At 45.5% G+C, this 71,387-nt stretch overlaps 1 protein-coding gene across 1 annotated transcript; it reads left to right on the forward strand.

The window, feature by feature from the left end:
- Positions 1–34,905: 34,905 nt before the first annotated feature.
- On the forward strand, positions 34,906–59,506 carry PXDC1 (PX domain containing 1). Its single transcript, XM_054164340.1, has 5 exons — positions 34,906–35,472; positions 48,644–48,735; positions 49,020–49,137; positions 54,361–54,472; positions 57,855–59,506. Exons 1-5 carry the CDS (start codon positions 35,217–35,219, stop codon positions 57,970–57,972), a joined length of 696 nt encoding a protein of 231 aa, XP_054020315.1. The 5' UTR covers positions 34,906–35,216; the 3' UTR covers positions 57,973–59,506.
- The last annotated feature ends 11,881 nt before the right edge of the window (positions 59,507–71,387 follow it).

Here is a 71,387-nt window from a genome sequence, read left to right on the forward strand (position 1 = left end):
CTTTAGTTGCTGCTTCCTGAATAGGAATTCAAGTTCCTTTACATGTAGACTGGGAACTCCTGGAGAGGATCCAGCAGAGGCTACAAAAATTCTAGGGGATCTGGAGCATGTCTCTGAGGAGGAAACGCTGAGAGGCCTGGGGCTGTTTAGCCTGGAAAGAGCAGACTGAGAAGGGATAACTGCTTAACAGATATTGCTCCACAGTATCTAAAGGATGGGGGTCAAAAGGGTGGGGCCAGACTCTTTTCAGTGATGCCCAGTGACAAGACAAGGGACAATAGACACAAACTGCAACACAGGAAGTTTCACCTAAAGAAAGAAAAAACTTTACCCATTGAGGGTGCCAGAGCCCTGGACTAGGCTGCCCAGAGGTATTGTGGAGTCCAAAACTGCGTGGACATTGTGATCTTGGGCAACCCATTCTGGGCTACGCTACTTTAGCAGGGGGGTTGGACTAGATGATCTTCAGATGTCCTTTCCAACCACTGTCCTTCTGTGAACTTGTGATTCTATACAATTTATTTTCACTGAAATCATCCACTCTCAAAATCCCAGGAGCAACTGTCCCGGATGAATTTCATGTCAAACTGCCTTGTTCTTACACAGGCTGAAGGTCCAACCTATATTTAAGAGTGTGGGTTGGGATATGGATATTTTCAGTGGTATTCTGTGTTACAGCTTGGGGGTTTGTCTAACAGCACTTTGAAGGGAGAGGCACAACTATGAGGGAGGAAAAGGAGCAAAGTTATTTTAGTCTGAAGCACGTCCTCCAAAAGGAGCTGGATTTTGCCTTAAATATGTACATTATTGGAGAATATCTCCAAGTTAAAGGAATAAAATGTCTTATGAAAACTGAATCATATGTATGTCCCTTGTATACTACAGTGCAAAAGAGGAGGATGAATGTTGAATAGTTCCTGTGTTTTCAGCCAAGACCCTGACAACCCAGAAAATAAATGACTGATTTAGTGAAGCTGAAGTTGGTTGCAGTGGGAGAATAACTGTAATTGCCAGCGGAATACAGAGCTTCCACACAAGGCCAGTTACAGATTTCCTATTACACTCAGACTATTTTTAATTAGCCATGTTTGTGGGAGAGGAAAAAATCTTCTATTTAGGTGTGTTGTCTGGCAACAGAAATGAAAGAAGCATTAGCTATGTGGCCTTTCAGCCAGACAAGTGAGGTTTGCCCCTCTCTCTCGGGTAGTTGGTGGCAGAGATGTATTTTTTCTGGTCTGGGGTGTTGGGTTTTTTAAAATGCATTATTGATTTGTTGTTGTTGTTGGTTTGGTTTGGTTTTGTTGTTTCTTAGGTAGTTATTGGTATCTTCAATTTCATTCCAACAGCTCTGTATTCCTAGAAAGTCAATTTTTGCTTTCTATGGATCATGTGTAGTTGAATCTGAAGGTGGGTAACCTTACCCCTAAGATTCTTCCATGTAATGAAAATGCCCACATGAAAACCAAGGGAAATCTGTGGGCAATCACTCAGGTGGCTTTTTCTTTGTTTCATTGGTTCAGGCTGCTACCACAATCAGTTCCCAGAAACATTCAGGGGACAATTTTACTGTTGTGTGTACCCATGTTCTAAAACTGTCAGCTGGGATAAAAACAATAGAGCATTATGGATGCCTCAAGATTTTTGCTGGAAATGGTGGTCATTTAATAGTTTAGATGAGGATTTTCCTATAACTGTTTGGCTTTCTACAACTGCCTACAACTACTTGAATGGAGGTTGTAGTGAGGTGGAGGTCCATCTCTTCCCCCAAGTAAGAAGCCATAGGACAAGAGGAAACATCTTCAGGTTTGTGCTGGGTTGAGGCAGCCCCCTCTCCCCACCACGGGCAGGAATAAAACACTCAGACAAACAGATTGCAAAAGTGATGAAAGTTTAAATAGAAAGCAGTGAATGTTACAGAGAACCCAAAGCGCAGTGACAAAGAAAGATCCCAAAGCAAACCCAGAGGCATCCCATTCCCACCTGAGGGTACACCCAAGACCCTCAGGGCTCCTTCTTCCCCCTCCCTCTGCTGGGCTAGTCTCAGCTGGCCAGGTCTGAGACTGCCCATCCCCCCGTGGCCTTGGGCCTAGCCAGGCCCAAAGCCAGGAGACATCTCCCCCAGTTACCGGCTGGCGGAGGAGGAAGAAAAGAGACAGTGCTAGACTCTGCACTGGATCTTATAGTGGTGCAAAGAATCATGGCAGGAAATACACACAATTTCCTGTGTCCATCCCTCTGGGCTGGACTTCTGGACACAGGAAGTGAACACACCAGGGGGGCACCCAGCTCAAACTGCAACAAGGTTGCACCAGTGGAGGTTTAAATTGGATAGTTGGGAAAATGTCTTCCCCAATGGGTTGTCAAGCCCTGGGAACAGGCTTCCCAGGAAAGTGGTGGAGTCACCATCCCTGGAAGTGTTCAAAAAACATGGAGGTATGGCACTGAGAGACATGGATGAGCGGTGACTTGGCAGTGGTGGGTTAATGTTTGGACTCAATGATCTTGAGGTATGTTTCCAATCTCAATGATTTCATGATTCTTGACCAGCATGGATTTATATAAGCTTTCATTCTGAACAGCAATGTGAATGAAAAACAATTGTGAAGACTGTCTGAGGTCTTGGTATGGGACAGTGATTCCCTGGAAGTGAGAAGATGAATGCAATAAAAATAATACTCTGACTGTTCTACTTTCAGAGTTTATCACAAACATTAGCTTCTTCTCAAAGCACATGATGAGTTAGAGAAACTTCATCCACAGCTGCCAAAAGAATGACCTGAGAGGCAATGAGCTGGAAATTTTAATGAAGCTCCTGACTCCCACATACTTTCTTTGGCTCAGAATAGCCTGCTTTCTCTCCAGGAAATTAAACATTTGGTGCTTCCTATAAAAACTAGACTGAGCCTATAAATCCAGCGTCCCCAGTGTAGCCTGGACTATTACTAACCTTTTATCAAGTGCTTAGCAGCTGCTTAAGTTAAGCAATTTTGCTTCACAAGATGGTGATGACAGACTGGTGCTCTCTGAAAGGAAGAATCTGACATCTTTATGATTCTGAAGTTTGCCTCAGTACCTTTTTGCCAGCTGCAGAATTAACCTCCACATGGGTAGAGGCGTCCTAGGTCAGCTCCATCCCATCTTGCCCAGCAGTGGGTTGCTCACTACAATTCTCATGGTGAATCTGATGTTCCCTTGCATGCACTGGTCCATAGAGTCACCGATATCCTCCAGCCTTTAGCCAGAAGTCTATTGTTAAAAGACAATGCATTTGATTCAAATTACTGATATGTTTGGAGTTGGATCTAGGTTGTGAGTCTATCTTACATGACCGCTAGAAGTGCTTGGAGTCTGCGAATGAACTCAGCTACCAGTGGAGGGGCTGTCATTTATGGAAAAGTCCATCCCCAGGTTACCTTTGCTGGGATCTGTTAAGGACCAGAGCAGTTATGTGTCTGATTATTTTGTTCTGGCTCATGTGGGCAATAGCTGCATGCAGCTTGGAAAAGACATGGAACCTTCTCAGCATTGAGGAAAATCTCCTTTCCCAGGGAAACAAATTGTGTTCTGGTGGTTTCCATTTCTTATGAACATTGTTTGGCTTTTGCTGTCTTATTTCCTGATAGAATGACTCCTTTCCAAGACATATGGTACTTTTTCCTCCTGTCACTTCCATTACCAGGATCTGCACCATGTTCTGGCTTGGTTTTCTGTTGAATAATCATCTTGCCTGAGTGACTGTCTTATTTCTCATGCATCTCTTCTTTCCCTTTAATCTAGACACATAAAGGAATGCTCTCCAAGGGGTCTTTGGAGACAACAAGGATATTTAAAGATACCTACAGGATATATAAAGATAAATCACATTTCCTTTCCAAGTAGTTTTAGCTCCAAAGTAAATACTTTGTATTATTACTAGTTGGCTCACTGTTTCAAGAGACAACTATGCTCTATGTTTTGAAACAAATTGTATCTGGATTCTTAGTAAAAGGGTATCTAAAGGACTACCTGCACCCTCAATCAGGTTTATCACTTCATCAGTAGTTTGCTCCCTGTGGAAGAGTGAAGGGGTGAATCCCTTAGAAAATAAACACCATGGAGGTTGCTGAATTTAGTGGTGCTGGCAATGAATGGGGGCCCAGGCTCAGATTTCACAGGCTACTGGCTGTCTTTCCACTTTTGTCTGGCTTGTATGTTGTGGATGGCTGAAGTTCACTTCAGGCTGTGACTCATTTGAAATCACCATCATTGAGACTAGGTTTCACAGGCCAAGTTACCCTTTAAAAGTACATTGAGGCCTCTTAGTACCATAGAAATATCACCTAATTGCCTTTAAAAATTGAAGCTCTGGTGCTGCCCTCCCTCCTCTAATCAGATCCACTAAAAGTTCATTAAGTTCTCAGTGTAAATGATGATGGTACCTCAAAGTTTGTATTAGGGTCAGTAAATGCTACCTACTCCTGTTGCTGTTTGTGAGGATTTAAAAACACTGATGACTCCTCACAAATAGCAGCAGGAATAGGTAACCCTTTCTGATGACTACCCCTCTCTGTCAGAGGGGAAGATGTGTTTGCCATAGGCTGGGAAGGCAGCTGAATCCCTCAAGGGGGAATATTCCTCAGCACTTCTCACCAAAGTTGGCTCTCCCACCTCTCCTGAGCCATTCCTGTGGTTACCTACACAGGCTTCCTCACCATGTGCTTGCTTTGATGCTCAGAGACTGTGATAATTGCAGCATTGTGAAATACTGGGAAGATTGGCTTGGCTGAAGGACATAACGCTGGGAGGATGAATAATTTCACAGACCAAAGGTTTCCCATGTTGATGTGATAGCAAATAGAACTTCTTAACTGGGAGCACTGCAATCTCCAGTGAAAGGAAACCCTGGCAGTCTTTAATGAGTGATGCATTCTGACCTCGTGGTTTTCCCTTTGCTTTGTAGTCTGTGTGGAGGGTGGAGACTGGCACTAACCCTGTTTCACATGAGTCAAAACAAGAGGTTGCGTGGCAGCTAAACCAGTGAGATCATGGAAGGGTGCAGGAGCAGCTCTGGGTTATTATTCCATTGAGCTGGCAGATGCCAAGACAATCACACAACGCAATTATCTCAGCCTCCAGGTAAGAAGCAGACACTTTGACTCTCCAGAACAAATGCTCACTGGAGATGTTGGGGGTTTTTCTGATTTTTCTTTTTTTCATTTAAAGTAAGAATTATGGTGTAAGTGCTGCATCCTGATGAACCTTCTAGGCTAATAACTTGACACCGAGTTACTGATGTCAGCTGAAAACAGTAGGGAGAGAAAAATACTGAAGAACAGAAGATTTTGTCATCTGTTTCCCAAAGAAGAGCATCAGGGTCGTGATGGTTTCTGTTCACCTGCAAGCCTCCAGTGAGGTTTGGGATTCTTTGGAACTTACCCAAACTCCAGATAAGAAGCATAGCAAGCACCAAAAAAATCAGTGAACAGGTTTAAATAAAATGGGCAGTTCATCCTGTGAGTTTTTCAGCAGCTGTTAGCAGCAATTTAGTTGATTTCTAGGCAATGTGTAGCGAAACTAAAAGCAAGTGTGTCTTAGACAGCCAACAGCATCCTGGCCTGTATCAGCAATAGTGTGACCAGAAGGATCAGAGAAGTGATTGTCCCCCTGTACTCAGCACTATTAAGGCCATACCTTGAGTACTGAGTTCAGTTTTGGGGCCTTCACTACAAGAAGGACATCGAGGTGCTGGAGTGAGTCCAGAGAAAGACAACGAAGCTGGTGAAGGGTCTGGGAACAGGTCTGGTGAGGAGTGGCTGAGGGAACTGGGGTTCTTTAGTCTGGAGGAAGTTGAGATGAGTTGGATTTAGCCCTGTGAGGAGAGGCTGAGGGAGCAGCCCTGTGAGGAGAGGCTGGGAGGCTAAGGGAGCTGGGGTTGCTTAGCCTGGAGAAGAGGAGGCTCAGGGGAGACCTTCTTGCTCTCTACAACTCCCTGAAGGGAGGTTGGAGCCAGGTGGGGGTTGGGCTCTTCTCCCAGGCACCCAGCAGCAGAACAAGAGGACACAGTCTCAAGCTGTGCCAGGGGAGGTTTAGGCTGGAGGTGAGGAGAAAGTTCTTCCCAGAGAGAGTTGTTAGCCATTGGGATGTGCTGCCCAGGGAGGTGGTGGAGTCCCCATCCCTGGAGGGGTTCAAGAGGGGATTGGATGTGGCACTTGGTGCCATGGTCTAGTCATGAGGTCTATCAAGACAGGTTGGACTCGATGATCCTTGGGGTCTCTTCCAACCTTAGTTATGCTGTGAGACTATGCTGTGAGACTTATTGCTTTCTGCAACTACCTGAAAGGAAGTTGGAGTGAAGTGGGAATTGGTCTCTTCTCCCTAGTAACAAGCAATAGGATGAGAGGAAATGGCCTCAGGTTGCATCAGGGTGGGTTTAGGTTGGATGTTAAAGAAACTTTTTCACTAAAGAGATTCTCAAACACTGGAGCAGGCTGCCCAGGCAGGTGGCTGGCTCACCACCCTTGGAAGCGTCTGAAAGATGCAGAGATGTGATGCTGATGGACATGGATTAGCACTGCACTTGCTAGAGTTAATTGTTGGACTTGATGATCTCCAAGTCTTTTCTGACCAAAATGATCCTATGATTCTACAGGATTCTTTCCGAGGCCCTTAAAGCTGGAGAAAAATCAGCCTAGCTAATCCAGGGCTCTGTGCTGCCAGTTTTTATGATTGTTGTCCCTTGTGACTTTTTCAATTATAGGATTGCTGCTGCTACTCTAGCATTATATTTACCAGCACTGTAAGATGCTCTGTAAGCACTGCACTAAATGACATAGTGGTAGCCAGCAAAGTCCTTTCCTCACAGGTTAGTGAAAAACCAAACAAATTAACCAGAAAAGTAAATAAGTCAGCACATTTGAAGAGTTAACCAAGGCAAGACATGTTTTCCTGATGGGAGTTTATTGAAGAATTTATGTTGCCTGTTGTGGGCTGAAAGGCTGTTTTAGATCACAAGGGATCAAAGTGGAATTGTGGACTTTGCAGGTGATCTCGAGAGGCAACCCTTTGGAGTTGGAGATATGAAGAGAGAAAACAGTGGTTGGCTTTCTCAAAAGAGAATAAGCATGCAACTCAGAAGATAAATGGGCTAGATGATGTGACACAGCAGAAAAGAGGGTTTCAGAAGGGCAGTGGGACTAAACCTGTGGATGCTGCTTCCTCTGCTCCAAGATGGACATGGCTTAGTGGCCATGGTGGTCTTAGGTTGAAGGTTGGACTCGACGACCTTAAAGGTCTCTTCCAACCAAAACAATTCTATGATTCTATGATTTTTCTTTAGTCTGCAGCCACAGAAATAGAGCTGCATGTTTTAGTTGAGACTTGATATGAGCACAATTATTTTTGTAGCACCTATTTGGGGCCTGTTTTGAAGGTTTCCACCTCATGGAAGTGTACATTTGGGGTGGGTTTAGGAGAGCAGCCATCTTAGATATTAGTCTCTGTTCCATCTTCTGTAGCATTTAGATGTTCTAATGGAATGTGCTGCCTTCATCTTTTGTCTCAGGCTGTGGTGCAACATAATGAGTTTAGTGTAAAAGATGTTTGGAAATCAGTCTTTAACAGAGACTTGAGACTTTCACATAATACATTGCAGCAGAGACATGCTCTGAGAGACTGCCAGTATAAGCAAGACACTGAGGTTACCAAGGCTGTGCTTTACCCTGACATATGCAAAGTCCTCATTGTGCCTTGTTCAGTAAATTTGAAAATGTCTCAAGGGAGAGAAAGAGAGGAAATCCTATTTTCCTTTGCAGCTCAAGGAAATTGCTGTAGCCTGCCCCCAAGAAACCTGTGGCAAAGGTTTGGCTGCACTGAATGCAGTGGTAAAACTCACAGTTTCCTGAGCTGGTGCTTTACATCTGGTAGTTTTCTTCCTGGCAATTAACCTCTCTGATTTTTTCTATCATGCCTTGAATCTTGCTCATGGCTGTGCATCTGTCACCTCCAAACTGAAAAGTGCTGTTCATGGGCTGATACAATGATTGCAACCACCTCCTCCCTGTTTTGTAAGGAACATCTTATTTTTCTTGCCTCTTGCTAGTTTCTTTTCCCTTGTAGGGAAATGCAGGTTCAGCATTGGCCTTCTCCCCAGTTGGATATATGAATGCATCTTCCAGATGTCAATCCCCAAGTGCTGGTGGTGGCTCTGATAGGATCGGAAACTAAGAAGATGGTCCTTTGAGCTGGGAGGATCCTTGACACAGCCATGAAAGTGTTTGCACAGTGGCTGTTGCCACCTCAAAAGAGCTTTTTGGGAGTTTTTTGTTCATTTTGATCTAGAAGCATATTAAGATTTAATCCTTAGTTTACAGCTCTGTGGCCTTTGTGAGATTAGATGGACTGCACTGGCAAACTCTAGAAGCCTTTCTCTGAAACAAATGCATCACTCCAAAGAGACTTGTCATTTTAGATCCAGTCATTGGCACTGGTTCTTCCTGTGCACCCAACTGTCTCATCTTGTTATGCATGCCTACATACATCTAAGAGGTCACCTACTAAGAACTGCCATAACTTGGTTTTGCATTTGAACTACAAAGTTACAGGCTTAGTTGCTCCTACAGGCTGTATTAAGTGGCACTTGGGAGGATTTTTGCATCTCAGTACTTCCTGTGACTACAAACTCGCTGTGTGCCTTACCACTTTCCTTTTCAGTATGTGTGTCCTGCAGCTGCCCATCAAGGGCTAAGCTCCTTCCCTCCCTTTCCTTCTCCATCAAGCTGGGGGTTTCTGAGGTGCCCCAGCCTGCCCAGTTCTTGTCTATGCCATTGGGTCTTTCAGGGTGACACCTGTTGAAGCATGCCAGGACACAGGCAGAGATATGTTAAGGGTGGGGAGCAGAGGCAGACTGGAGTATTAATGCCTAATGTTATGAGATCTGCGCAACTGCAGAGGTGTCCTAGGCTTCCCAGAAGGTACTGGCCATTACTTATCTCACCATCTCATTGGGAGAGGACCTTAAATCCATTCCAAAAGGTTTCTGCACATAGATGTCTCCAGGTTTCATTACAGTATTTAGACTGATTCAACAGTGATGGAAGCTACACAGTCCCCAAGAATATCAGCTTGAACATTGCAGAGAAGATTGCTTTTGTGGGCCATTCTGCATCAGTAGCTCTTGGTTTGTCTCCATTGTTTAAGGTATCCAAGGCCTTCATGGAGTCCTTTTGATTTTAAAGCCACCATAAGCACTTACTGCATATCGCAGAATCACAGAAACATTTAGGTTGGAAAAGACTCTTAGGATCACCAAGTCCAACCAATAGCCCTGCTCTACAAGGTTCACCCCTAAACCATGTTCCCAAGCACACATCCAAACCACCTTTAAACACATCCAGGGTTGGTGACTCCACCACCTCCCTGGGCAGCACATTCCGATCCCTGACCACTCTTGCTGGGAAATTTTTTTCCTAATGTCCAGTCTAAGCTTACCCAGTTGTAGCTGTAGGCCATTCCCTCTTGTTCTGTCACTAATTACCTGTGAGAAGAGACCAGCACCAGCCTCTCTAGAATGTCCTTTCAGGTACCTATAGACAGCAACAAGGTCTCCCCTCGGCCTCCTTTTTTCCAAACTAAACAGCCCCAGCTCCTTCAGTTGCTCTTCATAAGATTTATGGATGATAGGCCTCAAAATGATGTGTTGGGTGTGTTAAGGTAAATGCTTTGCTGTTAGTAAAGTTTTCAGAGAAGACATTTCTAAGGGATTCCTTTTGTACCCTACAACTAGACTGTCCCATTTATGTTTGCATCAAAAGTTCAGGTGAATGTTCAGGTACCAAAAATGCCTTTCTTTCTGGCTTGCATTAAAACGTCCACATCTTGTGTCCTGGGAATCTCTCTTTCCTGGGTTGTGAGCTCTCGTGCTCCTGGCATTACTGAGTTCACCCAGGCCAAGTTTGCAGTTAATGGGGTTTGCAGTTCTGCTGCTTGCAGAACTCCCCAGAAGCAGTTGGCCAATATCCAACAGTACCTCTTATCTCTTATTTCTTAGACTGTTCAGTATCACAGAATCACAGAATCACCAAGGTTGGAAGGGACCTCAAAGAGCATCAAGTCCAACCTGTCACCACAGACCCCATGACTAGACCATGGCACCAAGTGCCACGGCCAATCCCCTCTTGAACACCTCCAGGGATGATGACTCCACCACCTCCCTGGGCAGCCCATTCCAATGGGGAACAACTTTCTCAGTGAAGAACTTTCTCCTCACCTTGAGCCTGAACTTCCCCTGGCGCAGCTTGAGACTGTGTCCTCTTGTGCTGGTGCTGGTTGCTTGAGAGACGAGACCAACTCCCTCCTGGCTACAACCACCCTTCAGGTAGTTGTAGACAGCAATAAGGTCTCCCCTGAGCCTGCTCCTCTCTAGGCTAAACAATCCCAGCTCCCTCAGTCTCTCCTCATAGGGCTTGTGCTCAAGGACTCTCACCAGCCTCGTTGCCCTTCCCTGGACATGTTCAAGTGTCTCTATGTCCTTCTTAAACTGAGGGGCCCAGAACAGTATTTCCTGTTCAAATGTAACTTAAGCTTATAACAGCAAATGGTCTTTACATGATGGGATATTAGTGGTGTCCTCTACCACTGGACTTAGACTTTCAGAAGAATTGACCTGAAAACAAGCTCTTTTTGGCTCAAATGTCCGTTCTTCTGAGCCCCAGAGCACCAGCCGTCTATGGTGGCATCGAGTTCAAGCTCTAATTGTAAAAGGTTGTTCTTAAAACTTCCAAACATTCCACATTATTTTCTTTTTATGCTGTTTTACATTGTATGGTATGTGATGGCTGGCTAGGAGTTATGTGAGCTGTGAGTATGAGTTTGTCAAAAAACATCACTTCATCTTTTGCTAGACAAAAAGGAAGTGACATAGCAGATAGCAAAAAAACCCAACAGCTCCCAATCCTGCCCTTGCAAGGAGTCCTTAAAAGAACCTTTACAAATTATGAAAGCCTGGTTGTGTATGTGTGAAGAACTTTCTTCTCTCCTCTTCAGAGCGTTACTCCTTATGTTTCAGTGTACCCAGTTTGTTTCTGTGCTGCACTCCTGGTGTACACAAATACCCTCTTGTTCCCAGTAACCAAGATTTGGCTTGAGAGAAAGTTTATTGATGTACATGGACAAAATCCCATTATCCAACTTGAGATGGTAATGCAGTTCCAGGGATGCATGCTATTCCTCTGGATTTGCATCCATGAAGTAAAGGCTGAGCCTGACTTTGAAGGTGTTCCAGGCTCCTTTCTGACATCGGCAGCTAGCACACTAAGCAAGGGTGGAGTTACCTCCTTGCTACTGAAGAAAGAAGTCATGCACAAGTTTTGGCCAAACACATACCAACCCTTTTAGTTTCAACCCTCAATTAATTTTACAGAAGACAGAAGTAATGGGCAAAGATCAATCTCTCTTTCTTCATGGAGATGGTTAAACCATCACACTGCTGAAAGAGCTGAGTTGTGCCGTGCCTGGGAATGCCTCGTCCAACTCCTATCAACAGGAGCAGCTTCTGATGGGTTGTTCTGCCCAATGAGCTTTTCAAATGCTTCTGCTCTTATAGAGTGCCAACTGAAAATAGACTACATTTCCTGCAAACATGAATAAAGTCATGAAGGGAAATTAATAGGGTGGTAAAATGCTCTTATATGTCCTAGATTTCTCATGTGGAAGGTAAAAGAGTCAGTGTGTAGAGAGACTGTAATCATCATAGAATGGTTTGAGTTGGAAAGGACCTTAAAGATCACCTAGTACCAACCCATCTGCCATGGGCAGGGACACTTCCCACTAGCCCAGGTTGCTCCAAATCTCATCCAGTCTGGTCTTAACCACTTCCAGGCATGAGGTGGCTGCAACTCCTCTGGGCAATCTGTTCCTGTGTCTCACCACCCTCATAGTAAAGAACTTCTTCCTAATGTCTAATCTAAATCTAACCTAGTTTAAAACTGTTGCCCCTTCTCCTATCACCACATACCCTTATAAAAAGTCCCTCTCCAGGTTTCCTACAGGCCCTTTTCAGGTACAGAAAGGCCACTATGAGGTCTCTCTAGAGCCTTCTCTTTCTCCAGGCTGAACAGAACCAACTCCCTCAGCCTGTCTGCATAGGAGAGGTGCTCCAGCTCTCTGCTCATCTCTGTGGCCCTCCTTGGGACCCTCTCCAACAGAGCCATGTCCTTCTTATGTTGGGGGCTCCAGAGCTGGATGCAGTACTACGGCATGGGTGTGTGTGTGTGTCTTACAAGAGCAGAATAGAGTGGCAGAATCACCTCCCTTGACCTGCTGGCCGTGCATCTTTTGGTGCAGCCCAGGATATAGTTGGCTTTTTGGGCTGCCAGTGCACATTGCCAGCTCCTGTCAAGTGCCTCATCGACCAGCACCCCCAAGTCCTTCTGTGTAGGGCTGCTCTCAATCCTCTCATCATCCAGCCTCCTCTCTTTTTTAAATTCATGCTTTTGTACTGCTGGTGTAGAGAAGAGAAGCTGGTATTGCTTTGTATTACTCTTTATGTTTGGTTTGGTTTTGTGGGGGGGTATTGAATAGGAATTTTTATGGTTTTGGTTTGTTTGGTTTGTTTTTCCTGGGAAGCATTTTAGATCTGAAATTTAGGAGAAGAAACTTTTGATGGATTTCCAACCAGCCAAACACAGAAACTTGTTTTTCTGCTCCTTTTTGTGATACATCTCAAAATGAAAACATAGGCAAACAAGAGTTGGCAAGTGAGCCTTATTTTAAAACATTATTCTCTGTGCCTTCAAAGGGAGTAGAGGGCTACTTCTGTGTGATGAAAATGCTGCTTTTATCCTTCTTGCAGCTTTTGAAGGGGAAGGTCTTTGTAGCATTTACCGCACAGGAGGGAGTTACTGCTCAGAGATGAGCACAACTGAGAAAATAATTTTGACCTGATATATAGAAGTCATGTCTAGACAGAGAGCATTTGAAGGGCTTAAGGGGAAACCAGTTATGACAAATGGAGCTTTTGAAGTGACAAATAGAAGCAAACATGTTTAAACTGGAGATCTGATAAAATTAAGTGTGAGATTTCCTGCTGGCTGAAACAAAACTAGAACACAGGACCAGCTAAATTAGTGTGTGGGTCATTTCTACTGCCTTCCTCTTCTGAACAGGAGCCAGAATGATTGCTTTTGGGGGCCATACTCTGCAGACTCAAGGCTGAAATGGTCATTTTACCCTTTAAAAACCCAAGGTTTCCTTCTTTTACTTGGTCCAATCTACCAGTTTGCATTGGTCTCACAAGCATTTTCATCAGGATCACTTAGATGTTAATGAACTTCTGTGTGTAAGCAGGAAAGAACCATAATGTACCAAACTGGGCTCTACCCTGCAGGCAGCTGAAGGCAGCTGTATTTGTGGGATCCTGAGTATGTCATTTTCTGGGACATTTTGCCTTAGCCAAGCTAAATGCATACTTCATGGTGTGGGCTGTAAAAACACCAAGATACAAGTTCCTTGCACCTGTAGGAATGGAACTGCATAGTGACTTCTGACTATCTGTGCTTCTGAAGTGTTAGAAGTGGAAATTTGTTAATAGCATGAGAATTTTGATTACAGAGGGAAATTATCAAAGGCCTACAGACAAAGTGGCCAGTTGCACCTCCACAAAACCTTCTTGAAGGTTAAAAGATCATATTGATCTAAATCAAAGCATTCAGGCTTGGTCTTTGCTAACCAGGCCAAGACTCTATGGCACTGACACAAACTAAGGGAAGTTGCTGAAATATTGGAGCTTCTTAGGCATCAGGAATTTATCTTCCTCACACTCCAGGAATTTCCTAGACTTTTCCCACTCTTCTGTTTTGTATTTCCAGCAGACCTTCTCAATCCCAGTTCAATCTTCTATTGTGAATTAACCTTTTAGAGTGTCTGTCTGTGTTTTACTTGGCAAGTAAGAATGCTTGCCACTGCTAAAATGCATCCTTGCATATGCTCTCATGGAATCACAGAATCATTTCAGTTGGAAAAGACCTTTAAGATCACAGAGTCCAACCTTTGTCTAACTCTACATGTATTTCCCATCATATTTAATCAGAAGTGATGTAATGCCTTGAATGAAGGGGTTTACAAGTACCTAGCATGATTATAGTTAGTATGTCTAATTGTTAACTGTTAATCTATGCCAACTTCCTTCTGTCTGAATCAATAGCTATTATAGCAATCACAATAGCTTTTATGCAATCACAGTCAGTTACTGTGGAAGAGAGTCTTGGAATTAAAGTGAAATCTGACAGCCTCTCTCTAGAGGAAATGGCAGTGGAGATATACCTGACCAGGTTTTAATTGTGGAAGGGTAGAGTACTCTATTTTCTTAATGATTAATAGATTTTTATTTACCAAAAGATAACTACAAACAGCCAGTAGGAGTAGGCAGAGCAAGGCAAGCACAGACTCCTCCCACGCCAGGTGTGGCCACTTTGCCCTCCCTGCCCACTCCCCTATTTAATCCCCTCCAGGAAAGGCTGAAACCCCAAGCTGGGCCCATCTGGGCTGAGGGATCCTCCTCTCATCGCTGGTGAGTGCCCCCATGGTGCACTCTGGGTGATGGTGGTGGTGACAACAAAGGCCGGGGGGCCTGGTGGCCCCCCGGTTAGATAGGAACATTATCGATGTCTACTCCAATATCATCCACGGGTGCTGGCTGGGCCTCCTTACTGGGGCTGAGCTCCTCTGAGTGGTGTCTTGGCTGGTTGAGAGTCTTGCCCCCAGCTCTGGGATGGGTGCAAAATTGGTGGTGGTGGAACAGGAGCTGTTGAGACAAGGTGGAGGATGGTGTGAAGAGAGCAGGAGCTGCTTTGGGAAGATGAAGAGGGCTGGTGGGGGAGATAGGAAGGTTGAACTAGATGACCTTTAGAGGCCACTTCCAACTCTGGTGATCCCATGACTCTAGGATCTAGTTCCAACCCCCTTGCCATGGTCAGGGACGCTTTTCACTAGACCAAGTCAGCATCTTTAAGGGCTATGCTCATAGAGTCACAGAAGCCTTCAGATTGGAAAAGACCCTCAGGATCACCAAGTCCAACCAATAACCTTACTCTCTTAAGTTCACCCCTAAACCATGTTCCCAAGCACACATCCAAACCACCTTGAAACACATCCAGGGCTGGTGACTCAATCGTATTCCAATGCCTGACCACTCTTGCTGGGAAAAAAATTGTTCCTAATGTCCAGTCTAAACCTACCCAGTCATAGCATGAAGCCATTCCCTCTTGTTCTATCACTAATTACCTGTGAGGAGAGACCAGCACCAGCTGGTAGTTGTAGAGAGGAATGGGATTTCTTCTCAGCCTCCTCTTTTCCAAACTAATCATCCCTGGCTCCCTCACTCTTCATGAGACTTATTTCCCAGGCCCTTCCCCAGCTTTGTTGCCCTCCTCTGCACTCGTTCCAGCACTCAGCTCCATCAGATGAGCTGCTAGATTTTGGATTTGAAGCTACCTTATATTGAAAATAAGGTCTTCTGTATATTGGCATAAATGAAATGATTACATGAAATTCAAGAGTGAATAAAAATTATTGGCATAAGAATCACTTAAAATCCCACTGAATTTGTGGAAAGGGTTTAGCTATTTCAATACTGTTGCTCAGCAAAAGTTCGTCTGATATGTAGGTAGTGGAAGCACTGAAGTGAACTTAACTCAAAGACAAGTTGTTTTACCAATACATTAAATTATGTCATTCTAGAAAGAAAATTCCATAATCCATGCCTAATTTTTGCAGCCTGACTCAATACATTTTGATTCAGAAAAAGGGTAGGAAGGGTATTCTAGGAGAGTTGGGACAGATGATCTTCAGAAGCCCTTTCCAGCCCCTACCACTCCCTGGTTCTGTCATTCTGTGACAGGCATTTGTAATGGCTAGCTTTGCTTCCAAACACACTAAAATATATAGAAATTAATACTCTTGTGTCTACCTCCAGAAATATGTTAATTTAAAGGTGGTTATTTTGACAACTAACCTCATTTTTTTTCCTGAGTCTTATATTTAAACAGATTTCCTTTACAAGCTTTCATAGTACCTCAAAAATCAAGTTTGGCTTCTGAGCTGCAAGAATGGTAACTGCCTTAGGAAATGAACAACTTGTTGGTGTTCTGATGTGCCTGTTTGAGAAATAAAGGGAAATACGTAAAGAAGGACAATTACTTCATTTACTTCCTTTTTAGCAGCTTTTCTCAGTGAGGTCAAAATGAAATCTGCATTGTAATATAAGAAATATTTTATCCCTACAAATTTGTGTTTCAAGCCTATCTGCAGCTTCAGTTGAGAGTTTACACACATGTGGAAGGGTTGGGGGTTGTATTCTAGCATCTCTTTAAAGTGATAGCTGAGGTTTTCAGTCACAAGCCTCCCTGTAGAACCCAAGCTGCTCTTTTTTATTTCAAACATTTTCTCCACACTTCCTGCACAGCTTGGAGACTGATTTGGGACAGAATAGTTTGAGTTATGGATATGAACTGCAGCACAGGAAGTTCCATCTCAACATGAGGAAGAACAACTTTACTGTGGGGATCATGGAGCACTGGAGCAGGCTTCCCAGGAAGGTTGTGGAGTCTCCTTCTCTGGAGACTTTCAAGACTCCTTTGGATGTATTCCTGTGCAACCTGCACTGGATTCTATGCTCCTGCTTTGGCAGGGGGGTTGGACTTGATCTCAGGAGGTCCCTTCCAACCACTAACATCCTGTGAGTCAGCTGTCATCCTTCCACTCCACTATTTATGACTGGTTAAGTTAAGAAGGATGAGTAAGTTGACTGGAGTCAGTACTTGGGTTGAGGAAAAGCTCTCCTATTGCCATGATCTGAAAATACTCTTTCTACTTGTATTTGCAAGGGCCCACAGCACAGTGGAGGTCCAAGATGACACCAAGAGGATTTGGGGGCTCCAGAGCACCTTCAGCCTTGCTGCTCTCTTCTCCTTTTCTCTTGTTTCCTTAACTGTAAAGTGCTGTTTTAGCCTTCAATTTTGCCTTCTAAACTGGTTAAGCTCCAATTAGGAAAGCATTTTCTTCCGGCAGGATTTTAAAGAGACATAAAGCAAGGTCTAGTGATGTCATAAAGATGAGGAAAGAACATGCATTACCAGGGGCTTTGTTCATCTTCAAAGTGACACAGCAAATGAGAACTTCCTTTCTTTAAGCCCCAATATTTTGGGGGGGTTGTGTGTGTTGGTTTTCTTTATCTTTCTAGAATTTTCTGGGCTGCAAGTGCACATTGCTGCATGTTGAGTTTTTCATCAGCTGTCAACCCCAAGTCCTTCTCCTTGAGACTGATCTCAAGCCACTAATCTCCCAGCCTATATTTGTGCTTTGGATTGCCCTGACCCAGGTGTAGGACCTTGCACTTGGACATAGCAACAACATAATGGCCTTTTGCAAGACTATATGCCAAATGCAATATTAACAGGGACTCCTGGGTCATAGATGTAGTCCTGTGCCAGAAGTGATGAGAAATAAGAAGGAATGACTTGTGAGACTACTAAAAAAGCTTTTCCAACAGTGTCTTTCTTCTGGGCAGCTCTTGCTAACAATCCATGGCGGATGATCTGATCCAACCAGAATTACAGGGTTAGGGGCATGATGCAAAAGGTAATTTGCAAGCAAGGCATGAATAATTAACAAAAACATATGTAATAAGACTACATAGCAATCAGATTAAAATGTGCTTCCTTTTGAACCAAGAAGTAAATTCTTGTGTGTCTTCTATCACTGATCTTAAGTGTAGCATGACACACAATGCTGCATAGGCATGACAAGGGGATAAGGCACTGGCCATGAAAGCTTTCCCTTCAAGTGTAGTGAAGGTGAAATTGCTCCTAAATGCAGTTGAGAGCTGCTGTTGCATCATGTTTAAAGATAATATGCATAGGATTGTCAGCAAAGACACCATAGATTCTTTTGCTTCCCACCATGACAAGAGAAGCTTTTGCTTTCTTTTTCAACTTCGTCTTTGTGCAATATGTTGCAAAAGACAAGCAAAACTGAGCAACAAGATTTCCCTCTTTAAATCTTATTCTTTATTTTTCTTCCTGTCACTGATTGTCCCTATTCACACTGGAAATGTTAAAAGAAAGGGAAGATTAAATCCTGTGAGTGTTAAGGCATTCTTATCTTGAAAAGGATGCATATGCAATGTAAAAATACTATTTTTAATCTTTCTTTTACACAATTGTTTGTGATCATTGACCATCTTCCCCATTATTAACACTGGATCTGTTTCTGTAACATCTTTCCCTGTCTAGAAGACTCTTGTTGGAGAGACACAGCCCCCTCCTGAAAAAATGCAGTCCATACACATAATAAAATTCATTAGAAAAAACTTCTTTACTGAAAGAGTGGTCAGGCATTGGAACAGGCTGTGGAGGAAAGTGGTGGAATCACCATTCTTGGAGGCATTGAAAAAAAACCATGTAGACATGGCACTTTGGGACATGATTTAATGGGCATGGTGGTGTTAGGTTGGCAGTTTGATTTGGTGATATGAGAAGTCTTTTCCAACCTTAATGATTGGTTATGGTGAATGATATATTTGCTCTTAAGGAAGACGTTTACCTATTCTTGTTCTGCAAGGAAAAGTCTTGTAAATCTCTTGTAATTACATGTGCTAAACATTACATAGAATGGGAATTTCTTCTTAAACATACCAAAATGTATTTTCTGTTTGTTGAAGATCCCTGTCTTATTTACTCAGGCAAAGCCTTGAATGTTCCTTTTTTTGTGTGGTTGAGGCAGGGAAGAGCTAATGCAGCAGTGTGAGCTGCATGTGGTTTGACTCCTATATAGATCTCTGTGAGAAAGCAGAACCCTGTTTGGCCCTTTGATGGAATAAGCACTTTGGATACTTAATGCATATTCCCCTACAGCTGAGAGGATTTCAGAAGTCCTTGTTGTGGGTTTAAGGCTGGACACCTTTAAGAACCACAGAGCTGAGGACCTCCGGGAGGACCAGAAAGGTCCTGGGATGGACCAGAAGGTGTAATCTGTTATTTCATCCCCCTAAGACCTGCAATCCTTTACAAACCAGTATTTCTCTCTGTTCTTCCCCTTTTCCCTCCCTCTCTGCTCTCCTGTATGCACAGGGCCTTATCTCTGCTTGTATGGAAGAGGTTTGCAGCCTGGCTCCAGCCTTGGCAGAGCTAACTTTTACTGTGTTGTTTGGGTCTGGGTAGGGAAGTATGGAGGGGGCACTAGAGGCCTTGGAGGGCCAGGGTATGAGGCCTGGTAGGAGGAAGATTTTGTGAAGGTGGTGATCTAGTGAGGTTTTGGGAGAAGCCCAGACTGGAGAGCTGGGATGAATATGAATCGTTAATGTATTTTATATGCAGTTATGAATAATACTTCCATTTAAACTTCTAGCTCTTTCCAATCTGGTGTGGAGTGTTTTTCTCTAACTCCTTTGAGAAGGGTTTAAGAGCATCTGTCTGCTCTTAAAATGAAGACACTTGTGCAGATGGTGGAGAGCAGCTTTCCCTGCTCAGGTCTCACAGGCCTCTTCAGCCACTTTTTGTGCCACATGGATTTAGGAGCTGGGAGTTTTGTGCAGCTTCCTATCTGTGCCAACAAAGAAGGACATGCACTAACTGCTTTCTTGGATGCCTTTTCATTCTTTTTAAGCAATACCTACCTTACTTGGTGATTTTTTTTTTTTTTTTTCCCTCTTCTCCCACTGAGATTCATCAGTGTGCATTTCTCAAGAGATCAAGAGGAATTCATTTCTAATGGAGTTGTTCAGGCTCAGATGAGGGTAAACAAGATAAGAATCTCCCTGGATGACACTAGTGGATTTAGCCTGGTTTTATGTTTGGAGAGCTGGGATTTTCTTGGAAGAAACCAGTGAGTCCTATTTCAAAAGTTCCATCAGCAGCTGAGCTTTGATAATACACTCCCTTTGCTTTCCTATGAATACCTGCCAGAAGAAAGAGAAGGATTTCTTTCTTTGGAATCCCAAATGCATTAATCTCTGAGGTGGCTTGTCAGGACAAAGTTGAAGTGTCAGATATCTGGAGTAGATTTCCATATAACAGCTTAAAATTGCCTGCTGTTGAGGAAAAGGGGGGAGTGTTTAGTTTCGGTTTTATGCATTGCATCTGAAAAATCCTGCTGCCTAGGACTGTACAGCTCTGCTGTGACAAGGGGTGGGTTATCTTTATAACTTGTTTGTTGAGTTATCTTGCAGTTTTTATTGCTTTGTAAATTTTTATAAAACCATTTAATATAGAAGGAACCTCAGGAGGTTCCTAGTCCAACCTCCTGCCTGAAGCAGGATTAGTGATGAGATCAGACCATGTGGCTCAGGGCTGTATCCATTCAGGTCCTGAAGTCCTCTAAGGACTGAAGTTACACAACTTGTCTCAGCAACCTGAGCCACTGCCTGAATATTCCAAAGGTGATTTTTTTGCTGCTTTCCCTGATTGAGTTTGTGGCCATTGCCTCTCTGCTATGCACCTCCCACCTTATCTCTTATTGAAGGTGATGGATGTCTGCTGTTGGGTCCCTGTAGCTGTTACTTCTCAAGGCTGAACAATCCTTGATCTCTTGGCATCCCCACACAGAATGTTAGGGGTTGGAAGAGACTTCCACAGATCAAGTCCAACACCCCTGCCAAAGCAGGATCAACTAGGGCAGGCCACACAGGAATGCATCCAGGCAGGTTTTGAAAGTCTCTAGAAAAGGAGACTCCACAACCACACAGACTTGTGTGCCAGCCCCTGGGCTTGTCCTGTGTGATTGTCCTCGTTCTCATCCTGGGGCTAGAACTGGATGCAGTCTCATGGATGCCTACTAAAATCATTGCTGCCCTTGATAAGATGCCCATGCTGCTGGTCCAGCCTGGGATGCTGCTGATCTTCCCTGGGGCTGTTGCCCATGTCACTGCTCACCACCTGCCAAAGGTCATCCCCAGCCAAGCAAGCCCCAGGTTGTTCCGCAAAGCATTCCTCCATTGTACAGAACCAAGCCTTGGAGCTTTCAGGAGATCATTTCTTTAAGAAGTTCAGAGCTCAGTGATCCTTTTTGAGCACAAGAAACCTGTGGCCAAATAACGGCAATGAATTCTTACTGGTGGTCTTTCCTGTCCTTGGGAACAGAAGGGTGGTGATGGTGCCTCTGTTAAACACATCCACCCTAGTAATGGTCCCTGTGGGAGACTAAGAAGCACAATAAGGGTTTCTGCTGCATCTTGTGTTTCCTGGATCTCGTTAGGGAATGCAAAGCATTACTTCTACTTCTAAAATTATCATTAGTTTCCAGAAATACCATGCTATACTAATAAGGCAAAAAGCATGGCAGAAAAGAAAATGCATTTCTAATTACTTCAGTACAGTTGAACTCTTAATTCTGTAACTGGCATTGACCCTTTACTTTGAAGGAGCCTGGAAAGGAATGAAGAATGGATGTCTGAATTCTGACCTCTGTTATGCCAGCAACTGGGCTCCAAGTCTGTTTTGGGAAGGACTTTCAAGATTTAGCTTGTTAAATCTGTAGAAAGTGAATTACTGCAACAAAGAAAGCAAGCAAGTTTTGTAGTAATAGGACAATAGGAGGTTTATTCCTGGTTTTTCACAGAATTTCCTTGATGATGATGTTGTTAGGCTGTGTGACTTGGTGGTCAAGCTTGGGCGCCTGTGGGTAAGCAGCAGACATTTTTGCAGAGGTGTTTCTACTAAGCAGGCCGGTTCAGGTCATCAGACCTCCTCGTTCTCAACATGTCAGAGGCTGTAGTGCTCTGCTTGGCCTCCTGATTTCTCTGACGTGCTGTGGTCTGACCCAATCTTCCCGAGTAAGCTGCTGATGCCGATACAACCACATCTATGCTTGGCACTTTCTTGCAGTGAAGGACTGATGCAACATGAAGTTCTGCCTTAAAGCCAGACCTACAGGATTTCAGAATTGGCTTTTCAAGTTTCCAAATCAGTGGGAACAGTTGATCTCTTGGATGATCCCAGTGCTGAGTGGGAGACTCAGCTGAGCATCAGCAGTGGAAGAGAAAAATAAGAGATGACACTTCACTTTCTCCTCAAAGATGTCAGCCTCAAGTATGCTACTTTTTTAATGTTCCCTGCTATCAGAGGAGATCTGAGCAGGATTTGAAGAGGAAGATTTTTATAGGGAAAATCTTATCACATACATTGAAGCTATCTGGGAAGCATTATGTATTTCTGAAGTTTTTATTCTGGCAATGGTGGGAAATAAGCTGGAGACGATGGCAACTTTAGAGAAGGATAAAGCCTGTTATGTACTTGGGTATTTATCTGTGTATCTGGTATCTTAAAGATCTTTAACAAGCATAATGATTCTATGATTTATTTCCTTCAGCCATGTGATGGTGCCTCCTTTCTGGTAGTGGTAACCATGTAAAGAGGGAACTACTCATGCTCTCTCTGCCATGCTGAATAACTGTGTCATTGCTTCAGGCAGATAAGTGTTGCTTTTTCTGGGAAAATCAGAATCATATAGTGGCTTGGGTTGAAGGGACCTTTCAAGGTCGTCTAGTCCAACCCCTCTGCTTTCAGAAGGGGCATCTGCAACTAGATTTAGTTGCTCAAAGCCCTGAACAGCCTCACCTGGAATATTTACAGAGATGGGGCACTTTCTCTGGGCAACCTGGGCCAGTATCTCATCACCTTCAGCACAAAAATTTTCTCCCTTCTATCTCATCTGAATCTCCTTCTCTTAGTTTAAAAGCATCAGCCCTTGACCTGTTACACCATGCCCTGATAAAGTCTGTCCTTGTCTTCCTTATAGGCCCTTGTGAGTACTGAAAGGCTGCACTTAGGCCTCCCTGGAGGCTCCTGTTCCCAAGGCCAGCTCATTTAAGTACCAAACACAGGTTTGGGAAACTACTAACAGGATGAATAGTTCTGGGGCTTACACCAGAAGAAACTGCTGATCAATTATGAGGTTTGTGATTGAAAAAGATATATAGAACAATGACTTCAGGACTACCTTCTTTCATCCTCCCAGATGTTATGACATCACTAATCCTTGAAAAATAAAATCAAGATGAAAAATGATGGTGTTGAGAAAAATGAGCCCTTCTGTTTTAAGCCATGCTGTACCACGAGTTTGGGTTGTGCTGCAGTAAAGTTGTTAGCACAGCTTTTTATTCAATCCATCTGATTTTCTGTTTAATGGGAGATGATTCTTGCTGCAGTTGTCAGAGAAGCTGAAAGATACATTAGTTGGCAATTTTCAGCACTTAGCAGAAAAATGTTAGCAATTCTATAAGTGTGAGTGCTGCTGTTACACACTGGCACTTCCCAGCAGAAGACAGAGATGCAAGCACGTACTTAACAAATCTCTGCTGCAGCAGCGTTGATTGCAGCCAGCTATTGTTCTCCTGAGTCCTTCCTCAGAGAGTGAGGTTTCCTGGGATTTAAGTCCACACCTTTCTGATGGGAAGCCAGGGAACAATTAGGAGGCTGTAGAATCTCACGCACCCCCACACTCATTTTAAAATGAAAACTGTGGAGAAGAGGAAGCTGAAAGAGTGGCCCTGGTTTTACCCTGCTGCAGCACAAGGGTTATTGACTTTTACTTAGGAGATGGGGCTTCTGGTATGTGGTGGAATTAAGAAAGAAGTTGTTCATCTTCAAAAGGTGACATTTGAGTGAGTCAAGGCCCAAAAGCTTGCCACTGCCCCACCTGCCAGAAAGCCAGGCTTATGTCTGTCCATTGGGAACCACACACCTGGCAGCTCCCCTGTAGCAGATGGCCAGGTTTTTTTGTTCTGTTTTGCCTTTGGTGTTTCTCTTTTCCTTTCACAGGACAGGAGGATACAAGGCCCTAGCACTGATTTTTCTGGGCAGCTAGAATACAAGGAAGTTGCTGGGCATTTGAAGCTTTAAACTGTCACTTTTCTTATTTCCTGTAGGTCTTCCCAAGGTCTCTCATCTGTTTGTTTGTTTTTTGTTGTGTGTTTGTTTGTGTTTTTTTTATCAATGCAGATGCCTTTGTCTTCTGTAGATCCTTCCATTTAGAAAGGAAAGCTAAAATTCTGGTCCCATTGAAGCATTTTGCTCTACAGCCCCAATTCTGGGCTTAATTCTGCATGGGCTTAATTGGCATCTGTGTTTAATTGTGCTGTCCCATAGCTGTACATGGGAGCAATAATAGCTCCCTATTGATCTGCACCAATGAAGCTGCATGTATGTAGTTACATGTGGTAGTTTTAGGCTATGCCTTTAAAATTTAGCTGCAGATTTCAAGCAGAAAAGTAGCTAAATATAAACAAATAGCTATTGGCTGTAAAAAGGAAAACAAAAGATTATTCTAAATAAATTCATTGGATAAATGTCTGGGATAAGAGAAGCTGTATCATAACAATTCTTCACATTTCACTTCCATTCCCATTCCTTTTATCTTCTGATCCTGGCTGTGCTGCTGTGCTTGGGAGAAGATAAAATGCTTTTGGCTGACCTTGAGACAAGACTAACGCTGCATTCTCCTCAGCTCCTCTCTCTCTTGGTACAGGGTGGGGTTTGGGAAGTTTGGGGTGGGAGGGAGTGGGCCATCAGTGGAGCAGCTTCCCTGGTCTTTCTGACCAGGGGGGTTTCTGTGTTGCTTGCTAATTGTAAATATCTGTATAATGTTGTAAATACTATGTGTTTTGTACATGTTGCATTCCATTGTAGTGTCCAGTTTTTGCTTGTAAATACACTTTCATTTGCTTTTAACTGAGCTGGTCTGTCTGAAAGTTAATGCTGGGTGGGGGGGTGAACTTCAACCCACCACATTACATCACTCCAAAATGTTCAGTGGCAAAAAACCTTCCAGTTCTTAGGGGGGAAGATCCTTAGAGCTGAGGGTGGTGGCATGTCCCATTGTCCTGAGTCCTCACAAAGACTGTTCTCCCTCTATTAGACATTTCTTGCAGCAGCTAACAACCCTTGCTTTGCATTTGAGATACTGTGAGCAAACAGTAGCCTTGTAATATTAACAGTGCTTTTAATTCCATGCCTTCTTGCTCAGAAGGTTCACTGCACAAAGAGCATTACAAGGTTTTGCTCAGAAATGCTCTGAGAAAGCAGCAGTTGAAATGCAAAGAGAAAAGATCCTCATACACTCATTACCATGCACTGGGAATATACACTGTCAAAGGGGGTTCCAAAAGTAAATCTAAGCCAACAAAAACTACACATACTAATGTGTAGCTCTTGTTTGGATAAGAAATATCTAGCGAAGTCTATGTAACTCTCATTTAATCTTAGTGTTTTCAGTAGGCCTAAGTGGAACGGTTATTGTGGAATGGTGAAAGAGCTAAAGTTGTTCACTAAAGACTAGATAAGGAAACAAAGGAGTGCCAGTTTAGCAGCTACAAGTAATCATACAAGGCAGTTTTTGTAGCCTCAGCTTGAGCTCTTTCTGGGAAATAAGACAACAGAAACCCAAGTGGTAGTAAAAGAAAAACAAGCCTTAGTGTGATGCAAGCTACAACTGCAGAGAAGAAGCTTGACCAGCAAATGAGCCAGTAGATGCAATTTTTATCATCTTTACATTAAGACAAGATTATTTTCTCCTGCCTCTCTGCCTTATATAACAAAATTATTTGATGGCAGTGAGGACAGCATTAGGATCTGGCATAAAAGAAGAAACTGGTACCAAGGCGGTGTTCTGGCAGCAATAATCCCCTGATCATGCTGAAGTTCCTGTCTACAGAGGGAAAGGAAAAACTTCTTTGCTGTGAGGGTGCTGCAGCACTGGACTAGGCTGCCCAGAGAAGTTGTGGAGTCTCCTTCTCTGGAGAGATTTGATCCAACCTGGATGTTTTGATCCTGGGTAACCTGCTCTGGGTGACTGCTTTAGTATGGGGGTTGGAGTAGATGATATCCAGGGGTTCCTTCCAACCCCCACCATACTGGGGTTCTGTGCACTAAGATATTGCTGCAACCTCTGCTGCACAGCTTTGACTTACAGCAGAAATCGAGAACATGTGCTTTTGACATTGACTGTAAAGACCCTTCCCCTCCCACAAGATGAGTTGGGTCCATGCACCATGCTGCAGTGCTTGTTGGCTATGTCCCATGGGATGGGACAAAATTACATGCTAAACCCAAGAGGCTTCTGTAGACTTCTTAGATGGCCTAGTTCAGTCTAGAGAAGACTCTGAGGAGACCTTATTGTGGCCTTCCAGCATCTTAAGGAGGCCTACAAGAAAGCTGGTGAGGGACTTCTCAGGATGTTAGATAGTGATAGGACTATGGGGAATAGAGCAGAACTAGAAGTGGGTAGATTCAGATTGGATGTTAGGAAAAAGCCCTTCACCATAAGGGTGGTGAGACACTGAAACAGATTGCCCAGTGAAGTGGTGAAAGCCCCATCCCTGAAGGTTTTTAAGGCCAGGCTGGATGGGCAATCTGATCTAGTGTGAGGTGTCCCTGCCCGTGGCAGGGGGATCGGTACTGGATGATCTTTGTGGTCCCTTCCAATCCTGACAGTTCTGTGATTATGTAATTTGGGTCTGATTGCATGTGAAATTTGAACTGGTGTCTATTTGCATTAGCATGGAATACACTGAACTTTATACAGTGCAGTATGGAAACAAAAACCACACAACTCCCACTGGCTTTGCATTCCATCTTCTCCCAAATCAACCAAACAAAAGACCATTAATGCTGAAATCTGATGGATTTTTGTGCTTTTAGCACCTGTACAATAAAGCCCAAATGTTTTTAACATGGATAGAGGTTGTTTTTCCATCAGTCTTGTACTAATACCTCTGTATGTCTTTTTTCTTCCTAAAATCATTTTGACTGGAAAAGACCTTCAGGATTAATGAATCCAGCCATCAACCCAACACCACCATGCCCACTAAACCATGTCCTGAAGTGCCATGTCTACATGTTTTTTGACCATGAACTAACAAGGATGGTTACTCCACCACCTCCTTGGGCAGCCTGTTCATTCTTCAGGTTCCTCTGAAGCTTCATGCTGTGTTCTGTTGGGAATCAACCCCTGGAGTAACTGACTTCATTTGTTTAAGGGAAAAACCATCACTGTCTTATGCAAACACAAATGTTTTGTGGGTTCTTTTTTAACCTCATTGTATTGAGACCCTGGTTTGCATAATATGACAAATAATAAAAAGGGCTTTAGAGAAAATATTTATCATGTGTCTGGCTGGAAGGGAGAAAATATATAAGGCCAAGAGAATAATTGACTTAGAGCAGTATAAAGAAAAATATCTTTTCTTGCAGAGAAAAGAGCCTTGATTCACACATGAGCTGCACCAAGTAGAACTGATGAATATAGTACAGTAGTCCTAACGGATTCACTACAAGCCTCGTCCTGAATAAGAAGAAAAAGAAACAAAGAGGAAGGGGGCAGGGAAATGGCTTCCTTCTTGCTCTTGGGACAAGTTAGAAAAATAGTGTGCTGAGCAATATAGGGGGGTGAAAATTAAAAAGGGAAGAGAGTCTCATATTATTCCCACTTCATTTCTGTTTGGTACTCACATGGGCATAACAGGCATGTAAAGAACTCTAAAATGTAAATAGAGATGTTCATTGTGTGGGTTTACTTTCATTTTTTAAGGAAGAAGGTGACAGAAGGGCTTTACTCCCCACTCTGCTGTTTCTCATGAGGAGTTCCATCTCAAGCCCTGCTTCTGAAAGCATGATTAACCTTGTTTTCCTTAATGGTGCTTTCCTAATATAAAAACAAGGGAGTGCATGGACCACCCTGGCAATCAAGGGAAGCTCGAAAAAAAAGAGGGAGATTAAGGTTGTTGTGCACCAACTGAACTACCAAAGGCATGATGGGCTTGAATTTAATTCCTGTAATTATCCTAATGATGCAGAACATAGCCAGACTGAAATAACTCAGGTAATTACTTAGCATATTGCTCCAGTTTCTGCAGTGGCAGTCATTGTTTACATCTCTAATTATGCCATGTAGACACATCACATCGCTCACGCTTGTTTTGACTTGAGGTATTGGAAGCAGCACACACTGATGAGCTGTGTCTTACAGATGCTGCTCTTGAAGGAACACAATTCAGTCATACTTGCTCCTCAGGGTCCAATCCTGAGTGCTTCTCATACTCCACATTCCTCCTGCTGTGGCTTCCTTATGCATTTCTCTTATTGACAACTACTCCTTGCCTTGAGCAGGTGTTGGAGGGCTATTCGCATGGCTAAGCCATTCACATGACTAAACACTTAATTTTAAGAGCACAAGTAGTAGTCTGCTGCAGGTCAGCTGGACTGTTCATATATTTTAAGGGAGAATTTCCACTGTTTAGGACACAGAGTTTTCATCACCTTAAACAAGGCCAAGTGGGGTGCCAGAGCCTTGGGGCAGCCTGCCCAGAGAGGTTGTGGAGTCTCCTCTGGAGAGATTCCAAACCCACCTGGACACCATGATTTGGGGCAACCTTATTTGCTTTAGCAGGGAGGTTGGACTAGATGATCTCTGTAAGTCCCTTCCAACCCCTACCATTCTGTGATTCTGTGGTTTCTTAGCATGTGCAAATGGCTCTGTTGTGAATTTATGGCCCTAGTGGACATAGGCAATGTGACTTTTCCCCCCCTTGAAACGGTATGTTCTCTGAGGGTTGTGTACAACGCTACATGCCAAGTGCCACGTGCCACAAATATTTCAGCCTTTTGTACAACCTTTTCTGCAGTGCTAGGCAAGCTGCTTTCTCTGATCTGTGGCTCTGTCTTCCCTTCTGCAGACTCAGAGTAATAATGCTGGTCTTTTGGGGCACTTCAGGGCTGTCTGATTGGATGTGCAGTACAAATCTGCAGTGTTAGGCCATTACAGGATCATTACAAACCATACCCAAGGCAAATACTGGGGACCTTTTATTGTCCAGCCAGCTGATTATACTAGGCTCGAAGTCTGAAAATGCAGATGAATTTGGTCTTGCATATTTTCATGCCAGTATTTTGGGTTGTTTTTTAGTAACCTGCAGATATAGTTAATTTATATTGCTCTGCTGAAACACAGTGAAGATATACTTACTCTGTGATCTCTGGGAAAAAGGCTCATAAAGGGTAAACTGTTCCAGTAGAAATATTCTATTAGATGAAGCTAGTTTACCCTTTGGCAGGAATATACCCAGCTTTCGACTGCAGTTACAGCTCCTTGAGCATTCATAATACAATTTTTAATGGAAAGAATTTCAAGCTCTTCTATTAAATTCAATGCCAGTTCTGGGGGGAAGAAGGGGTCTTTCAAGCGTTTCTTGGTTTTACCCCAAAAAACCCATGTTAGAGATTCTAAAAATAGGCTGTGCATACATTAATGGCTATATTATGAGGTAGCCAAAACTGGAAGGATGGTGAGCGTGTTTTTAACTCTCATGGCTCCAGCAGGGCTAAGTACTTCATAGAATAAGCCCAGGGAAAAAGAAGAACAAAATGAGGATGCATGGCCCCAGCAGCGTTTTGTCTCTGCATGCAAATCTTTTGTGGTCAAACTACCCCTGAGGACTATGAAAGGAAGTTTCAGTCAGTAGCTCATGCCCATCAAGAGCTTCCTTCCACCAGAGGTGTTCATAAGGGATGATCTGCCAAACAGAAAGGGATTTGGGGGTGATGATTGACAGCCACCTAAACATGAGCCAGCAGTGTGCCCAGGTGGCCACGAAGGCCAACGGCATCCTGGCCTGCATCAAGAATAGTGTGGCCAGCAGGAGCAGCGAAGTCATTGTGCCCCTGTACTCTGCACTGGTTAGGCCACACCTTGAGTCCTGTGTCCAGTTCTGGGCCCCTCAGTTTAGGAAGAACATTGAGACGCTTGAACATGTCCAGAGAAGGGCAACAAGACTGGTGAGAGGACTTGAGCACAAGCCCTATGAGGAGAGACTGAGGGAGCTGGGGTTGCTTAGCCTGGAGAAGAGGAGGCTCAGGGGAGACCTTATTGCTGTCTACAACTACCTGAAGGGTGGTTGTAGCCAGGAGGGAGTTGGTCTCTTCTCTCAAGCAACCAGCACCAGAACAAGAGGACACAGTCTCAAGCTGCACCAGGGGAAGTTCAGACTCGAGGTGAGGAGAAAGTTCTTCACTGAGAGAGTCGTTCGTCATTGGAATGGGCTGCCCAGGGAGGTGGTGGAGTCACCTCCCCTGAAGGTGTTCAAGAGGGGATTGGATGTGGCACTTGATGCCATGGTTTAGTCATGAGGTCTGTGGTGACAGGTTGGACTTGATGATCTTTGAGGTCTCTTCCAACCTTGGTGATACTGTGATCTTGTCACATGAACTAAAAGCTAAAACAGGAGGAGCTGTTTGTGTTTGGATCACACATTTCAAAACTCCCTTTTAACAGAAACCTGCCTACCATCAAAAGGGAACAGAACAGGAGTGCCCACCCCATGTTGTCTGCAGGGACTGCAAAGGTGGGGGCTGCTTTTCAAGGCTTACTACCACCTTCTTTTCATGTTTGCAGAAGTGGATAAAACTTCAATCCCTCCTGCTTTCCAACTTATTTTTGGTACTGCTGAGCAATAGGTGAATATTTTATTTACTTCAACGCTACACTGGCAACGGCAGAAAATCTGCTCACTGGGGATGGAACTGTGACTCTGTCACTCAGTGTTGAGTCCAGGCCATCCGTATTTTCACAGCAGGAATTATTTTTGATCATCACCAGGCAGAAGGTCTTTAGTGGCTCCAGGCTTGGGAGATGTGACTTCTTTTTGACGTACGTGGCTTGATGAAATTTTGGGGTCTCAAATAGTTAGAGGGGAGCCATTATTGCTGGAGCCAGGCACTTTGTATACCTTTTTTGCTTATTTAGAAGAATGTAGTAAGTCAGCTTCCTGGCACTGAAGGCTTGAACAACCAGATGAGGGGACTGGGGCATCGCTCTAGGAGGAAAGGTTAATACACCTGGGGCTGTTTAGCCTGGAGAAGAGCTGACTAAGCAGGGATCTTCTCAATGCTGATCAGTATCTAAAGGGCGAGGGGTAAGAGGATGGGGCCAGTCTTTTTTTAAGTAGTGCCCAGTGATAGGACAAGGGGCAATGGGCACAAACTGGAACCCAGGAGGTTCCACCTGAACATGAGGAAAAAAACCTCATTGCTGTGACGGTGCCGGAGCACTGGACCAGACTGCCCAGGGAGATTGTGGAATCTCCTTCTCTGAAGAGATTTCAAATCCACCTGGATACAATCCTAGGCAACCTGCTCTAGATTTAGCAGGGAGATGGTCTAGATAATCTCCAGAGACCCCTTCCGACCTTCACCATGGTGTGATTATGTGATTCAAGCCCTTTAGATGTAGAATTTCCAGAATAGACTCATTTTCCATGAGCAAACAGTTACAGGCATGTAGAGTTTAGCATGATTTGAATATTTTAATTAAGTTGGAAGCATGACACCAGTCTGACTGAGACAGAAATGCAGAACCAAACATTGATTGCTCCAGCCTATGGTATGGTGCACACTACCCTTTGCCCAGCAGAAGCTGAGGGCCTCCAACCAAAACCTTGCAGGATCCAATTCTGACAAGGTGCTGTGAACCTCAGAGGTCTATTGAGTGACATGAATTTGTGGGCAGGCCAACACCAGCAAAATCTTTCTAGTGCAAAGGTGGAAAAAGAGCAGAAGTCAAGGGCTTTCCTTTCTTAAACAGAAGCAATGCAAGGCCAGCATCTTTAAGGAGAGGGGTTAATCTCACAGCGCTTTTCCTGTAAGTTTCACTTCCTTAGTGGTTGTTTTGGGCTACCACAGCAACTGTCAGAAGAAGAGGGATTTTATTTTCCTGTTTTGTTTTTTACATGGAAGAACTGTGAAGGCCACCACATACTGGAACAATAGGAGCGCTTACAAAACCTGCCCCAGACAAAAGAAGCTGTGTGGGGATCTTTCTGCAGGAAAAATGTTCACAGCAATTCTTCTTCTGTGAAGCTATGTTGAATACTCTGCACAGCTAACATGGACTGCTCAGGAGATGTCTCGCCTGACAGTGATGTCACAAGCCGTGGGGATGCAAGCTGAAGTGGGTGGGCCTCTGCCACTTGCTGGGTAGGGGTATGGTACACAGCTCTCCTTGGAAAGCAAGTGCATCCAGGTTGTTAGGTTTGCCTGGGTTTGTATTGCAGCCATGTGCCCAGAACTGCTCTCAGTGAAGCTGGTTTGGTAAGAATTGGTGCTGAACACCTCAGGGTCTGCTCCAATATCTAGAGTATCACCCATCCTGTCTGGGAAAATGAAGTTTTCTCTAAAGAAAACAGGTACTGTAGAGTGAGGCTGCGGGAAACAGGCCCATGCCTTTCAGTTTGGAGAACTGAGACTCAGTTGTTTGCATTTTTTACACAGGACTGACTTCAAAGTGAACTAAACCCAGTTTTGTTATTGTCCTGCTCTGAGCTACAACATAACCAATTCTGTTCCGTGATTTAACTTCTCAGCTCAGTGACAGTGCTTTCTGAAGTTCACAGCATGTGAACTTTACAGACAGTGGCTGCTTCCAGCAGTGATAACTCCAATGGTTAGAGTTACTGCCAAGAGCTGGGCTGCAGAAAGGCTCTTGCTTAGACTTGCTCCTGGGCAGACCAAGGGCACTGCAACACCTTCTGCCCCATGCTGGGGTGCAGGAAGTCAGAGGTGGCACTGGGGGGAAGAGTAGACAGGATGGGTGACTCTGAATTGACCAGCAAAGGATTCCTGAAGTAATCTTCAGGATAAAGCTGAGGGATCACCAGGGTCAAGCCTCTTTTTCAATGGCCAACGTCCAACAAGGACTCTGTCCGTTCTGCCTTTGATCCTTGTCTACATGTTCCTGGAACCAGTCCCAAAATTCAGCTCCTGAATCCAGTTCCTGAAGAATCAGTCTGCTGCTGAGTCCAGTTTGGGACTTCCCAGTGCCTGCCCTTCCCTGGTGTGTGCCCCCAGCATCATGCAGATGGTGATGCCATTGCCATCAGGGGCTGAGTCGGATATTAGTTTGTATCTGTTTGTGCATATTTAATTTCATTGTTATTATTTCCATTCAAGATGGTTTAGTTTCCTTTCCCAACCCATCAATCTATCTCCCTGTGGTGGGTTGAAAGGAAAGGCCCAGCTTCCCCTCCCCTTATTCCCTTTCTCTTTGAGAAGGGAGAGGGATTCATAGAAAGGCTCTGTCACTCGTCTAATGGCTGGCTGAGCCCCAGCATTTGCAGCTATGTAGAAGCTACATCAAGAAAATACACAATTATGTATTTGAATAGGGAGATTGGGACATCACTGCATTCGTTGGAGTTAAATTTATTGTAGAGGCATGTGGCACCTGAATGGCTGAGGCAGTTACAGCAACAGGTTATCTATTGAAGAGTGTGATTTAGTTATTTAATGATGCACTTTACAGGAAGCTATTAAGTATGGTTCACCTCTGTGTCCCACTGCCATACTTGTTTGTACTGTCCCAAGCAATGTTCTCCAGACATAGCTTTTTTGCTGCTACCTGGAACAAGACCACTTCTGCCTCTGTCTCTGCTGATTTTTCTGAGCACCTAAGGTGTTACCATGTGAATTCCTGGCATTCCTGAACCACAGATGGTGAAAATAGCCTTAAATTTGGTAATAGGTAGTATGAACAAAACCATTCCTGACCTCCCCAAACAGGAAGGGTCTCTTCCGCCCCAGGCCATGGTGTGACCCCAGGATGTCACCCACCACTTCACTGAGTCTTCCTGCAGCAGAAAGCCTGGTTCTGGAGGTCACTGCTTTCAAATGGAGGCCTGTCCTGAATGATGGATCCCACGTCACTGCACTGTCATTCACTTCAACCTTCAATCTATCTCAGCCATGCAGCTTCTAGGCATTTCCAGACATCTCCCACACACTTCATTGTTCTATGATGCATCTCCAGTTCTGCCAGATGACTGCTGCTGTCCCCTGCAGCCCCACCAGCTCTCCAAGTGCCCTGCTTTCTGTGTTTGAGGTCCCTTTGGAACGGAGGAGCTGTATTTGCAAACGCAAGCCTCTCCATCTCCCCATCCCCCTCCTGTATGTGATGCGTAAGGAAAAACTTCTTTACCTGCACCTACAAAGGAACCTTTGCAACTTGTTTTTTAACTTTTGTGCAAGGAAAAATTTCTTTGCTGTGAGGGTGCTGGAGCACTGGACCAGGCTGCCCAGAGTGGTTCTGGAGTCTCCTCCTCCGGAGAGATTTCAAACCCACCTGGACACGGTGATCCTGGGCAACCTACTATAGCTGACCCTGCTTTAGCAGGGGAATTCAACTAGATGATCCTCAGAGGTTCCTTCCCACCCCCACCATGCTGGGATTCTGTGATTCTCGGTGCTGCTGGAGGCCCTCAGGGATGTCCATGTTCCACCAGACTATGAAGAAAAGGCTGAAGGAGTCCCAGGCACCAGCCGTACTCCTTTTCTCCTGCTTTTCCTCTCTGTAATGGACCTCCCTCTCCCCAGGGATGCCGGCAAAGCTCCCAAGGTTTCCTTTTAGTCTTCACGGGGCACTCAGGGATACTTTCTAGCCTCTCATTGCGTAAGCATTTCCTCCTTTTTCTCCCTCCTCTGGCCGGGCTAGAAGTTTAAAAAAACAAAACAAAAAACCAACAATCAAAACCAAACAACAAAAAAAACCACAAACAAAAACCCACCACAAACCAACCAAAAAAACCCAAACCCAAACCCAACACCTATGAACCCCCCCAAAACCCGCAAAAAAATAAAAGGAAAAAACGCACAAAACAACCCACAAGAGAAAACAGCAACAAAAAAGGACAAGCAAAAGAACAGCAACAGCAATAAAAAAAGCCACCACCCAAACTTCTGGGGTCACTGGGAGGAGAAAATCTTTTCCTCGTCATGTCTGTGGCGTCTGCAAAACAGTCCCGAGGAGGAAGAGGGCGATCCCACCGCAGGGACTGGAGGGGGTGGCCGCTGGCTGCGGGGCCGGGGTGGGGCAGCGCGGCCTCGGGTAGCCCCGCTCTCCACAGCCCCAGCGCCGAGAACGGGAGGTGCTCTGCCTTCCTACGACAAGAAAGGGCCGAGACATTCTGCTCCCCGCCCCGGGAGGGGTGAGGACCGCCCTGCCCGGTGCCCGGAGCTCGGCTGGACTGCCCGTGCCAGCCCTTCGCTGCACGGGGAAGCGGCTCAGCCCCGGCGGGCAGGGCAGGGCAGAGCAGGGCAGGACCGGGCTGGGGAAGAGCGGGTGGCACCCCTCCTCCCCTCTTCCTCCTCCTCTTCCTCCTTCTCCTCTTAACTTGTCGCGGCGGCGGGGGATGCGCCAACAGCGGCGGGATGGCTTCGGCCGTGTTTGAAGGCACCTCGCTGGTCAACATGTACGTGCGGGGCTGCTGGGTGAACGGCATCCGGCGGCTCATCATCAGCCGGCGGGGAGACGAGGAGGAATTTTACGAGATCCGCACTGAGTGGTCGGACCGCAACATCCTCTACTTGCATCGCAGCTACTCCGATCTCGGCCGCCTCTTCAAGCGGCTTCTTGACTCTTTCCCGGAGGACCGCCCCGAGCTGTCCCGCTCCCCATTGCTCCAAGGTTTGAGCACCCTCCGCGGGGCCCGGCGCTGCCTCCTCGGATGACGGACCGGAGGGCTTTATTGGGTGGCAGTGGAGGGGAGGATGGTTGGTCGGCCCTGGTCGCTCCTCACCGAGGAGCCGGAGTCGCTGCGTGATCGAACGGGACGGTCATTCAGCCCCGGTCCGTCCCCCGCGAGAAGCAGGAGCCATCGGCTCCGCTCCCGGGTGGTCAGTCCGCTGGGATTTGATGTGGCTGCAGGGAGAAGAGGGTCGGAAAAGCTACGGGTGTGTTTTGATGTTGGAGACTCCTCCCGGGATGTTGATTTCTTGTTCTATAATCGGGGGGATGGGGGTGTGTGAAGGGCAGCCCCCCAGGAGGGACACCCCGACCCCGCTGCTGTCCGCGGCTGTTGGCAGAGCGACTCAAGTCGAGAAATCTCCGCACGTTGGCATGTTGTTTGCCACAAGGAGAGAGGAAAGGGGGAGTTAAAAACAGCCAGCGGCGCTTGGCAGTGGACTGAGCCACTCTGAGAGCTGGAATCATTCCTCACATAACTTCTGAAAAACGGGGGAATTGCTCCAGCGGTTAGAGCCCTATTTTCTCATTTCTGAATCGATGAACCCAGCTAGGGGCATGTTGCCTGTGCTCTGGGCAGGAGCAGGACGGAGCTGTGAGGCTGTCTTGGCGTCTGGCTGCGGTTTGTTTAACGTTTGAGGTGGTTTTTAGGTGCAGTAAGTCTCCTGCTCTAAAATATTTCAAGCGTATAGAGCGTATCTGCCTGTCTGAAAATGGAAGCGTGCGTGGCACTTCCAGTTTCCTCTGTGTCTGAGTAATCCCATCAGTGATTTGATAGAGCAGGGGTGAGGAGAAACTTATTTTTTGGATGTTTTCCTCACTGAGAGGGTGGGAAAGTGCTCTCACTTATCCTCTCACCCTGTTGCTGTGATCCCCCCACACACACATACACACCCCAGAGGATCTGCGTTTTGCCACTCTCGGGGCTCGTTTTTCCACCCTGCACAGCGGGGTAAATCCCACTGGATTTATTTCCCGGGATGACTCTCCAAGGGTGTTTTCTGATGGGTATTTAAATTGAGACCTGCCAGATCCCTAACCTCTGGTGGTGGCGCAGTGGTGTTAATACCTCACTTCAAAATGCTTCTACTGGTCCCTCTCCTGATCTCTCGGAGGCTGGAGCCGCTACCCAGTGTCTATATCCCAGTTCCGGGCTTTCCCAGTTCCTGCTGCCCGCCCGGGAGCTCCGCTGCCACTCGCAAGCCCCGAGTGCCCTCTGCAGACGGCTGGGATGAGCTCAGGGCTGCCGAGCTAGTGGCAGATCCCCCTCCCCATCCCCTTGCTGTCCACTCTGGGATGCAGCGTCGGACATGCAGAGGATGCTGGAGGTGTGTTCCCCCCCAGCCTGGGTGCAGGATGGGAATGGGGCAGTCCTCTGGCCGTGCCAGGGGAGGTTTAGATTGGATGTTAGGAAAAATTTCTTCCCCAAAAGGGTTGTCAAGCCCTGGAACAGGCTGCCCAGGGCTCCTGTGGAGGGATTGAAAAGCTGTGGAGGTTTAATGCTGAAGGACATTGTTTAGTGATGACCTGACAGTGATGTGTTAACAGTGATGTGTTAACACTTGGACTCGATGATCTTAAAGGTCTTTCCAACCAAAATCATTCTGTGATTCTATTCCTACACATCTCTGGCCCCCCACTTCTCAGCCCTGCTGTGAGCCCACCACAGCATGCTTGTACAGGGTAGCACAGTGTGCTGATACAGGGTCTCACCCAGACAGGTTGGCAACCAGGAATCTAAGATATTCCAAAGATTTATTATCCATGGTGGATGCCCTGCCTAAAGTTCTTTGAGAGTGATTTTTTTTTGGATGGTGCTGAGCAGCAGTAAATTCTAAATGGCATAGCCTTTAAATATATTTGTCACCTTGGCCCTGGCTTTTGAACAGATCTGGGGACAGCTTGCATGTGCCCTGCAGTGCACAGCACATTCCAGGGTCTTTGTGACTAAGACTGGACTTCCAAAGATGCTGGTAGTCCTTGTACTTGTTGGATTTATGGGGCTCTGAAGAGCAGCTTGACAGCCAGGCTGGGTCATATGTTTGGTTTGGCTGGAGATAGAATTGGTCCTTGCTGGTCCTGGCTTCCTGCCTCTCTCTGCATGCTCCCTCACCATCACTTAGGCACAGGAGCTCTTGCCCATCCTAAAGCCATTCTCATTCCTCAAGTGAGCATAGTTCCTCTCCTGCCTTGAGACCCACCCCAGATTTGGCATAATATCAAACTGGTTTCACATCTCTCTGAGGCGTTGTTTGTGCAGTTGGAGCCCAATGGGATTATAGTTCCTTGCACTGGCTTTACTTGAGAGTCCCACGTAACGTTGGTTCACAAGCAGCTAGGAAAGAGCAAACCTCTTCGGCCTGTCACACGCAATTCCTGCTCAAAACCTGGAGCCCACAACCTTCACTTACCCTTATCTCAGGAACAAGCATACTGGCTGGAGTAGAATCGGGAATGAGCAAAGCATCAGTCCAGGGTCAGAAAAATCAAAAGCCAGTATCAGCATATCATGATTTACCCAGCCCAGTGAGGGTGGGGGTTAACTTTGCAACAGAGACAGAATAAAAATCAGGAGAGGTTTCTAAGCAATCAAAGCACGTTTCACCATTCCAGTAATACTCTGAAATCAGGCTGCTCCTGCTCTAAAGAAAATGGCTTTGCAGGGCTTGCTTCTCTTCACAGAGAACACTTCATCATGCTGCCCTTCCAGAGTGACTGGCCACAGTCTTGTGTAACTCCACAGGGCTGAAACACCAAAATCTCATCTAACTGACTGACCCCAATGCAGAGCTTTGGATGTGAGAGGAGATTGTGAGAGGCACATCTAGTCTTTACAAAATTCATGGTTTCTTCATGCTCTGCACAAAAGCAGGTGTCCTGCTACCCACAGCAGAGCTCAGAATATTTAAGCCAGTACAATCACCTGACAAAAGTGCACTCTCATGTGTTATACATTTGTGTGTATTTTTAATGCATCCAAATGTATATGCATATGTATGTGAATCTGTAGATGTGTGTGTGTGCTTATCTCAGGCTTTCTGAAAGAAGGTGGATATTAGCTGTGCCTTTTATCTGGAGGAAGTGGTGAAGTGTTGCAAACCACATTTGCATTGCACTGAAAGACTCCAAAGTCCCTCCAGATTTGCCTAAGGAGCATTTAAAGGACTAACATTATCCTGCAGCTCAGGCAGGCTGCAGTCTTACTTTCAAGGGATATGGCTGAGGGGTGAGGGCTTGAGCTATTTGATGTTACTAACTTTTTTAAAGAAGATTTTGGTTTTTTTTTCATGTCAGCAATATTAGAGAGAGTTGGTTGTTGCCATTATTGCTGGCTTCAGCAAACAGCTCACACTGAGCAGCAGTGTGCTCCTTTTCTTGCTCAGCAGCAACAAACCATCCTCTCCTTCCCTTCACCTACCCCTCTTCCACTTAGAATCATAGAATCACAGAATTGTTTTGGTTGGAAAGGACCTTTGAGATTAAGTCCAACCCTTATCTAACTCTGCCAAGTCTGGTGCTCAATCATGTCCCTCAGCAATACATCTCTGTCTTTTAAAGACCTCCAGGGGCATGGATTCAATCGCCTCCCTGGGGAGCCTGTGTTTGAGAACCCTTTCAGTGAAGGATTTTCTTCTAATATCCAACCTATATCTCTCCTGGCACAACTTGAGGCCCATTTCCTCTTGCCCTACAGCTTGTTTACTGAGGAGAATAGACTGACCCCCACCTGGCTCCAAGCTTCTTCAGGGAGTTGTAGAGAGTGAGGAGGTCTCCCGTCAGACTCCTTTTCTTCAGGCTAAATAACCCCAGTTCCCTCAGACACTCCTCAGAAGACCTGTTGTCCAGGACCTGGTGAACAAGCTTTGTGGCCCTTCTCCAGACCTGCTCTAGCATCTCAATGTCTTTCTTGTAGTGAGAGCTCCAAAACTGAACACAGTACTCAAGAACTTGGGCTGGCATTCATGACAGTCATCTTCACTATATTTCTCAGAGCTGCTGAGTACTGAGAGGGTGGGAGGTATAATTTTCTGCAGTGCTGTTCTTCTTACCCTTCCTTTGATATGAGCAGAGGGGAGGTCCCAGGGTGGAGCACGGCATTCATGCAGTCTGATTTCAGCCTTGATGGCTAATAACAAGTGGCAAAGTGCACTCTCTGCATCTGGACTGTAAGTGTACTATGATGCTAAGGGGCCAAGGGCATTCAGCACAAGGCATCTTACTTGGCAAGCTAGTAAACAAGGTTAGATCTGTACCTAACCTGCAGTGTGACTAAATGTGATTCACTGTTGTGTTGCCAGTGACTAGCTAGTATTTTGTGTCTGAAATGTGCCCATCCTGGTTTATCCTTGCAGAGCTTAATGGTACCAAACTGTCAGTTTCTACATGCAAAATAAATAGTTTTTCTATTTAAGTCAATCTTTGTGAGAAAGGCAGCACATAGAAGCTGACTTAAAAGTGATGATTTAGAAATCTGTGCAACAGACCCAAGAGATGCTGGAAGTGAAATATAAACCTGAAAAAAAACAACAAAAACCCCCAAAACATTTCCCCCCCTCCTATTTTTCTCTAAATATTCTGATGCAGTCTCACCTAATATTGATGCTAGAATTTGATCCAGCTTTGATGCAGTCAGACATCTGCTTTTGACTTCAGTGTGGGCAAGATCAGCCCTTTAAGTGCTGGGCCAGTAAGCCCAGTAGCCTTTCAAAGGTGGGATTTGTTTTGCCCTCGGGGGCAGTCTTCCTCAGCCACTGTTTTCTTGCCTTTCTGATCAGAACAGAGGCTCAGATGGTCTTAGGATATTACTGTTCACGTTGTGCCTACCTGTAGTGTCTGGTCCTGCTCTGATACTCTGAGCTGTCAAGTAGGAAACCCTCTTCAGTCTTACTGATGAGCCTTTCTTCCCAAAGTGCTCTTTTTTGTCCTCCTCCTTTCTTTCCATGTGTCTTCTGACTCATTCTGCTCTGTAGTGGCCTTTTTTCCTCCATCTGTTATTTTCCCTTCACTTCTCCAAGTTGCTTTTCCTGAGCCACTCTGTGCTCCCTTTCATTGTCTTCAGGTTTCACTCACCAGCTTGCTGCCGTCTGTGGTTATTTATGGCTCTCTACAACTTCTGTTATCTTCTGCCTTGTCAGCACTCAACCTCTGTCCCTCTGTAGAAGCTGGTGGAGATTTCCTATAGAAACTTCGTCTATACCTTCCCTCATAGCATAGAGGCAGTCACTCTTCACCTGCAGCAGACCCTTAACTCTCCCAGATCACCAAACTATGTAATTCCAGGATGGTGGAAATTGGAAGGGACCTCTGGGGATCACCTCATCCAACCCCCAACATCATCCAGAGCAGGTTGCCCAGGATCACAATGTCCAGGTGGGTTTGGAATCTCTCCAGAAAAGGGGACTTCACAACCTGTCTGGGTAGCCAGGCCCATAACTCCAGCACCTCCGGCACAGAAGTTCTTCCTTCTGTTCAGATGGAGCCCACTGGCCCCTGCCCTGTTGCTGGGCACCGCTGAAAAGAGTCTGGCCCCATTGTCTTGATCCTCACCCTTTAGATATAGAAAAGCATTCAGAAGATCCCTTCTCCAGGCTAAAGAGGTCTCTCAACCTCTCCTTATCAAAGATTAACCAAGACTGAGCTCTAGCACTGAGGCTTGTGTCTGCCCTCCAGCATGGTTGCCTCACATGGGAAGCAGATGATTGGCTGTTTTCTGTGTCCAAGTGGCTTTCACCAGGGAGCACATGGGAAGTTCCTCCAAGGGCTGCCATTGGAAGGACTTGCTCAAAGCAGAAGGTAGTTCCTGAAGAGCCAGCCCAGAAACATTATGGTTGCTTGCAAATATCACACTCATGCTTCTCTATGTGCTATATTACAGTGGTGGTGGTGTTTACAGGACCACCAGGGACTGCAGTTTATGAGATGGAGCTCCACAGAATCAGCACAGTGGTTTCCACAGACAGCAGCTGTGTGGGTGCTGGGACAATACAGACAAATACACTGCATCTATTGTGCTCTTCTCATTGTTGACATTGTCAACAGTTCATTAGTGGAGCTTGCTCAGAGCAGACAAAGGATGCAGCGCTCAGTTATCAGGCTCTAGCAGTGCCGTGTAGCTGAAATTAAGTTCAGGGCTTCTGGGTTTGTTTCTTATTAGCTGAATTTCATGGTTCACTGGTAATGATGCAAATAAATGAAGCTAGCTGTGTGTTTGTAAAGCTCGGCACAAATTGCTTTCTTGTGGTGGGTCGAGGTGATGTGTCTGGGAGGGTTTGGGTGGAAAGGAATGGCAATGGCATTGCTTTTTCCATGACAGTTCTCACCCGATAAGAAATCAGTGCTAGAAGTAGTTGTAAGAGCTTGTATTTTTCATCAAATGGTGACTACACTGTTGGCTTTTATCTCATGCTTCTTTGACATCATTGTTGTGGCTCATCAGGAATTAAGACAGAGAGCTCTGTGGGGAAAGCCATTTTCTGGTCTCTGTCACCAGGAAGTGCCATCTTCCCTCCAGAGATCTTGGGAGATCCCATGACTAATAATGCAAACGTGGAACACCCATCAGCTGGAGGATCTGGGGAGCTTTTGACTTGCCTTCTTGCTTTGCATGGGTATTTGAGTGTGCCAGGGTCCTCAGGTGGTTATGTTCACAACTTCTGCTCTGGGATATTTCAGTCAGAGAGTTTGGGTAACACTTTGCTCCATCCATATTTTCACACCTGCTGCATATGAACTGCAGAAGAGGAACTGGCCAGTGTTAGAGCTCAATGTGTGCAGTACAGGAAGGATTTTAATGTCTCCATCTTTCTGCATCCAACAGATTCCTCTCAGTCTTCAATATGCTCTTTGCTATCTAGTGGGACTTCTTAAAACTATGGAGTGACTATGCACTTGTGTACTCATACCTCTTAAATAAAAGCAGTCCCTGTTTTGTTCCTCAACATCAAGTTTAAGAAGGGCAGAACAACATGTAGTGGATTTCCAAAATCCTCCTTCTGTACCTCTCTTTTCAATTCCATCATATTCTTTCAGCTGCTTCTTGAGTAGGGCCACCAAGATGGATCTTATAAATGATACTACATAAAGAGTAAACCTTTTATAAAGGCTTTAGAGAGTACAGTGACTCTTGTCATATGAGATGGTTTGATTTCCCCGAGTGGAAGGAAGGAGCAAGTGTATCCCCACCAAGAGAAGGGTGCTGTAGAATTAGGCAAGAGACATCAAAGAGGAGTTGCCAGAGCTGCCAGACTGAGTCAGACCAGTGCTGAAGCCACCTTTGAGATTCTGTCCCTAGTGATGAGAACCAGATGCTGCAGAAGACAGCATAAATAATAGGCAGAGATCAGTAAAGTGACAGTCCTGGTCCTTAGTAATTGGAGAACTGATATTCCTGATTGCCTGTAATTATCAGCTCTTCTCTGGATCTTATCAACTCTTTGGACTTAAGGGATTCCTGTGGTGTTATTTCTGCAGAGTCTTCCCATATGCTGCTATGTTGGGGATTTTTGTTTGTTTAGTTGTTTCCCCCCCCCCTCCTAATTTGCTGCCTTTACATACCACTGAATATTCCTTTGTCCTTCTAACAACCCTTTATCCTGTTCTTCTCCATCAGAGAGAAGGTAGTTTTAAGTGGGAGCTGTTTTGGATTTTTCAGAGTCCTGTCTGAGGTGTCTAATCCTGTAGTTCCCAGGACAGCTGCTGGGAGGAGAGACATTGTGGCCACGAAGCAGAGTGAGATGCCAGCTGAAGTGGTATTGAGGAGAGCCCAGTTCAGCAGAAGGAGGAACTGGGAAGTGATGCAAAGGACCAAAATAGCTGAAGACTCTGGGATGACTTGCCAGCTTTCAGCCCTGATCTGTGTCCCAACTGAATAGCTTCAGTTCCTTTATCATTCTGTCAGTGGGAATATTCAGAATCACCCTGACATCATCCCCAGCAGCCTGATCTGACTCTGTACTTGGCTCTTCTTTGGATGAACCAGATGGAACTTTTCCCTTGGCCTTTATTTTATGGGTTTTGTATATCTCCTCTTTTGGCTGGGACGTTCCTACTATTGCTTCATCTATATCCTGAACTGTGGATGTGTGCACAAGGTTTAGAACATACCTGAGGGAAAAGAAGAATGAGGGTGCAGGCTAAAAGAGATTGAGCACTGCAGTGTTAATGAACAGTGTAACTGGGGAAAAGGGTCATACCTCTGGTTGAAGCCATACATGTCAGTCAGGAGAGAGTGCAGAGTAGCAGTCTCTTGTGCAAGACAGCTTGTGTGTCTTCTCTAAAGGTCTGAAGTCCCTAACTGCTGCTCATGGTCTTGTGCAAAGAGAGAAGGATGGGCTCAAGATCTCAATCTATAGGCCTTAAATCTTTCTTACAGTGTAAGTTAGCAGAACAAAGTAAGATTTCTCCCTGAGTTTGTTACTTCTTTTTTTCATTTTGATATCTACTCTGCTCTCTCCCCATAGGGGATGGAGAGAGGATGACGTGAGGAGATGAGGATGCAGTGTTTTCATCTTCATGTACTGTCAGGGATTTGGCTGGGATAGGGTTCCTTCACAAGAATCTGAGAGGGAACATAGCCAGGACAGGCAGCTGAACCAGCTAATGGGGATTTGATGCCATGCTGATGTCATGCCCACTATGTAAGAGAAGAGCTGGCTGGAGCAAAGAAGGGTGGGACTTAGAGTTTGGATTGGAGCCTGTGACATGAAATGTTTCCTGAGTCAGGTAAGCCCAGTATCTCTGCATTGTTCTGTTAAACTCTCCTGCAGCTGCATGGAAGCTTGACTGCTGGCTGTGTCTGAACCATAGTAGTCGATACACAGCATTTAGGAGTATCATCATTCCGTCTCGCACACTGCTTCAGAAAGTACACTTTGGCTTCTGTCCTGCTCAGCCTCCTATGTTTATTGAACTGATTTTGAGAAAGTAGGACATCTCTTGGACATTTTTTTTTTTTCTTTCTCCTTTCCTGACCACAAGCCTGAAGTGGAGTCCTTCAGATTGGAGAAAGAGGGTTTGGCCAGAGTTTGAGATCACATATGCATAGTGCCTTGTACATAGCAACACATCTCCACAAGAACAGATTTCTGTGTGCCATCACTGGGAGATGGTGTGTGAGACACACTTAGGCACAAGCTTACTCTTTCTTGGAAGGCACTGGAGGATTGTTGAGGCACTGTGCTCATTGTGAACACTGACTGCAGGACTTCATTGTGGTTTCGTTAGAAGCCCTGGAGCACGTGCTGCCATTCCTGTCACAACTTCTTTTGCTAGAAGCACATTATCTGCGGTCATCAAAACATCATTAGTTGCAACTCTGATGGCTCACATGGCAGTGGCAGGACAGGCCTACCAAGGCTTGGGTGTTGACATCAGGATTTGACTCATGGTTTGTTCTCCATCTCTGCTAGGCTCATTTTCTGCTTGTTTCCAGCTCTGGGCCCCTCTCCCACTCCTTGAGCCACCGTGCCAGGGCTGCAGCTGCTGGTCTGCTCACTCAGCCTCCTGCAGCTGCTCCAGTTCCATGGTCCCAGAGCAGGAAGGATGCTGCCGTCCTCCAGTGCTGTTTGTGCCACGTTTTTTCCAGAGTTGCTATGTGCATGTGTGCTTGATCTCAAATTGCAAGTAAAAGTTTTTAACCCAGTCTTAAGAACTCTGCCTGGGACTCTTGGTCTGGAAAGTGGCAGAGAAGATGTCAAAGGGATTGAAAGTTCACTGCTGTGCACAGCAGAAGCCTGCTAAAAGCAAATACCCCAGGTACAAGTGAGTGCCACCCTGGGTCAGATGATGTGACTGTACTGTCTCTCCTGTCACCCAGCATGTGAGCTCCCTTGGGTGCAGAGTGAAGAAATCTTAGAGGTTTGTGGTGTTTGGCAACAGGGTTTGTGGTAAAAAAGGAGCCAGTAGGGCTCCAGCTTACCTCAAGTCCTCTAAATACAGGTGAGTGTTTAAAACATGTGAAATGATAGTTAATTGTCCAAGAGCAGTTTGGATAAAGAAAGGGAAGTTTTCCTGGGAGGAGTTTGTGCCTGTTTTCCATTAGCAGCCAGATAGGGGCCAGGGCAGAGGAAAAGGCATGAGAACAGCCTTTTACCATGAGCTCACTGAGAGATTTCCCAGCTCAGAGCTCAGCTGACTTCAACTGAATGACTGAACAAATGGAAGAAAGTGCAGTCTGTTCCAGGCTACTGATTGTTTTACTGGTGTCTTATTTTATTGCAAACTATCCAAAAAAAGGATTTTGGGGGTCTGGAAGTCCCAGACAGAAAGACAGGTGTGTATTTGTGGGCTGTGGGCAGCGAGACAGCAGCCTCAGGACATGTTGTAGCTGCTGTATGGATGCTGTGTACGTGGCTAGTGAGTATTGTGTTCCCCAGATGCATCCAGCTTGTGCTGTGTTTGTGTTTGGGTCAATGGATGGTGGAGACAATGTGCTCTGGCTGCAGAGTTATCTGGCACAGACGTGTGTCTGCTTGTTCAGGATGGAGATTGTACACTGGTCTTTGGTTTTTGCTTTTCTTTCTCTGGCTTCTGATCAGGGGAAACAAGATGGGCATGGTAGAAACCCCCACCAAGTGAAGAATAGAAATGGAAAATCTGGGTGAAGTTCTGTGACCTGTCTTTACAAAAGTCCTGATTCCTGCTCAAGCTCAGTACAGTGCCTGGGTGAGACAAGCTGGAATGGAGGATCCTAGCCTGCAGTCTCTTGCTTGGGACATCTTACAGCAGCTTTCCAGTGCTTAAAGTGGGCCTCCAGGAAACATGAGAAGGGATTCTTGGTCAGGGAATGTAGTGATAAGGTGAGGAGTAATAGTTTCAAACTGGAAGAGGATGGATTTAGATTAGATACTAAGAAGAGATTCTCTACTGTGAAGGTGGGAGGCACTGGAACATGATGCCTGAAGAAGCACTGGATGCTCCCTCCATTAAAGTGTTCAAATGCTGAAGAGCTGGTTGGATGGGGCTCTGAGCAGCCTCGTCTAGTTGCAGGTGTCCCTGCCCACGGCAGAGGGTTGGAACTAGATCATCTTGAAGGTTCTTTCCAACCCACAGAAGGGTTCTATGATCCTTCTGTGAAGGTTGGGGTTTCCTGAGGTGAAGCCTTTGACAAGAGTGGTTTGAGGTGTTCCCCACTGCTCACCTAATTGTGAGGCTTAAACCAGTGTTGACACCAGAGACTTCGCCTCAGGAAACCACAATGTTCCTCATGCACGTATGTGCTAAGGTGATGACAGCAGCCAGTTAGTAAGTGTTGAAAGGAGTGAAAGGGGGAACCAGGGCCTCTGCCCCTCGAAGCTGCTTGGGCAGGCAGTGCCTTGCTCCAGTTAGCATTGCTGTGGGGCTGTGAGCAATCCCTTGGGATTGCAGAATCACAGGCCACAGCTAACTGAAAACCACAAGGACATCTGATAACTCTTAAAACCAGAGACTTGTGGAGTTAAGATAAATGAGGGCCTTACAAACTTTGTGCAGAAGAAATTACAGTGCTCAATATATGGAGAGCCAGTCAAGTGGTTTCTGTAGATGTATGAAAAGGAAAGCTGTAGACCAGCAAAACTGAATTCCTTCTGTGGCAAATTCATGTAAGGTGCTGACACCCTCACCCTCCCCCCCCCTCCCCCCCCCCCCAAGCTATGCACCTAACCATCAAACATGTACAGAGGAAGCTATCCAGGCACATGTATCACTTGTATCACTTATTCTCCTTCCTACTCTGGCTGCCATTTGGGTTTGATATTACCAAAAGCTTCAATGGGAAATGGTTTTTATCATGTCAGACATTCCAAGTTGTCTGTGCCAGTTTCCATATTGCAGTGTGGGTTTGTATGGCTGGTGCCTTTCCAAGAGCAGGACAGAGGAATACATCAGAGCTAGAAATTCCTGGTGAACGAAGGGAGCTGTAAAACCTCCCATGGGGTGATGTGTGATAGTGCAGCAGGCTGTCCAGCTTCTCTTGCTGAAGCATAAAAAAGGCAATGTGGAACTGGCGATGCTTTTCCTGATTACTAATGAGGGAAAACTGAAGCTGCTTGGCTGCTTTTCCTCAGGGGATGAATGCTCAATGTTGCTGGAGAGGTGTTTGGGTTTTTTTCCTTTTTCCCCCCTGTGGTCTGAATAGCTTTTTTTTTCTAAGTATCTCTCTTCTTTGTTAAATGCTAGTTGCAACACTAAATGCTTATTTGAGAGGTCCAAGGTGGAGGGTGGGTTTGAGAGTGAGCAGTGGAATGCCAGTGATGTGGTGGTTGCCTCTGGGGTGAGAGCTGCAGCCTGAGGTGTCTGCTCTGTCTGTGTCAGTATTGACTGGGCAGACTGGAGCAGAACCAGGAGGAGAAGCAGAGGCACCCCATGGTAGCTGGCACCAGGGTGGTTAGCTCTTGTCTCTCTGGTATAAGCTATGGCATGGTGACAGCATGTCACAGTTAGGTGTTGGAGCTGTGGGGTTATCCACAGCTTTTCTTTAAGAACCTGATACTGAGAAATCTTCCTTTGCCTGCTCACTGAGGCTTACACTCAGAAATGCAAGGCTACCCTCAAAGCCTTTTGTTTAGCTTGTGTTTAGTCTTTTCCTCTTATCTGTGGGATGTATTTTTTGCTTTTCTTGGATTTGCTTTTGCTTTTTATTGACAGAAAAAGAAGGCTGAATCATGGTTCTTGGAAGCAGCAAACCAGCTTTTTTGATTACTACTGCTGGGAATGCTGTGTAGTGAGACTGTGGGTGAGGGAGTAGGTGGTTCTGCTTCTGCTTGTCTTGCAACTACTAAATACAACCATAAGCAGCTGCATTTGTGTCAGGCTTGCAACTCTGCTTGTAACTACGCCCACCTCAGTTTGGGGTACTTGCATTATCATCAGTGTGAGTTAAGAGACTTTACTGGAAGGCATGAGCCATGTAGATGTGATACTGAGGGACATGTTTTAGTGGTGGACTTAGCAGTGCTGGGCTGAGGGTTGGACTTGATAATCTTAAAGGTCTTTTCCAGCCTAAACAATTTTATGATTCCATGATATCCCAGGTTGTCCCACATCTTCTGGGGCAGCTTCATCTGGCTGATGAAGAGTGTGTGCACGTGGAAGTGTGCTTTTGTCTATGTTCCTGATCTGTTTACTTTGTTTCTAGGGCTCATCACAATAAAAGAAGCCCATGATATAGAAGCCAGGCTTAACGAAGTGGAAAAGCTTCTGAAGACTATTATAAACATGCCCTGGAAGGTGAGTAAGCCAAATTCCACATTCAGCCCAGCTTGACTCCTCCTCCATGGAGACATGCACTCTTATGCAGATTAGAAAGTGATGGGCTCTGCCAGACCCTGAAAGAAGCAGCAGTTTATTGAGTATCTTGGAGAAGTGCTGGGTGCCAGAAGCGTGTAATGATATCTCCAGGCTGTTGCTTGCAATAAGTCTTTCTGTCGTACTGTGAAGGGGTGGAAAGGGAGAAGAGGGACAAAGCAAACTACTGGTAAAAACAGATGTCTTTTTCTTTTTCTCTTTTTAAGTATTCAAGGTCTGAAGTTGTCCTCACATTCTTTGAGAGATCTCCTTTGGACCAAGTCCTAAAAAACGACAATGTCCATAAGATTCAGCCAAGCTTTCAAAGTCCAGTTAAAATATCAGGTAAGGGTTGTTACCTTCCTATGTTTGACACCAGACATACAAAATGAAAGTGGCTTTATTTGATGTTTCTCTTATTCTTTCTCCATCAGCAATTCAAAAGATAGTCATCCATATTCTGCTTTATCATACAGAACACATAATTAGCCTTGACACACTCTGCAGCATACATTCAGGCAGTAAAGTGGTGGATGAAACTGGAGGCTGATAAACACAAAGAAGTGGATGTGAGGAAAACACAATCCTCACTATTGTCGCATACAGTGGTGCTCTTACCACTTAGGAGGGAGGGTTTGAAGCTGTTGATACAGCCTCTGTGAAAATATAAGCTCAGTGGCAAGCAATGAGTGAAACTAGAGGTGAGAAAGGAGGGGAGAACAGAGGAAGGGAGCACAACCTCACAGCAAATACAGCTTGTGCAGATCTGATCTCTCCATCTCATAAAGGATATCATCAAATTTAAAAGCATACAATAAAGGACAAGGATTCCAAGCTTTGGACAGCTTCTCTAAGAAAAAGGTTAAATTAAGAAGGACACTTCAACTGTGAGAAATGAGGGAGAGTGGAGAAATGATGGAAGCCTACAAAGCTGTGAGTAGAAGGAGGTCAATTACCCTGTACTCCTCCTGAAACGACAGCTGCACATTATCCAATAATGCCGACAGACAAAGGGCTTTAAGCAAACAAAAGAAAGGTTACAACATTGTTTTGCTTCCATACTGAGAACAGTTAAGGAGTGGAACTTGTTGTCATAGGATGTGGAGGAACTGAAAGTATAAATGACTTCAAAAAGGAGAAGCAAGTGGAGGAAAAGTACATTGAGACCCATCACAGGTGAAGATACAGGAGTTTTCTAAACCCCAGATGGCTTGTGGGTAAAATGGAGAGTGGAATTACTCTATCCTTGCTTATTCTTTCACTCTCTCCCCTCTGCATCTGTTACTGACCCTCGTTAAAAGGTTTGTGGCCTTCTGATTTGTGTTTCTAGAGTGAAAGGTTTTGTTTGCGCCTGATGGCACCTGCTGGTTTTGTGTCACCAGAAGAGTCTACTGCAAAGTATGCAATAAAAGTGAAATACGACATGGTCCTCCTGTTTTAGGATAAAACTGGTATCAGTTTTCTGAGGTACTAACGGTGTATCAGATGATAGCCAGTCAGTGTGTCAACGTGCCAGAGGTGTAAGGATCTTAAGGATCCTTAAGGATTGATCTTATACATAGGATAGATCTTTTTGTAATTGATCCAGAGCTCTGGTTCTATGCAAACTAATCCTCAGAGAAATATTCTGTAATCTAAAACGGTGAAGGATTTCCTATAATTTTTGTGAGGGTGTTCATCCCTTTAGGGCACACATGCTCTGTGTGTACATGACTGAATATGTCATGTGGTGGGTGCAACAGAGAGAAGATGGTCAAGATGAACCTAAATTGAGAGCAAGGGTGCCTGACTGATGGGCAGAGGCTAGCTGCAAAGGGAACCCTCCTGCTAGTCTGTGTGTAGAGGAGCTATGGAAACCACATTAGCCGAGGAGTAACGTGTGCTGCTTTAAATATCCTTGTCAGCAGCATGGACAGTGGGGCTGTGTGGTGCAGATGACACACTGGAGGCAAGGGATGCCATCCAGAAGAACCTTGAGAGGCTGGAGAGGTGGGCCCAGGCCAACCTCATGAAGTTCAACAAGACAAAGTGCAAGGTTCTGCACCTAGGTCAGAGCAATCCCAAGTTCAAATACAAGCCGGCCTGCTGAGTCGATTGAGACCAGTCCCGCACAGAAGGACTTGGGGGTGCTGCTTGATGAAGCACTTGACAGGAGTCAGCAGTGCACACTGGCAGCTCAAAAAGCCAGCTCTATCTTGGGCTGCATCAAAAGAAGCATAGCCAGCAGGTCAAGGGATTCTGCTCCTCTACTCTGTTCTTGTGAGACCCACCTGGAGTACTGAGACCAGCTCTGTAGCCCCCAACACAGGAAGGCCATGAATCTTTTGGAGAGGGTTCCAGAGGAGGGCCACAAAGATGACCAGAGGGCTGGAGCACCTCTCCTATAAGGACAGGCTGAGGGAGTTGGGTCTGTTCAGCATGTAGAAGAGAAGGCTCCAGGGACACCCTATAGCAGCCTTCCTGTACCCTAAGGGGACCTACAGGAAGGCTGGAGAGGGGCTATTTATAAAGGCATGTGGCGATAGGACAAGGGGCAATGATTTTAAAGTAGAGCAGGGTAGATTTAGATGGGACATAAGGAAGAAGTTCTTTACTATGAGGATGGTGAGACACTGGAACAACTTGGCCAGAGAAGTTACTGGTGCCTCACAAAACCCCTGGAAGTGTTTAAGACCAGGCTGGATGAAGCTTTGAGCAACCTGGGCTAGTGGGAGGTGACCCTGTCCACAGCATGATCCTTAAGGTCCCCTCCAGCTCAAGCTATTGTATGATTCTATGGATTCTAACCTAATTTTGGTAGAGGCAAGCCCTACCTAATTAAGTGGAGGAAGATTATCCTACCTATGCAGCTATCCAGAAGCATCTTGTGGTAATTAGTTTTATTATCTAAGTGATTGCTGCAAAGAATTTAAGAACATAGGTGGAAATTTGGCACTGATACTCGCCTGGTCTACATGTTGCAGACTGGAAATGGTGTCAGTGTCTGTCAGCACTGTCAGTAGATGGCAGCAAATGTCAACGTCTAAAGCAGTTCACACAGCAGAGAAACGCTGTAACTCGCTTGAGTCAAGGACAGTGGGAAATCACTGGCATTCATTTTAGCCACAGTGCAGCACAAAGCAGACAAAAATGTTTTGTGTTCTCTGAAAAAAACAAATGTCCTTCACATTGTCCTGTTCAGAGTGGTGGGTGATGGAGAAGAGACAAAAGGCTGCCCTCTTAGCTGAAAGCTGGATTTGGATTTAAGACGTAAATCTTCTACAGTACAATGTTGGCTTGAGGTGAGTCAGGAGTGAAGTGTGGTTCTGCTGGAATTCAGTGCTTTTACCACCCTCTCAGTAAATTACAAACTGAAAGTAAAAGATGACTTTCTCAAGAAAAAATGTGGAAGTGACTTTTGGTTGTGCCTTGACGTGGGAACGTAGAATCATAGAATTGTTAGGGTTGGAAGGGACCTCAAGGATCATCCAGTTCCAACCCCCCTGCCATGGGCAGGGACACCTCACACTAGATCAGGTTACTCGAGCCACATCCAGCCTGGCCTTAAAAACCTCCAAGGATGAGGCTTCTACCACCTCCCTGGGCAACCTGTTCCAGTGTCTCGCCACCCTCCTGGGGAAGAACTTCTTCCTAACATCTATAGGTATGCTTCAAAAAACCTCCTCCCTCCTTTCTCCTATGGTGTCTTCTGCTCATTTGAGCTGCTCATGTAGCTGAAATGGGAGTATTCCTTGTATGTGTGTTCTGTGCCTGCTGTATTTTCTGCCACATCTAATTTGGTTTGTGCTGATAATGCAAGGCTGTAAGATAAGGTTTTTGTACCTTGAGGCTGATCAGGAGTCATCCCATTTAAGTCAGTGCTGATTTTTATATGGAAGTGTATGAAGACAGACAAGAGAAGGCTCTGGGGAGACCTTATTGTGGCCTTTCAGTACTTAAAGGGGGTGATAAGAAAGACAGGTACAGACTTCTTAGCAGGGCCTGTGGTGACAGGACAAGGTGTGACAGTTCTAAACTGAAAGAGGGAGATGTAGACTAGATAGAAGGAAGAGGTTTTTCACAGTGAGGGTGGTGAGACCCTGGCCCAAGTTGCCCAGAGAGGTGGAAACATTCCAGATCAGGTTGTACTGAGCTCTGAGCAGATGTTCATGCACACTGCAGGGGGGGTTGCACCAGGTGACCTTTGAAGGTCCCTTCCAACCCAAACCACACTGTGGTTCTATTTTGTGGTGGCCCTAATTTCATCTAAAGTTGTGTGATTGTAAGAAATCCTTGTGACTTGCCTAGACTGCCTTTTGTGTAGCACAGATGGGGATTAACTTCTCATTCACATCAAATACTATTCTTCAGTTACAAACTCTCATGGTAAGTCAGTGGGATTAGGTGTAAATTTTAGCTATTCTGACTTGCAAGCTTGTTACACATTGAGAAACAGAGTTGAAGCAGAGTGGAAGAGGTGGCATTGGTTTACGTGACTTAAAGATGGTGATTTAATTGACTTGGAAGGTCATTTTTTATTCACTTTTTTTCCTGCCTCTTTTTATTTTTGCTTAACTGGCTTAAGCCTGGGACTGTCTAGGAAGAATCCAGGTGTGTTTTGGTAGTGGTAAGCTGCAAACTATGGCTGGGCAGCCATTCTGCTAAGGGTGATGGGCATTTTGCCACTGGCAATAGCAGTGCTGAAACCAGGCCTTGTTCAAATGCTCTGTGTCAAGAGTTGATTACATGAATAAAGTTGTTAAAGCACTGGCAGTCTGCAGCTTAATAGTTGAACTTGGTGATCTTAGTGACGTCTTGCAACCAAACCAATTCTGTGATTCTATTCTGTGATACTATCACAGGATGTTAGGGGGTGGAAGTGACCTCTGAAGATCGAATCCAAATGCCCCTGCCAGACCAGGACTATAGAATCTAGTGCAGGTCACACAGGAACCCATCCAGATGGGTCTTGAAAGTCTCTAGAGAAGGAGACTCCACGACCGTGCTGGGGAGCCTGCTCCAGTGCTCTGTGACCCTCACAGTGAAGTAGTTCCTCATGTTGAGGTGGAACCTCCTGTGCTGTAGTTTATATCCATTGCCCCTTGTCCTATCACAGGGCACAACTGAGAAGAGCCTGTCCCCTCCCTCTTGACCCCCAGCCTCAGATATTTATAAGCATTTATTAAATCCCCTCTCAGTCTTCTCTTCTCCAGACTGAGCAGCCCCAGGACTCTCAGCCTGTCCTCATAGGGCACATGCTCCGGTCCCTCAGTCATCCTGGTAGCTCTCGTTGGACTCTCTCAAGTAGATCCCTGTCCCTTCTGAACTGGGGAGCCCAAAACTGGATGCAATATTCCAGGTGTGGTCTCACCAGGGCAGACTAGAGGGGGAGAACCTCCCTTGATCTGCTGGATGCTCTCCTCTCAATGCACCACCTATAAACCCAACCTTTCATTACTGCTTTCATCTGCAGATTCACAATGTCATGCACAGCCCTCAGTTCATAACCACGTCAATCACATATGATATGCAGTTGTCTTCCAGCTTTGGGGGGGGATTTTCACCTTGTTTTCTTTCTTGTCCTGACAGAAATCATGCGCTCAAATGGATTTTGTTTAGCCAACACTGAAACAATAGTCATTGACCACAGTATACCCAACGGGAAAGAGAAGCACCTGGAAGTAGATTCGGCAGAACACTTGTAAGTGGGGTTTGTGCTTGAGTAGTGCTGTCAGCTTCAGGTAGACTGCAGCTTTCTCACCCCCAGGAAAAGGTTATCCTCTGTCTAGGAGTCAGTCTGGTACAGCTGTCCTTCTGACTGGTTAAAGATTACTGGGCCTGACTGCTGACACTTCATAGCTCTTCTTGTTAAAATGGATGGAGTGGCTGTTGGTGAGAATGATTGACCCAGAGGAGTTTGGTCCTCTGTGTATGAAAAACAACCTGTAGTTGTCAAAAGGGTCCTGCCAGGTGGGAATAGAGGAGTTTTTTAGTTTCTCTCATGACTGTGGTATGAGCTGGTTCGAGCCCAAATCTGGAAACACAAACATCCTTAAAAATGGAATATCCTACTATGAAGGGTATGATTTGTTTGGGGAGCAAAATACCATCTTTGGAGGAGGAGGATGCACCCCTGAATGTACTTAATGAGAGCTTAGCATCTGCTAAGTACTGCAGCATGCCAGGTGAAGCATGTGTATTTCCTCAGGGAGGACAGAAGTTTAATTAATCTTAATTGTAAATTCTTCCCCTGAATGCATGTAGGTATTCTGGGGTCAGAAGCCTGTAACCAGGAGGGCTTTTATGTAGGTTTTAAGTCAGTGACTGCATTGGCAGATGGGTATTGATGAAAATCTGCTGCTAGATATTTCTGACCTGGCAAGTGATTGATATTTCAATGAGGTAGTGAAGCACTTAGATATTTTTAATGAGAAACATTGACCTACTTTTTCTTCAGAGCAGTCAAAATGACAGAAACAAAATGATGATAAAGGCCTTCTGGAAGCTTTATCTCTGAATTCACCACTCTATCTTGCCATATTTGAAACGTGATCATTGCCAGTCTGTGGAGAGGTTTAGAGCTTGGCAAGAGTTCATCAGGGGTTGGGGTGTATCTCTGGTGTATCCAGCATAATTTCCTGAATGCTTCCTATTAATTTGTCACTTAGTGTTGTGAACCTTGGCCTTGCTAACAGCATTTAAGCTCATAAACTTGTATTAACGAGGCTGAAGCAACGCACTGGAGGCAATTCTGTAAGGAATTCCAGTGTCTGGAAGTTGAAGTTGTCATAGTGCATAGCAGATCAAACTTCCGTAATGAGAGCGACAAATAATAGGGGCAAATTATCAAAGACATTTTTCTTCCTTGTTTGATCATTGAAATGAAATTTGGATTAAAAAAACCACAAATAAAAATCTAGTTGTGATTTTAAAAATATGCTGCAGCCCAAGCAAAGCTTAGTGGTGTGGGATCAGAAATGTCATCATTTCATGGACAGCCCACTGAACTCAGAAACTGTGAAGGCCAGAAAACACTAACTACAGTTACATCATAATATAACTCTATGGCAGCTGTGGTTTCCTAGAAACTGTGGTGGAAAAAAGAAATTTAGGATAACAGCCTAGCTTTGTGCATTTTTATTTTCACAGTGAAGTCAAGAAGTTAGTAAGGTTCAAATTTCTGGTTTACATGATGCTTTAGTCTTATGGAGCATACCATAGGAGGAGCAGCTGAAGGAACTAGAGTTGTTCAGCCTGGAGAAAAGGAGGTTCACTTGAGACCTTCTTGCTCTTTACAACTACCTGAAAGGAGGTTGGAGTGAGGTGGAGGTTGGTCTCTTTTCCCAACAAACAAGTGATAAGACTAGAAAGAGCCTCAAGTTGTGCCAGGGGAGGTTTAGTTTGTACATTAGGAACTACTTGTTCCCCAAAAGGGTTCTCAACCCTTGGAACTGGCTGCACAGGCAAATGATGGCTAGTCCCCACACTTTCAGGGGTTTAAAAGCTGTGTACATGTGGTGCTGAGGGACAAGACTTACTGGTGGCCTGACTGGGTTAATGATTGGACATGAGCATCTTAACGGTCTCCTTCAACCAAAAGAATTCTATGATGCTAAATTTGCTCATCCTGTAGCTGTGTTTTGTGGCTGGAAAGTAATAGCAAGGAGATGGTGGCACTCCTGTAGCACAACTGTTTGCTAAAAATGGACCTTTTTTAAAGAGCAGAAGTTTTCTGTGCTGTTGCTTTAAATGTGAGATAGCCCAGAAAGGAAGCTTTTAAATCTTTCAAAAGCCTGTGCAGTTCCTCTTTGGTCTCTGAAAAATTGAATTTACGAGTGTTTTCTATTCTGAAATCTCATTTAATTCCTTGTGAGCTTTTTCCTTTCAGCAGCACTAAACTCTGTGTAACTTCTAGAGTTTGGCTGCTGATGTGCTTGAATCAGACATATTGCAAAGCAACCCTGTATTTTCTGGGGAGAAGTACATGGAGCTTCAGCAGGTACTGCTCATTCCCCACGGTCCTGCTGCGCTGCTTGGCTGTTGCAGCCTGCAGCACTACCCGCCCAGTAATCCATCCACTGAGAGCTCTCCTATTTCACAGAATCACAGAATCACCAAGGTTGGAAGAGACCTCAAAGATCATTGAGTCCAACCTGTCACCACAGACCTCATGACTAAACCATGGCACCAAGTGCCACGTCCAATCCCCTCTTGAACACCTCCAGGGACGGTGACTCCACCAGCCTGTTCCAATGGTGAACAACTCTCCCAGTGAAGAACTTTCTCCTCACCTCTAGCCTGAAATTCCCCTGGTGCAGCTTGAGACTCTGGCCTCTTCTGAAGCCATAGCTTTTTTTTTTTGCAAGCAGGAGTTTACACTGTGGTTCTCAAGTAGCTGTTTTCTGCTTCCTTCATTTTCTCACTAATTTGGCAGGACACCATAGTGTTGCAAAATGAGATGAACCAAGTGAAGTCAGCATCCATGGGAGTTTTTTGTGTAGTTCTTGGAGTGTTCTGCAGTCCTTTGGAAAGGTGGTAAACAAATGCATTTGAACTTGGGCTTTGATTTTGTTACAGAGCTGGCTGAGGTTGGAAAAGACCCTTAAGATCATCAAGTCCAACCTAACCTCAAGTAAACTCAGCACTGCCAAATCCACCACCAAACTGTGTCCCTAAGTGCCACATCTACATGTTTTTTAGATACTTCCAGGGATAATGATGACTTCATCATATCCCAGACCTGTTCCAGGCTGTGACAACCCTTTCAGGGGAAAAAAAATTCCTAATGTCCAACCTAAACCTACCCTGGTACAATTTCAGGTCATTTTCTCTTGTCCTATTGCTTGTTACTTGGATGGAGAAATGAGGGAAGGATTGTAGTGCAAACAGAGGAGATTTCCAGGCATAGATTCAATCTTGAAACTGCGGTAAGCATCTTGGTCACAGTGAGAATGAGCTTGTGTGCTCTCGTACTTGTGGACTTGAGTCTCTCTCCCTCAGTGCCTTCCTTCCAGTTCCATTGATCTTCTAAATGAACATTGATGACTAAATGCCTTTTAGCAGTTTTATTTGTTTCTCTTTAGGTTTGAAAGTGTCAGTGACTTTACCTCAGAGCTAGAAGACAGTGATGATCCAACAGCTTATGTCACCAACTTGACATACTACCACCTGGTCCCGTTTGAGACTGATATTCTGGACTGAAGCTGCTTGGATATGCTCTCAGCCAGCATCAAGCTGACCTCCTCACCTGTAGGCTTCGCTATCCCCAGCGCCGCATCTCTGTGAGTAAGGCTGTGGAGGCAAGACCAGCAGCGAAGAAGCAGCAGCAAGCATGCCACAAAGCTGTTTTTGTAGCCTGGCCCTCCATAGTGTGCTGTGGAGACATCTTGCAAGGAGGTAGCTGCTTTGCTGTTGGCAAGAAATTCATTTTCCATGAAAGCAAAGCAGCAGAGGCCTCTTGGGGTCAATGACATCTCTGCAGTGTCTGTGGGAATTGCCACCTGGACATAGCCACCGGAAAGTTGTGCCACCAGAAACTTCCTGAGATGGCCTGACCACATATTTTATGCTGTGTAAGCAAGAAGGAGAGCAAAGCAGCTGCATTTTGCCAGTTCCCTCTGCAGTTGCTTAATGGAATGGTCTTGCAGGTCACTTTTTTCTCAGCTACCAGATGACTGGTGCCTTACACGAGATGTCAGAAATACCGCAGAGTGCCTCCAGGAAATCGATCACATGAGCTGATCACACAGTCACTGAACTAGGGGTTAGAAGGGACCTCTGGCAATCATCTGGGCCAGTCCCCCTGCCAGAGCAGATGCTTTTGCTTCTTTTAATCATGGGGGTTTATATAATCACAGAAGAGTCAGTTCCTCTTTCCTGGAATAGCGAAGCAGGCAGCAGCTGGCATTGCAAGGACTGTGTCTGACGTGTGGGTACTGGTATGATTTCAGAGGTCTGGAAAGCTGATGGGAAAGCTGAGCTGTCCTGCTAAGAAGGGTCAAGGCTATGGCAGGCACTTGGCTATGATTTTTTTTTTTCCACATGGACCAGCAAATGTGAATGGTGCTTACAGTTATTTACATCAGAGATCACTTCCTATGCATATTTCTTCCCAGAGGATGGGGAGGAAGACAATGAGATTTATGTGGTGTTTGGGCTGAAGAAGAATGATAAGCTCAAGTGTGTCTCCAGTGGTAGGAACAACACCCTCCCTGTGGCCAGCCAGGCTCAGGGAGTTTGTCCAGCTTCCAAAGATCTGCCCATGGGGCTGAGTGCAGGCTTCACTGTCACGTCATGCCATGGCTTTTACTGGAGGTAGGACAATGGGAGTAAGAGCAGGATTAGACCCTGCAGCCTCTTGACTACTGAGTAGTAGTGCAATGTTAAGATCTCCTTGGGGTGTCTCTTGCAAAGTGCTCCAAAATCCCAGCTCTCACTGTGAGTGCTCAACGCTCACCAGCGTGACCTTTCATTGAGCTTTTTGCCATCTGTTTGCAAACAGGAGTTTGAAGGGACCAAAAAGGGGAAGTTTTGGACTTGTTTCTTAGTAAAAGGGCTTATTTGGTCCTGAACAAGCTGAAACAACTCCCTTCTGCAGACTTTTCACATCTATCAATAGAGTAACAGTCAAAAGGAATTTGCTGATGTAAATAATAAATTATTGAGAATCCTGATTCTTTTACACAGTATGTTTTTAAAATATATTTTAATGAAATAAAATAAAACTCACCTTCAGACTCAGCTTCAAACAGTGGATTCTTTCTTCTTGTTTTGTTTTGGTTTGTTTTTCTTCTTCTTCTTTTTGGGTTTCTCTTTGTAGAAACATAGAATGGTCTGGGTTGGAAGGGACCTCCAAAGGTCATCTGGTCCAACCCACTCTGCAGTAGGCAGGGGCAGCCTCAACTCGATCAGGCTGCCCAGAGCCCTGTTGACCCTCACTTTGAATGTCTCCAGGGATAGGGCCCCAGCCACCTCCCCAGGCAACCTGTTCCAATGTTCCACCACCCTCGTAGTAAAGACTTGTTTCTAACATCCAATCTAAATCTGCTCTTCTCAGGTTTGAAGCCATTGCCCCTTGTCCTGTCACCACAGGCCTTTGTAAACAGTCTCTCTCCATCCTTCTTGTAGCCCCTTTCAGGTACTGGAAGGCTGCTATTAGATCTCCCTGGAGCCTTCTCTTCTCCATGCTGAACAACCCCAGCTCCCTCAGCCTGTCCTTGTAGCAGAGCTGCTCCAACTCCCTGATCATTTTCATGTCCCTCCTCTGGATCTGCTTCATCAGCTCCATGTCATTCTGTTATTGAGGGGTCCAGACCTGGGCACAATTACTCCACCAGAGCAGAGTAAAGCGGCAGAATCACCTCTCTGGATCTGCTGGCAACACATCTTTTGATGCAGCCCAGAATGTGATTGGCTTTTTTGTTTGATATTTTTATTCCCCCATCATGAAATGTGCTGGAATTACAGTGTTACCCAATTGCAAGAGAGTTAGGGAAGAGAAAGAGTGTCACACTCTACAATGCCTTGTCCAACAGCCTTTTTGTTGTCTTTTTGTTCTGGCAAATGCTTCTCAGAAGTTCAGTGTTGGATTCACAGCCCATTCTTTGTAGCAGCAATAATCTGTAGCTCAGCATTAAGCTTTTTTTTTTTTAACAAAGAGAACATTTCCTAATTGCTCTCTATACTAAGGTTGATTCCCATTGCAGGCAGTTCACTCTGGGCTCCCTTCCCCCCCCCAGCCACAGATTACCCACCAGCCTTCATCAATGGAATCATTTTCTTATGGAAATACTCACACCCTGAAGTGTAGTTCCTGAGTTTTATAGCACTGAGCATTCCCATTCTCAGTGCTGTCAAATAATTTCTCTTTGCTCTAAACCCATCTGCAGTTGTCAGTAACAGATACACTGGGAAATGTAGGTGAGGGGGAAAATACCAAGGTAATATTATACATAACATAGCTAGATTTGATAAATGGAGAGCTGCATCCATGGAGAAATCCAGAGCAGCAGTGACGACATGGAAACTGCTTGGATGCAGTTAGTGTTGTATTGTATGAATTCAGATGTTCTTGTGGTTTCCCAATCCCTCTTATGATGGCTGTGTTTCTTACAATTAATGTATACAGCTCCCACCACAGGATCATAGAATGGTTTGGGTTGGAAGGAACCTTCAACATCATCAAGTTCCAAGCCCCCTGCCATAGGCAGGGACACCTTCTACTACGCCAGGTTACTCAGGGCCTCATCCAGTCTGGCTCAGAGCACTTTGAAGCTTGGAGCCTCCACAACTTCTCTGGGTAGCCTGTTCCAGTACCTCACCACCCTCATGGGGAAGAATTTCCTCCTAATGTCTGATGTAAACACAGCTTGTCCCAGTTTGAAGCCATTACCCCTTGTCCTGTCACTACATACCTCTGTAAAAAGTTCCTCTTCAGCTGTCCTGTATGCCCCCATGCTCTGCTGAGAGAATACCTTGAACTTTGGTGTCACAGAAGGGAAGATGGGTCACCAAGAGGTGGCTGAGGTAGGATTTGCCATGCTTAGTTTTGGTCCTGGCGGGATATCCAGCAGGCAGATTCCTTGCACTGTAGAAAAATTTCTTCCCTGATAGGTTTGTCAAGCCCTGGTACAAGCTGCCAACATTCAGCACTGGTGATGCCACACCTTGAATACTGTGTTCAGCCGTGGGTGCTGCAGTATAAAAGAGACACTGAGTTGCTGGAGCAGGTCCAGAGAAGGGCAACAAACCTGCTGAGCGGTCTGGAGAGTAAGTCTTACGAGGAACAGCTGAGGGAGCTGGGGTTGTTTAATCTGTAGAAAAGGTGGCTGAGGGGAGACCTTCTTGCTCTCTGCAACTACTTGAAGGGAGGTTGCAGAGAGAGGTGAGGGGTGGTCTTTTCTCACAAATCACAGCTGATAGGGCAAGAGGAAATGGCATCAAGTTATGCCAGGGAAGGTTTAGGTTAGACATTAGGAAAAAAACATCTTTACCAAAAAGTTTATCAAAAACTGGAACAGGCTGCTGCTGGAATCCCCATCCCTGAGTGTCTTTTAAAAGCCATTTAGATATGGTGCTCAAGGATATGGTATAATAGTGGCCCTGGCAGGGTAAGGTAATGGTTTGACCTCATGATCTTAGAGGTCTTTTCCCACCTTAGTGATTCTGTGAGTACTCTTCAGAAAGAACCATTCTGATCTCTGTTCTACTTAATCACAACTGAAGTGCAGATGGAAAGACATCATAATACCCTGGGGTTTGGTTGTGATCAGGTGAAGGGGGCTGGGAGTCCCGGGCCTCAGGCTGAGGAGACAATGGGGACATTTAACCAGACTGTACTGAAATGAGCAGTACTGCAGCTTCCAGGCTCTAAGAAAAGTCATGATTAGACTTGCCTCCTTTGTGCTTAGCAGCCTGAGAAATGATGGAAGGGGGAAGTAGCTGGGTGCAGATGGGAAGCAGATGGGTGGTGAGATCCATGACTGAGGGCAGAATAAGATGGTTGGTGAAGGGTGCAAGCAGATGTTGGTGAGACCAGAGCTTGACAGCTGCGCCCAAAGGGTGGCTGTCAATGGGTTCATGTCCAAATGGAGGCCAGTGACAAGTGGAGTCCCTCAGGGATCAGTACTGGGACCAGTCTTGTTTAACATCTTTGTTGGCGACATGGACAGTGGCATTGAGTGCACCCTCAGCAAGTTCGAATGCACCCCACCAAGCTGTGTGGTGCAGCAGACACACTGGAGGGAAGGGATCCATCCAGAGGGACCTTGACAGGCTGGAAGGTTGGGCCCATGACAGCCTCATGAGGTTCAACAAGACCAAGTGCCCAGGCAATCCCAAGCACTGATACAGGCTGAGTACTGAGTGGCTTGAGAGCAGCTCTGAAGAAAAGGACTTGTGGGTGCTGGTGCATGAGAAGCTCAATATGAGCTGGCAGTGTACGCTTGCAGCCCAGAAAGCAAACTGTATCCTGGGCTGCATCAAGAGAAATGTAGCCAGCAGGTCAAGAGAGGTGATTCTCCCTCTCTACTCCACTCTGGTGAGACCCCACCTGGAGTACTGCATCCAGTTCTGGAGCCCCTTTTACAGGAAGGATCTGGATGTGCTGGAGCATGTCCAGAGAAGGGTCACGAGGATGATCAGAGGGCTGGAGTATCTCTCCTATGAGGCCAGGCTGAGAGAGTTGGGGTTGTTAAGTTTGCAGAGGAGAAGGCTCCAAGGAAATCTTATTGTGGCCTTCTAGTATCTGAAGGGGGCCTACAAGAAAGCTGGTGAGGGACTTTTTAGCTGTCAGGTAGTGATAGGACTAAAGGGAATGGATCCAAGCTAGAGCAAGGTAGGTTTAGATTAGACAATAGGAAGAAGTTCTTCACCATAAGGGTGGTGAGACACTGGAACAGGTTGCCCAGGGAGGTGGTGGAAGCCCCATCCCTGGAGGATTTTAAGGCCAGGCTGGATGGGGCTCTGGGCAACCTGATCTAGTGGAAAGTGTCCCTGCCTATGGCAGGGATGTTGGAACTAGATGAACCTTGAGGTCCCTTCCAACCCTGACAATTCTGTGATTCTGTGAAGAATGGCAGTTTAGGGATGCAGTAACAGCTGCCAATACATAATGAACTTATTGGCCTTCAGCTTAAGAAGTCTGAAGAATTTAGATGGAATATAAACACCATTTCCCACAGAGCTGCAGTGCTAGTCAGGAGAGAGTTGCAGTGCAATTGCATGGCCATGATGAATAGGGGATGGAATTATCACTCCAGGTGGCTCTCGGATTGCAGATCCAGATTCAGGGTTTTAGCACCAAAGTGCCTCCTAGAAGAACAGGTTCTTCACCAGTAGTGTGCTTCAGGTTAATGAGGGAAGCAGGATGTGATTCAAATTTAATGTGCAAGTTTATTAGTTGTGTAAATGATGATCCATTAATAGCTGAGAAAGAAGATGAATATCTTTTATGTTTTATATGCCATTAGATGCTCTCACTCGGGAACCTCCCCAGCACATTTAATTAGCCTGAAGATGGAAAATATGCTCCCTGTGTAGGGTGCTGTTAGTATTCCAGGCAGGGAAACAGCTTCCAACATAGCACACACCAAATGGGGCTCCAGGCTGCTGTGCTAAAAATAGCTGCTGATGACTGCAGCAAAGGTGATGGCTGCAAACCAGAAACATCAACACCAACGGCACCCAGGAACGTTGGATTATTGGTTAAAGGAGATGTGTGTGGCACATGTGTGGACAAAGTGTTACTCAGGGCAATTAAATCCTGTAGTGAGCCTTCTAGAGCATAGGAATAATGTTCCCAGGTGGGAACAACCAACTGTTACTACACTTAAAAAGTGGTGAAATTGAATTTCTGTTTCAGTCAGGGCTAGATGCCTCTGCTCTTTGCACTCCTTTGTGGGATGTAGGTAACCAAGCTATTCCCAAATAAAACTCCTCTGAATTAATGTCAGCAGGGCTTGTAGCAGGATTTCCTACTTCATTATCCAGTGTAGATGCACCACTTAGAATAATGGAATCATTTGGGTTGGAAGAGACATTTCAGATCATCAAATCCAACCATTAACCCAGCACTGACAGGTCACTACCCCACCACTAAACCATGTCCTTCAGCACCACATGTATACAGCTTTTAAATCCCTCTAGGAATCATGAACTTAAGAGGGGAGGAGGCTCCTGGAAGTGTTCAAAGCCAGGCTGGATGGGGCCTTGAGCAACCTGGTCTAGAAGGAGGTGTCCCTCCCCATGGCAGGGGATTGGAGCTAGATGATCTTTAAAGGCCCTTCCCACCTAAACCATTCTGTGATTCTGTGATTTAAGATAAGGTCTGTTCCCCTCTGTTTAGATCCAGCACAGCTATTTACACCTTTTCAGTGGCCTGAGAGAAAGGATGTGACATTCCTCAGGGCCCTTTCCTTTGGCTGGGATCGCTTGCCTAATTTCACGTAGTTTCATGATCTTTAAGATTTGACATTAGTCATACAAACTGAGCATAAATGTCCCTGCTTGGCTTCTGAGCAGGAAATTCCACACAGCATCTACCCCAAGCCAGCAATAATTTCCATGGATCATGAGACACTCCTCAGCTCCACAGGTTAAATGGAACAAGGATTTCTTGCCAACGGGTAAGCTGGGGAGATGCCCTATGCCATTCTTAGCAGCAACTCAGCAAATGATCAGCCTGAAGTCTAAAGTAATTAAGAAACAGGTTGAGGTACAAATAAACAAAATTAAAGATAACTGATTGCCAGGGCTGGTGCTAATCACCCAGGTGTTCTGAAGGAGCTCAAGTGCAGGCTAGAGAATGATCTGCTGAACTTGAGAGGTGGATAATGAAGTCACAGAGGAAATGCATTGCAGGTGAATGTAACTCCTGGGTAAAAGTAATCTTGGCCTTGCATACAATATTCTGAGCTATGACTCTCACTTAGAGTGAGACTGTGGGTTTGTAATAATTCCATGAAAGCAAGAGCTTAGCACTCAGTAGTGACAGGAAGGGAGGGAAAAAATACTACTACTTTGAAGGAAGGGAATGGAAATAAAGAAGCCACTGTGTGACTCCAAGCTTTACCTGCTCCATGCAGTTCTGGGCCTCTCATCATCTCAAGGTGTACTAAATCAGAATACCTGAAGAAAGGCAATGGTGTGAGCAAAGGTGTGAGATGATATGGTCAAGGAAGAGTCTGGTAGGCTGAACGTTACACTGACCTTTTTTTAAGGCTGGATGGAAGATATGGCAGAAGTCTACAGAGTTATGAGTGACATGGGAAGGGCAAAAAGAGATTGTTGTTTCTTCTGCCGTGAGAACAAGTGACACCGGTAGGAGACTGCCTCAATACAAACAGGAGGTGGTTGCTCATATGGAGTAAATGAGGCCTTGCTGCACTGTCTACCAAAGGATGGCTTGGAAAGGAGCCTGGAAGAGGGTTTGGAATAGAGCTGCTTTGAGGTTTACTACCCAGAGAAACCACAAGAGGCTCAGGGAGTCTGCTGAGGAGAGTTGGAGATGTGTGGGGTGTTACAGTAAAAGTGCTTCCTGAGGGGTACTTACTCTTCCTCACTTACAGGCACTGTCAGAAAGAAAACTGAACCAGGTGGGTCAAGGTCTGCTCAGATATGTCTCTTCCTTTGTTGCTATGATTTTACACAGGAGCATACCTTCATTTGTTGCTCCTGAAGACAAAAATCTCAGTTACTTTTTTTAATTCAAAGTGTGTCTATCCTCGGCATGATGCAAGGTTGTCATATACCACCATGAAAATGCAGTGTTGAGTCCTTTGATCTGCCAAACATTCAGAAAGGCTTTGACACTGCCTGTGTGCAAGCCTTCAGAGTACAACTGAGGTGATAAAAAAAGCATTGCATTAAGATCTATGTTTTATTGCTGGTGAGGAAGATGAGCAATCTGAGAGCTGACTCTCCAGCATCCTGGAACATTCTTTTTCTCCTGTCCTGCATATTCCCCAAGCCACCAGGAATGCTGTCTGTGAAGACATGATGCTGTCTTGCTCTTTGTGCACAACTTTCTCCAAATGTTTGTTCCTTTCCATCCTTCTGCTTTCCTGTTTTGCGGGAGTTTGCCACGGGTGGTTTCCATAGTTACGAGGATAAGGGATGAGAAGTCTGCAGAGAGCAAATACACAAACTGCTGCATCCAGAGCAGAGGAGATGTGGTTTGTATCCATAATGGCCATTCCACCCAAGGTAAAAGCCAATGGGAAATTGTAAAAACAGATGTGGTTCTTAGCCCACTTGTCTCACTGGGGAGCATAATGCTCTCCTGTGCTCATAGATCTCCTTAGATTGCTGGAAGCATTCTGATTTCTGTGGTCTCTTGAGGGTTAAAGGGCAGGAAGCAGGTTGTGTTGCAAAATATGCTAATAAACCCAGGTTATGCCATTTCCTTGTTTGAGAAAGAAAAATGCTTTCTCCCTTGTACTCAGAATTGTAGGCTTCCATTTTGTTATTTCCTTCAAATGAAACGGAGGAAAAGCCTGGAATCTGGGGAGAGTTGCAATAGTTCTCTCCTTGCCTTTACACTCCTTGGTAGCATTGGCAAGTGTCTGTGGCTCTGACCAGCCTCTTGCAGCACTTGGTTTGTTGAACCAGGGAGTAGCATTGGAGATATACAGGACTGCAGAATTATGCACAAAAATATTCTTCTGGAGGAGGACTAGGCCAGCAGGACTAGGGCAGTGATCATCCCCCTGTGCTCAGAACTGGTGGAGCCATTCCTCAAGGGGGCCCAGAGAAGTGCAGCAAAGCTGGCAAAGGGTCTTGTGAAGAGTGGCCGAGGAAACTGGGGTCTTAGGCTTGCAGAAAAGAAGGCTAAGAGGAGACCTCACTCTACAACTCCCTGAAAGGAGGCTGGTGTTAGGTGGAGGTTGGTCTCTCCTGAAGGCTCCAGGGGGACCTAATAATCACCTTCCAGTAATTGAAGGGGGCCTGCAAGAAGACTGTTTACAAAGGCCTGTGGTGATAGGACTGAGGGACAATGGTTTCAAACTGGAAAAGAGTAGATTTAGGTTGGATGTTAGGAACAGGTTCTTTACTGTGAGGGCTTTGGAACACTGGAATAGGTTGCCCAGGGAGGTGGTTGGGGCCCCATCTCTGGACATATTCAAAGTGAGGCTCAACAGGGCTCTGGGCAACCTGATCTACTTGAGGGTGCCCCTGCTTTCTGCAGAGGGGGTTGGACCAGATGACCTTTGGAGGTCCCTTCCAACCCAGACCATTCTATGATTCTCCTAAATAACAAGTGACAGGACAAGAGGAAATTGCCTCAGATTGTGCCAGGGGAGCTTCAGGCTGGGCACAGCCAAAATACACACCCTTCCAAGAATTCTCCCCTGCCACAGCAGGCAATAACCAGAGCCCTGATGCCAGGCCAGGGCTGCCAGGAAAGCTTATTTCAGCAGACTGTGGCCACTGCACAACACCTGCAAGCCACCACAGGCTCACACCATAAAGCACAGCACCCACCAGCCTGGGATGCTTGTTCCTCCCTACTGCTCAGTTGGTTTTTTGTGTGCATGGTTGGTGTTTTTTTCATGTGCCAAGTGTTTTGGAGCTGTAGAGCACAAGTCCTGTGAAGAGTGGCTGAGGGAACTGGGGTTGTTCAGCCTGGAGGCTGAGGGGAAACCTTCTCACTCTCTACAACTCCCTGAAAGGAGGCTGGAGCCAGGTGTAGGTCAGTCTCTTCTTCAAAGGATGAAGTGATAGGACAAGAGGAAACAGCCTCAAGTTGCACCCGGAGAGGTTTCGGTTGGACATTAGGAGCAATTTCTTCCCCAAAAGAGTTGTCAAGGCCTGTGACAAGCTGCCCAGGGCAGTGATAGACTCCATTCCTGGAGGAGTTTAAAAGCTGTGTAGATGTGGTGCTGAGGGACATAGTTTAGTGATGACCTGATGGTGTTGGGTTAATGGTTGAACTCCAAGCTCTTACAGGTCTCTTCCAACCAGAACAAAGCAGTACTATCACCCAGAGGTTGCTCTAAAGCTAAAACAAGCCTACATCCCATGGCCACCACTGAAGAACTTATTGCCACTGCTACAAAATTCCAGGAAATCTTCATTCCAGATGCAGAGAATGAGTTAGACCTTTCTGGAGACCAGCTCTGTGCACATCTGCAGCCTGGAGTGAGAAGCTGGGGGAGAACTAAGCCACCCTTTGCAGGCTTTTAATACAGAGTGGTAATTGCCTATCAAGTAACTCTGGTTAATGGTTAACGAAGAGACAGAGGAAAGGAAAAGCAGTAAGGGAAGAAAAATTCTGCCTTAGGAAATAAACCTGGTGGCTTCTCTTGTTCTCCTCTTCCACAGTGTTTAGCTGTGGTTCTTTACCACAGAACTGTTTATTTGAGCAAACATCAACAAATTTTCCAAGGTGAGTGCAGCTGCATCTTAGAGATGCTGATAAAAGCCCTTGGGGAGTAAGTGATGTTTCCCAGGCAATGCTGTCAAAGGATTGATTCTAATTAATTTTAATTTTCATTAATTGCTATAAATCCTTCATTTTAACTGCAGTTTAAAACGAGCCCTTTGGCTAAACACACCCAAAAAGGGACCCCTTTTAAAATGTACTTTTATTACACAGCCCCAGTTGCAGATGTCTTTTTGTTTGTGACTTCTACAGCACAGCTCTGCAGTAGTCAGGAAAAATAAAATGAGGTTTTGATGGAAGAAGTGGTTAAACCATTTAGGGGAGCTTGCCCAGCAGCAGAACATTGCAAATAGCAATATTTGAATCCCAAGGCAAGGCATTTCCAAGCTTCCATATTCCAAGAAAATGATTAAAATGAAGGCCTTGATATTTATAGCAGCTTAACACCATAGGATATTCATATTTAATAGAGTGCTCTTGTAATGCTGCCCATGCTGAAGAGTTAAGGAACTACTTGCTGTAGGTGAGCGAGCTTCAGCCCAACCAGCTGCTGATGCTTGGCCACCAGCACAGCCACCCATCAGGCATGAGACTCTCCTGACAAGGCAGTGAACTCCTTTGACCATCAAGGTCAAAATTCTTCATTGGGAGAGTTACTGGCGGTCTTCATCAACTAAAAGAGATGTCTATGTGGTTGCTTCCTCCACTGCTGGCAGCCACAGGGCACAGCTCTTGTCATAGAATCATAGAATCACAGAAACAGAGAATGCTATGGGTTGGAAGGGACTGCCAGAGTTCATCGAGTCCAACCTCCCTGCAAAGCAGGATCCCTCAAAGCAGATGGCACAGGATTGTGTGCAGGCGAATTTTTAAGCTCTTTAGAGAAGGAGACTCCACAACCTCTCTGGACAGCCTTCTCCAGGGCTCTGGCAGCCTCACAGCAAAAAGGATTTTCCTCATGTTCAGGTGGAACCTCATGGGTTCCAATTTGTGTCTGCTGCCCCTTGTCCTGGCACCAGGTGCCACTGAAAAGAGTCTGGCTTCATCTTCTTGCTCCCACCCTTTTAAATATTGATGAGCATTGAGAAGATCCCTTCTCAGTATGCTCTTCTCCAGGCTAAAGAGGCCCAGGTATCTCAGCCTCTCCTTGCAAGACAGATGCTCCAGTCCCCTCACCATCTCCATGGTCCTTTGTTGGAGTCTCACCAGTAGTTCCCTGTCAAACCAAGCTTGAAGAGATTTGGGACTGCCCTGAGAGATGCAGAAGTAATTTGTATGTGTGCCTCTGTCCACTAGCACTTGGCCTGTTCTGTGGGGCTTTATTCCTTTTCCTTCATGAAAATAACCTCTTACAGCTTTACATTCATCTTTGAGGCAGGAAGCAACCCTGGAAAGATGTGAGGTTGTGCTGGCCCCATGAAAATGAAGGTGTGAATGGTTGGTGAGGAATAAAAAAACAGGTCAGGTAGCAACCAGGAACACTTTTGCAAAGGACAGTTTTGATCCAAATGGTATTTGGATCAAACTCATTAAGGTTGGAAAAGACCTCTAAGATCATCAAGTCCAACCATCTACCCAACACCCCCATGACCACTAGACCATGTCCCAGAGTGCCACATCTGCTTCTTTTTTGAACACCTCTGGGGATGGGGACTCCCCCACCTTCCCAGGTAGCCTGTTCCAATGCTCCAGCACTCTTTTGGTAAAGAAATTCTTTGTAATATCCAACCTAAACTTCCTCTGACACAGCTTGAGACCTCTTGTCCTGTCATTAGTTACTTGAAAGAAGAGGCCAGCACCTGCCTCACAAAAACCTCCTTTCAGGTTGCTGTAGAGAGAGATCTTCTCTCAGCCTCCTCTTCTTTGAGCTAAACAATCCCAGGTCCGTGAACCTCTCTGCAGAACACATGCTCTCCAAACCCCTCACCAGCTTCACTGCCCTTCTCTGTACCCACTCCTCAATGTCTCTCTTTACCCACACCTCAAAGTCTCTCTTACACTGCAGTGCACAAACCTGAACACAGTACTCAAGGTGTGGTCTCCCCAGGGCCGAATACAGAGGCACAATCACTTCCTTACTCCAGCTGGCAACACCATTTATGATACAGGCCAGGATGCTGCTGGCTTTCCTGGCTACCTGTGTACGTTGCTGGCTCACGTTCAGATGGCTGTTAACCAATGCCCTCAGGGCCTTTTCTGCCAGGCAGCTTTCCAGCCACTTGTCCCTAGGCCTGTAGTGTTGTATGGAGTTGTTGTGACAGAAGTGCAGAATCCTTATTAAACTTCACACAACCGACCTTGGCACATCGGCCCAGCATGTCCAGATCTCCTTGTAGAACCTTCCTACCCTCCAGCAGATCAGTGCTCCCACTTAATTTTGTGTCATCTGCAAACTTGCTGGGGATGCACTCAATCCCCTCTCCTAAATCATTGATAAAGATGTCAAACAGGGCTGGCCCCAGCACTGAGCCCTGGGGAACACCACTTGTGACCAGCTGCCAAATGGATTTGAATCCATTTCCCACAGCTCACTGGGCTTGGCCATTCGGCCAATTTTTAACCCACGGACCCACGACCCACCAGCTTCTCCAGCAGAATGCTGGAGGAGACTCTGTCCAGCTATGCAACATCCATAGCCTTTCCCACCAGGTGGATCATAGAAGGAGATCCTCCTTCTGGCCTTCCTCTTCACCATCCTGCTCTGTTGTGAGAGGAACCTCTGCCAGCTGCATGT

The sequence above is a fragment of the Dryobates pubescens genome, chromosome 9 (assembly GCF_014839835.1).
Source record: "Dryobates pubescens isolate bDryPub1 chromosome 9, bDryPub1.pri, whole genome shotgun sequence".
Taxonomy (NCBI): Eukaryota; Metazoa; Chordata; class Aves; order Piciformes; family Picidae; genus Dryobates; species Dryobates pubescens.

Excerpts from the sequence above, each read along its gene's own strand:
- PXDC1 (XM_054164340.1), top strand. The coding sequence starts at position 35,217 with ATGGCTTCGGCCGTGTTTGAAGGCACCTCGCTGGTCAACATGTACGTG. Across the intron at positions 35,473-48,643 it reads CCGCTCCCCATTGCTCCAAG|GGCTCATCACAATAAAAGAA; the intron begins GTTTGAGCACCC and ends CTTTGTTTCTAG. Across the intron at positions 54,473-57,854 it reads GTAGATTCGGCAGAACACTT|GTTTGAAAGTGTCAGTGACT; the intron begins GTAAGTGGGGTT and ends GTTTCTCTTTAG.